The sequence below is a fragment of the Gouania willdenowi genome, unplaced genomic scaffold, assembly GCF_900634775.1.
Source record: "Gouania willdenowi unplaced genomic scaffold, fGouWil2.1 scaffold_417_arrow_ctg1, whole genome shotgun sequence".
NCBI classification, from domain to species: domain Eukaryota; kingdom Metazoa; phylum Chordata; class Actinopteri; order Blenniiformes; family Gobiesocidae; genus Gouania; species Gouania willdenowi.
In genome coordinates, this window is record NW_021145177.1 from 27,555 (window position 1) to 99,643 (window position 72,089).

At 40.7% G+C, this 72,089-nt stretch overlaps 2 pseudogenes; one reads left to right on the forward strand and one right to left on the reverse strand.

Annotated features, from left to right (window-relative positions):
- Window positions 1-52,335: 52,335 nt before the first annotated feature.
- LOC114460178 (peptidyl-prolyl cis-trans isomerase FKBP8 pseudogene) lies at window positions 52,336-56,059 on the forward strand (annotated as a pseudogene).
- Window positions 56,060-67,531: 11,472 nt separating this feature from the next.
- On the reverse strand, window positions 67,532-71,675 carry LOC114460179 (peptidyl-prolyl cis-trans isomerase FKBP8 pseudogene; annotated as a pseudogene).
- Window positions 71,676-72,089: the final 414 nt, after the last annotated feature.

Genomic DNA, 72,089 nt, shown 5'->3' on the forward strand with positions numbered 1-72,089 from the left:
TAGTCACTTTTCACCCTTTTATTGCCATGTTTTTGCCACTTTTGGACCATTTTCTACCACTTGTTATTCGTTTTTCATCACTTTACTCATCACTGTTAACTCTTTGTTTACCTTAGTCAAATGGCTGGCTGTGATTGGCTGATCACCATTCAATCAATCTAACTGGATCAATACATTATCAACAATCAATTCCTCTGTAAAAAGTGAGGGAGATGATTTTTAGTTTTAATTAAAGTGGATGATGTAAAAAAGACAATTATTCTGAAATGTGTCGGTTTCTGAACCACTTTATTGTTGATGTAACAAAGATCTTAGAACTCTCACATTAACAAATAAATGACTTTGATCACCGTGCTTTCCTTTTGTTGGTCATATTGGAATAGTTTTTGTAACGTTACACAACAGATGGATTCACTCAGAAAACAATATATGGATATATATATATATATATATATATATATATATATATATATATATATAGATACAGCATATATATAATCTGCCGTGCTAAAAATATTGACCCCCCCAAAAGTATTAGTATTTATTACTAACACACAACTACAGAGATTACACCAAACTAGAAAAAAAACAAAAATAATAATTTCCTGAAGATAATGTGACGATGAAACACATGCTGAACTCTGCATGAAGGAATTATTTTTTAACAGAAATTAAACATTATTTTTTTTACAGAAATAAGTGAAATATCTTTTAAAATGTTTGTTTAAACAGATTAAAAGATATATTGTTCAGTGCATGTTTAATAGTTTTTTTTTACTTTATTAATATAGTTTAAGTGAAGGCACAACACGTTTTTTTAAAGAAAAAAAACTTTATTCACATTGTTCCATTATTACAAGGTTTCAAACAGTTTTAAATGAAACTTTAGCCTCGAGGTGTGGAAATATATTCAAATGTGAATGACTATAAATAATAATAATAATATTAATAATAATAATAATAATGGTAAAAAGTAAATAATTCAGGGTTTTAAAAAGTGAAAACCTAATTCAACATCCATCCATCCATTTTCATACCCGCTTATTCCCGTTTAACAGGGTCGCGGGGGTCTGCCGGTGCCAATATCCGGTTCTCATAGGGCGCTAGGTGGGGGTACACCCTGGACAGGGCGCCAGTCCATCACAGGGCAACACAGACACAGACAACCATTCACTCTTTCATTCACTCCTATGGGCAATTTAGAGACTCCAATCAACCTTACAGTCATGTTTTTGGATTGTGGGAGGAAGCCGGAGTACCCGGAGGAAACCCACGCAGCACAGGGAGAACATGCAAACTCCACACAGAAAGGACCCAAGTCCACCCCAGGGCTTGAACCCAGGACCTTCTTGCTGTGGGGCGGACATGCTAACCACTAAGCCACCGTGCGCCGTCTAACAATTATTTTTTTATTTAATAAAAAAATAAATGAAAAATATATGAATGATGTTAATTTTTCAAAATGTAGAATAAATAAATAAACAAATAATTGATTTATTAATAAGAAAAAAATATTCAAAAACAGACATGACTTTTTCCATTACTGAAGAAATTGGAAATTTAGTGTTGGACAATATCAGATATCAGCAAAAAGCAAATATTGAACTTTCTATAGAGTAGCACATTTTATAATAAATATAATGTTATTTAACAGAACAATCCACTCCTGTCCTCATATGTGTCCTTTAGCCATAACATAACATTATTGTAAGAATGGCCTCATGGGTAGCCTTAAAAAGTAGTCCAAGGTTCCAAAAATGCAGTCAAGTGTATTTATTTACAGTGAAAAAAAGTGCATCAGTATTTCTGTTTTCACAACATTTCATATGAAAAGTGTGTGTTCACATTGTTATGTCTAAGGTGGGCCCATAATAGAAATATAAGGTTTCATTAGCCAGGACAGAAATGAAGCTGTTAATAGGGGTTGGTCAGTGACAATTCATATAAGCAAATAGTACGGTATAGTGGCTTCTTTGATGGAAATATTTGTATTGATTGATTATTTATTTTTTCCTTCAAAAGTCAGTTTTAGTCAAGTTATTGACATTTTCTTAGAAGTATTAATTTTAGATCAAAGCTCCACAAATGGCATTACACAGTGAAGGATCTGATAAAAGCACTTTGGTGTTTGGTTTGCTCACAGGTTCCAGTCAGTTTTGATTTCTGGTTATTGTTCACTGGTATTAAATGTTGTAAGAATTGTGTTACAATAAATATCATTTTAGACAATGTTGATATTTTTGTTTTCTTTCCACATTAATGAACACATTTGGATAATGTTCTTAAACAACTGATTATTTTCATTTTTCTTTATTTTTGAATATTAATTCTCATTTGTTCCTCTACAAAATGCATCTTGTAACTGTAGAGGATGATGACATCATTTGTCACACATACATAGCAGAGAACAGAGAGTGACAGTGAGGAGGTCATAAACTGATTAATATTTTCACCCTCATGGACCACATGGTCAGAATGCTCTGCCAGATGTGCTCCAGTGTTTAAGTCGTGTCGTTACTACAGTTCTTCAATCACTTTCTAGCATAGATGGCCACAGACAGAGCGATGCCACCAATGGCTACTGCAGTGGCACCAAGCAGCCACTTCCAGCTCAAACCCCATGCTGACTTGGCCTGATGTTTGTGGGTGCTGGACGGGTTCTCCAACATCTTCTCATCCATGGCCTGATGTTTGTGGGTGCTGGACGGGTCCTCCAACATCTTCTCATCCATGGCCTGTTGTTTGTGGGTGCTGGACGGGTCCTCCAACATCTTCTCATCCATGGCCTGATGTTTGTGGGTGCTGGACGGGTCCTCCAACATCTTCTCATCCATGGCCTGTTGTTTGTGGGTGCTGGACGGGTCCTCCAACATCTTCTCATCCATGGCCTGATGTTTGTGGGTGCTGGACGGGTCCTCCAACATCTTCTCATCCATGGCCTGATGTTTGTGGGTGCTGGACGGGTCCTCCAACATCTTCTCATCCATGGCCTGATGTTTGTGGGTGCTGGACGGGTCCTCCAACATCTTCTCATCCATGGCCTGTTGTTTGTGGGTGCTGGACGGGTCCTCCAACATCTTCTCATCCATGGCCTGTTGTTTGTGGGTGCTGGACGGGTCCTCCAACATCTTCTCATCCATGGCCTGTTGTTTGTGGGTGCTGGACGGGTCCTCCAACATCTTCTCATCCATGGCCTGATGTTTGTGGGTGCTGGACGGGTCCTCCAACATCTTCTCATCCATGGCCTGATGTTTGTGGGTGCTGGACGGGTCCTCCAACATCTTCACATCCATGGCCTGATGTTTGTGGGTGCTGGACGGGTCCTCCAACATCTTCTCATCCATGGCCTGATGTTTGTGGGTGCTGGACGGGTCCTCCAACATCTTCTCATCCATGGCCTGATGTTTGTGGGTGCTGGACGGGTCCTCCAACATCTTCTCATCCATGGCCTGATGTTTGTGGGTGCTGGACGGGTCCTCCAACATCTTCTCATCCATGGCCTGTTGTTTGTGGGTGCTGGACGGGTCCTCCAACATCTTCTCATCCATGGCCTGTTGTTTGTGGGTGCTGGACGGGTCCTCCAACATCTTCTCATCCATGGCCTGTTGTTTGTGGGTGCTGGACGGGTCCTCCAACATCTTCTCATCCATGGCCTGATGTTTGTGGGTGCTGGACGGGTCCTCCAACATCTTCTCATCCATGGCCTGATGTTTGTGGGTGCTGGACGGGTCCTCCAACATCTTCTCATCCATGGCCTGTTGTTTGTGGGTGCTGGACGGGTCCTCCAACATCTTCTCATCCATGGCCTGTTGTTTGTGGGTGCTGGACGGGTCCTCCAACATCTTCTCATCCACGGCCTGATGTTTGTGGGTGCTGGACGGGTCCTCCAACATCTTCTCATCCACGGCCTGATGTTTGTGGGTGCTGGACGGGTCCTCCAACATCTTCTCATCCACGGCCTGGTGTTTGTGGGTGCTGGACGGGTCCTCCAACATCTTCTCATCCACGGCCTGATGTTTGTGGGTGCTGGACGGGTCCTCCAACATCTTCTCATCCACGGCCTGATGTTTGTGGGTGCTGGACGGGTCCTCCAACATCTTCTCATCCACGGCCTGATGTTTGTGGGTGCTGGACGGGTCCTCCAACATCTTCTCATCCACGGCCTGATGTTTGTGGGTGCTGGACGGGTCCTCCAACATCTTCTCATCCACGGCCTGATGTTTGTGGGTGCTGGACGGGTCCTCCAACATCTTCTCATCCACGGCCTGATGTTTGTGGGTGCTGGACGGGTCCTCCAACATCTTCTCATCCACGGCCTGATGTTTGTGGGTGCTGGACGGGTCCTCCAACATCTTCTCACCCACGGCCTGATGTTTGTGGGTGCTGGACGGGTCCTCCAACATCTTCTCACCCACGGCCTGTTGTTTGTGGGTGCAGGACGGGTCCTCCAACATCTTCTCACCCATGGCCTGATGTTTGTGGGTGCTGGACGGGTTCTCCAACATCTTCTCATCGTCCTCACTGTCCTTATTCATCATCGTGGAGACCTCATCGCGGATCGTGTTGTTGCGTGGCTTCAGGTCTCCTTGCTGATCAAGGACATTGCCTTGCTCCCTCTTGCAGGTGGCCAGATCAATCTTCTCAGTGGGGGGCAGCAGCTTCAGGTCTGGAGCATCAGTAGCTTCCAGGAGTGTAATTACAAACTCAACCTTTGACCGAACCTTGAAGAGCGCCTTCTCTCTCATTTCCATGAATCGCACTGCTACATCCAGTTCCTGGATCGTTTCCCTGTTACCCACAGTGAACGACAACTCCGGGTCCTCATTGACCAGCGTCCCATCCCTCAGACGTGATACTATATGAATCTTCACAATCTGTCCAGGTTGCGGCCTACTGTCTCTTCCTCTTCCAGGCTGCAGCACCTTTTTCATTATCTCACCATTTCCAAGGATATCTAACCACCCATGAGTTTCTCTCCTCATGGACTGATCCATGACAATCTTATTCCCACTCTTCACGACTGATGCACTGTCACTGCTTTGGTAAACAACCTGAAACACAAGAACATATTATAAGTAGATTACCATTATTAGCTGGCAGCTTCTGAGCAGGGTTGGAGTCAGTAATAATTGTAATCATGTAATTGATAATTAATTACAAAGATGGTATAGTTATAATTGTAATTGTAATTTTTAAAATCTGTTGCTGTCGTAATCTCATTAAATTCTAGTTGAGTTTAGATAATTTACTTTGTAATTGTAATTGCCTTTAAAATTCTATAAAAAAGTCAATTATTTAATGCTAAACTGGTGAACATGTTCTCCACATATGTAGTTAAAATATTATTAAAATGTTTATATCAAGCTTTCCCACATTTTACCATTTTAAAAGTGTATTTTACAGCTGACTTAAGACCCGTTGTCATATGAGATGCTAACAGAAAGCTAACACAAGAGAAAGGTTAACTTTTATTAGGTTATCTATTTCAGGCTCAGTATTTCTGAATAATTGTAAAGCAAATGATAACGTACTGTAATTGTAATTTGATTTCTGAGGCTAAAAAAATAATTGTGATTTAATTGTAATTGGAAAAAATGCTGGTCACTGTAATCATAATGTACTTGTTGTTAGATTGTCCTCTGTGCTAAAAGATGGTAGCACCATGAGATTTACCGTTTAAGAGTAGCTTAGTATTAGTGTCTCATCTGTGGGAAGGATGTTAATTCTGGGACGTATTAGTCTTTCTTTGAATCAGGGGCTGTTCCAGATGTTTCCTATTCTCTCCTATCTGAAGCTTTGGGCTTTCACACTATGTCTGTGTTTTTTCTACTGAGGAAGTATCTGCTCTGTAAGCTCTGGGTTTTTAGTTCTGCCTTTTGTTCTTTTTTTTGGAGTTCTACTTTTTGCTGTTCCTTTGATGTTCTCTGATGTGGAGTTCTTCCCCAGCATATCAACGGTTGTTCTAAACTCCTCAGTGGCCACGGTTACATGATGTTTTTTTAAATTCAGAATGAGTTATTCTGCATTAAATCATTCTGCTTCATGTTTACATGGTAATAGTAATTCCAGAACTGAGGTTTACATGGAAAACCGGTTTATTTGGCTTTAGTTAATTCCACTTTAGGTCTGGGGGTTGGGAAGGCTCTGATTGGACAGGGGGCGGGCGAACATGACGTAGAAACACAACCAACATTTTATTGTTGGCTGTAACCAGTGTTGTGCTAGTTACTGAAAAAAAAGTAACTAGTTACCGTTACTAGTTATTTCATTGACAAAGTAACTCAGTTACTATTTTGATCACTTACACCAAAAAGTAATGCGTTACTAGAAAAAGTAACCTTTGAGTTACTTAGAATTAAAGAATATCTCATTTATTTTGAGTCATTTGTGTCCGTACAGCTTCATATTAGTGAATCCCACCTTTTTTAAATTATGACGGGCAGGTAAATGACTCTACCCACACACCTTCTGTACCAACCAGGACAAGCTAACATTGCTACCACCTACACCACTCACCAATACATGATCGATCCTGAGAACCACCTCCAAGCTACGTTCACGTTTGCTCTAAAACACCTCAAAGAGAGCACTAAGGGCCATAAAGCCTACTACGACCAAAAAGCCTCACAGGAGGAACTACAGGTTGGAGACAGAGTCTAATATTACAGTTTTGCTCAAAAACGATCATCATCCAACCAAACTAGAGAAGAAATTTCTTCCCAAATGGACCGGACCCCCAAATAAAGATTCCCAGCACAAAGACCAAACAAAAGCTCAAGTGGGTCCACCAAAACCAAATTAAGCTATACAGAACAACAAAACTAACAGACTAGCCGTCAATCGCGAGCTGAATAAACCCTACGAGCCGAGATATGGCATTCCTAATTAGCCAACTAGTCAATGCATTCAATAACATCTACCACCTCAAGGACATAATAAACTAGATACTCGGACTGGAATCTACTACAAAAGCTATCCAACCTCTAATATATATGTGGTTTACACCAGACATGACCCTAGTCATTGTAATTATTCTCTGTCACATATATCTACCTTCTGCACCTCCGCTTTATGCCTTAGGCACACCAGGAAAGTACAAGACCAAATCAATCAATCACATATTCAAACACAACCGTCCCAGATCCGAGGGTGCACTATGCTATAATAGGGGAAACCCCAATTACATCACAGAGAAAACAACAATATATATTGAATATTGTCATTCTGGTTTTATACATCAAAGCATCATCTCAAGGCAAGGGCAAAATATTGAGATGTATATCGTATATCATATTACAGCTTGAAAATATTCAGACATTTAAAAAAGGCCATATTACCCCGCCCATTTGACGCAAAAAATATGTCGACGTAAATGTTTTGTATTGATGCGTCGTCCCAAACATATATGTTGTCCCACACCAGTCCAGAATTGATATGATGCATCGGAAATCTAGCCCCTAATCATCCAAATGCTTAGAATGAAGAAGATCTTATAACCAATAATGGAGTTTGCACCAACAGTGGGAGGAGCTTGAGTCGTTCCAAAGATCTTTACAATATCAGCTCATTTACACAAGATTATGACTTAATATGTAAACACATTTAGATTAAAACTAGCAGTATTTAATCACTGGATTGTCTAAAATCACTAAATTAGTCATTAAAGTTGACATTATTATTAGAAACTCACCTTGGTCTCAAACGTTGCTCACTGATGACATCCTTTGGTCAACGTTAATCTATATTATTAAAGCTACTTTAGTCGTTTCTGACGGTGCAGGAGGAGATTCTGTTGAATGATGTAGATTCTGCAGCTTTTATCTTAGCCTGAGTTGCCATGACAACCTGTCAACATTGAGCTTCCATTTTAGCCTGAGTTGCCATGACAACCTGTCAATATTGATCTGTTCGATGCTGCCTTTTGTGATTAAATGTCATATTATCATAGGAAGATCAAATATATTTAATTAAATAATGTAAACACACATTTTACTCCTCATAGTGGATATACTGTATGTATAGACTGTTACATCAGGCATAATTACTAACAATGAGGGAGCGTCTTATACAACAATAGAAAACTAATGAACATTTTATTCACCAGGAGGCGCTGTTGGCCAAAAACTTACATATAAGTTGCTTCATTGTATAAGTCAGAGAGGTGTAAAAAGTACTGATATATCCTCAAGTACAGGTACGAGTAAATCATACATAAAATACTCAAGTACAAGTAAAAATTAGCTTAATTAAATAGTATTTAAAGTCAAAGTTACTAATTACTTTCACCCCCACAGTTATTGTTGGTTCCCTTACATACAGTAAACATATCATGTAGAAACCAAAAAAGGAAAAAATAAAATCTTCCACAATTGGAATCTAATTTATTTTCCACAAAGGCATCTGTATTAAATAAAAGGTTTGTCAAAATGTAAATTCAAAAAAAATGTAAATTAATTCAATTCACAATAAAAAAAAAAATATATATATCAGGCTCCAAGTATAGATACATTTATAAACTCTAAAAGTGAGAAAATAACTGGCGTTCAATGCTGTTTTGGCGCTAATCTAATGGCTATGATCTAATGCATTACGTTTAATCTGATTAGTTGGCTATGATCTAATGCATTACGTTTAATCTGATTAGTTGGCTATGATCTAATGCATTACGTTTAATCTGATTAGTTGGCTATGATCTAATGCATTACATTTAATCTGATTGGTGGGCTATGATCTAATGCATTACATTTAATCTGATTGGTGGGCTATGATCTAATGCATTACATTTAATCTGATTGGTGGGCTATGATCTAATGCATTACATTTAATCTGATTGGTGGGCTATGATCTAATGCATTACATTTAATCTGATTGGTGGACTATGATGTGATGCATTACGTTTAATCTGATTGGTGGGCTATGATGTGATGCATTTGTTGTTGTCTGGTCATTTCATTTTTTGTAGTTTCACAATGTCTGTTGATCAGTTTAAAACAGAAAATAATTCACTCAGTAGTGGTTGGTGTAGAAATGTTTTAAAACGTACTTGTACAAATAAAATTAGTGATTTATAAATATACTAAAGTACGAGAACCCATCAAAGCAACTCAATTACAGTAATGTGAGTACTTGTAATCCATTACTTTCAGCTCTGATAAGTCACAGACCAATATTTTTAAATGAAAAAGGTGTGACATATTACAGAATTTACGGTATTTCAGTCAAACAAATATTCACTGCTTGTAAAGCTTCACTAGCTCTGAGTCTATGATAAATATCTATAAAACTTTTCCTCTTTGTTCCAAAAACACCCTAGAGTGGATTAGACAGTTTGTGATGCACTTTTTTACGTTTACATGTGTGCATTAAAGCATGTTAGTGGATTATCCCCCGCTAAACTAGTAGATTAAGGCATCATTAGCAGAAAATAGATGAAGATATGCTAACGTTACTGGATAAACATAGCAACACAGCGTTAATCACAAGGTTCAGTTTTAATAATGCCATTATTATACAATTATAGAATGTACTTTTAAACGTGATTTATTTTGCTGTAGTAAATTAAATGAATGAATTAGATATAATTTTAGGACATAAAGACCCTATGCTATGAATCTAGATAATTGTATCCTGGTTTAATCTCCATTAACGGGCGTCAACTAACCAAACATTCCCTGTCAGAGAGAAGCTGTCCTACAAAGGTCGATAACAACACGCTAATTGAAGCCAAGTGTTTTCAGCCTGGGTACATGCGTGTTCACATGAAAGGGGTGGAGCTAGCAAAGTCTGACCAATCACTACAATGGAGAAAACTGGCAGAGTGAGTTTCTTCACAAAGGTGATGACACGTGATGATAAAAAAACATGTGTGCTGTTGTAATGAAGGGAAACTGATCACTGTCCGTTATCAAAGCAGGTTGACTTGATAAGTGATAAAACCATTCATGTTGTGGGTTAAAACTACTAATAAATGGTTAATAATATGATGAACTGTATTAACACATCTATAGTAACAGGTTATGTACCACAGACCTTTAAAACCACTGTAATCAAACCTCTCCATAAAAATGACTTGTCCAATTATAGACCAATATCTAATCTCCCTTTAGTTTCCAAAATGTTTGAAAAAGTCATCACAGGTCAACTATGTGATCACCTACTTAGGAACAATTTATACAGAGCTTTCAGTCTGGCTTTAGAGCCAATCACAGCACAGAGACTGTCTTAGTAAAAGTAACCAATGATCTTCTCTTAACCTCAGACAGAAGGTTGATCTCAGTTCTGGTTCTCTTAGATCATATCTGTCAACTTTTGGATTTGAAAATAAGGGAAATTTTCTGGCGCCCACTACGATCCGTCCCACCCTCCCAACTAAGCTCCAGTATTCCTTATATTTTAATATAGATGTACAATAAATCTAAAATACCCACTTGTCAACTACTTACTAAATACAATGATGTGATTAGAATCTGGTAGGTCAACCTTTATTAACATTTAAATGTTTTGAACATTCCTACTAGGGCTGGTGATATGGACCAACACTCATATCTCAATATATTTTATCTAAATGATAATTTATGATATAAATCTAAATAATTTTATCAAATAAAGTCTGATCAGAAAGAAAATTCTGGGTTTAAATTTGCTGATGCAAAATGTTACACAGGCTCATTTATTAACAAACACCTGATCAATATGTGACACTTATTAATCATCTAACTGAGCTTTACATGTTGTTCTGAGAAGTAAAAGCAGCGACTCTTAAAACTAGTATTTTGATACATAATAAGCTATAATTTATATATATATATATATATTGATATATGAAATATTATAGTTTTCCATATCACCAAAATAGAAAACTTGATACATCTTGAATCTCAATTTATCGCCCAGCCCTAATTCCTAAATTATAAAACAGCCAAAATAAAAACATAAATGTGTATATGAAGCACATGTGTTTATTTAATATACTTACAGTTTATATACAAGTCAACACATTGCATATTTATTATTAATTTCACATTGCTTGTTTTTAAGTCAGACATTAACATTTTATTTTCATTAGATATTTTCTTATAATTTCTCATACTCACTCATGTGGTTCTCTGGTATTCACTAATGACTTATTATAGACATTTATTACAGACTTTACATTATTTAACACTTTTTTAAAGCAGTGTAAATTTGTGGAGCTTGTGATTGGCTGATTTTTCATGGTGACTTACGTGGTTCCTTCCGCTGTGGGAGATGCTAAAAGTTACTAGTCTAACAGAACGTGTAACTGTGTCCCATCCTGCTGTTCTTTAGGAAGTTAAACTCTGTCACATTTTACAACGTATTTACACCAGTTCTTAGTTTTTTTTTAGCTGGAACGTCTTCATTCATTATCTCTTTTCTGAGTTGTTTCTGGGTTTGTTGCTGCTGTCGGCACTAATGTAACGAGAGCTGCCGCCCAGGCTAATTCAGGTGGCAGTTCTCGTGGCATCTTTTAATTTTTATTACATTAAAATACGGGATATTTACGGAAAAATAATAATACGTGAAGATGGCTGGAAAGAGGGGTAAAATACGAGAGTTTCCAGGCCAAAACGGGATACTTGACAGGTATGTCTTAGATCTCAGTGCAGCCTTCGATACAGTGGATCATCATCTACTGCTGCAGAGACTGGAAAGTGTTTTTGGGATTAAAGAAACAGCGCTGGGTTGGTTTGTGTGTGTGTGTATCTGCATTTTGTCATTTTCAATTTGAGTTTTTTAATAACTTTTCAACTTTTTAAATAATTTTAATGAAAATGTAACGTTCCACTGGTCAGCAGTTCTTAAACCCATTTCAACTTTTAAAATGTTCAGCTTTTTTGTTCATTTTTAGTGAATACCTTCAACTTTTCTGTATCTTTAACCGTTTTTGACTCACAGCCCTTCAATGAGTTCCATTTTTAGCTTTGACCAACTTCTAGCGTAGAGGGACAGCTTTACCTTCAACTCTTTGTCAACACATTGTCATAACTTGTAAAATATTCAACCTACAGTCCTAATGTTTTTAAAAGTAGTACTTCTATCTGTCTAGCTGCTCACAATAGCACATTTGAATTTATTATTGTTATAAGTTCTATCACTGCCAATGACATAACCATAATTGTTGCTTCTCATTTCAAGTTTTTCATTCCTGTATATCCAGAAACACACAATGCAAGGAGCATTTATAAAAGGATCTATTACTGTATTACCATGCTACCATTTAAACTGTCTCTGACAGGTCTTCATTTATTTATTTATTTATTTTACCTTGTCTGCACATGTTGTCAAAAGTCAACACTACAAGAAGTACAATCTTTTTAAGACAGCAATGCATGGTTTGTTATTACAATGATATAAATGTTTTTATTTCATTGACAGGTCTTCAGGCCCTGAAGTTGTCCTTATAGCTCTAAACACTGAGGACTACCAGGGCCCAGGAACCTGTCTGCAAAGGAAATCTTTATTAACAGCATTTCAAAGAAAATATTGAAATATTTCATTGATGTATCACTTCTACATTTATTTCCATTGGGTCAATTATATACTTGGTACATTTTAAATTGCATCTTTGATCAGGAAAAATCCAGCATCAATACTCACTTTGCAATTGTACACCCTGTGATTTAAGAAGACCATGGATCATCCTAATCCCTGCTCTGGGACACACTGTGTGTCTGAGCTCTAATCTGTCCGTTTGTGTGAGCTGAACACAGGTCTGCCCATAGCAGGCCTAACTTTGGCTGTGGCTGCTAATTAGGGCTGAATGCCTAATATGTGAATCAGAGTCATGATGTAGCTTTTGTCCCTCTTAAAACTTGTGTACAAAGCTGACCGACAACATGACGGCATCGTATTTTACACTTACCTCCTCAAGATTGCACCACACAGCTTCGTCCATGTCTGCATTTGTCAGCGCAGATATTTCTCCAAGACTTTCCATGACATCTTCCACCAACCTTAAAATATAGTCCGTTGGAGAATTTTCCTCCACATACCGAGATATTGCAAATAACTGTCGTTGAACGTCTCTTCTCAATTCATCCACGTCTCCCATTTTTAACTTTCCCTCCAAGAGAAGAGGAATCATGTGATCAGGTATCGACTAGTCAGCCTGGGCAGAATGACCATTGAATTGACCTTTGCTTTTACCGACAGCTTGAGTCATGAAGTAAAAGACAAAGACAAAACAGAAAAAGCACAAAATGGAAAACAAATATACTACTTTTGTATATTTTTTTCATTTTTGATTCTCATTATATTTCCACATTTTTATTATTGATTGTTTTTATATTTACAAATTTGTAATATTGGTTCTCTTTATATTTCCGGGCCGATCCACAAACGTACTTTGCTCAATCCACAATCACAGTTGAGGATTTACACATGATAATTCATGATAAATACACACATAAATGAGAAAACACGTGTGTAAATTGTTGATGTATTTGTGGATCTGAAAAACATGTGAAAATCTGAAAAACATGTGAAAATCTGAAAAACATGTGAAAATCTGAAAAACATGTGAAAATCTGAAAAACATGTGAAAATCTAAAAAGTACATGTCAAAATTGTAAATATATTTGTGGATCTGAAAAACACATGTAAAAATTGTGAATCTATTTGTGAATGTTTTTGAGACAAATGTCTCCCCATAGTCATCAGTCTGACTGGATGGTCTCAGAAGCCTTTTGGTGAGGTTTTCAGCAGAGCTTTCCCCCCTGGTGTGACAGACCTCTCTGAATATGGTGGGGGTAATGCAGCACCTCCTTAGTTGGTGCCACTCAGCACTGGAACTCTGCTCTACTGTGATGTTCTCAGTTTGGTGTGATGTCACCAAAGATGTTTCAAGAGACGCCATATGATGGTGTTGATGTTCAGAGCAGATGAATGCACAGGTAGAGGGTCCCAGCCTATAATCAGAGAGTGGCAGCTGTGGGGGAGGAGGGGCTACTGTATGTGGGCGGGGCCTGGGGACTGTCCTTGTTGGCAGCTGGTATGACAGCACACTAACCTCTTACACCTGACCAAACATGGATTATACCAGAAGAACATCACTGGAGACGTCCATCATAGTGATCATGGAGCTTCATCAGCAGTGAGTCCATCATACACGTCCTGAACTTTCAGAGTAGAGATGTCTGGTAGAGTGTAGTTGATGCCTTTATATAAGTTACTTCTGTGGAAAACAACACACAAACAAGTCATGTCATAAATAAGAAAGACGTGTGATTAAAAGGTTGGTTACCATGGTAACTGCTTTGTACCACTTCTGTTCAGTCTGTGTACAGCTGAACACTGGGAGAACAGATGTAATCCTCAGCTGGGAGTAGTGGGCCGTCTGGTACGGTAGAGCTGCCACGTGGCTGCACAAGGCTGTACCTGCCACACAGGTGTACTGGTATCTCTGAATCTACACTGGTTTGAATCCCTGAGCACAATCTGTTAACAATAGCACATGTTAGTTAGAGAACAACATGTATTGGCTGTAAGTGTAATAATAGAAAGACAACATTAAATTAGTGACATTATGTTAGTAAACTTCTAAACTGTACAAAGTGAAACAGGAAAAAGTTTTATAAAAACTATTTATTTATAGTTAATCATGTAAAATATATATGTGTAATCTCACTTTACTTATTTCATAGAAAAATACAAAATAAATGATAAGAACCCAGAACATAATCTAGTTTCTGTGAGAACCATTAATTTTACATTATTTCTAAATATAAAACCTCGGTACCTTAGGACAGTGGTTCACTAACTATATGTACCCATGGTACACCAAAGGACATGTAAAAATATTAAGTTACATCTATTGTATAACACGTGTTATCACTCATATCATGTACAATATTTGTAAATGTCCATTATTAATTATTAATGTCAAGTAAAATGTGACAAAGTCAACTAAGAGGCTAAGATAGTTAGCAGAGGCTAAGTTCGTTAGCAGAGGCTAACCTAGTTAGCAGAAATAAAGCTAGTTAGCAGAAGCTAAGCTACTTAGCAGAGGCTAAGCTATTTAGCAAAGGCTAAGCTAGTTAGCAGAGGCTAAGCTATTTAGCAGAGGCTACGCTAGTTAGCAGAAGCTAAGCTATTTAGTAAAGACTAAGCTAGTTAGCAGAGGCTAAGCTAGTTAGCAGAGACTAAGCTAGTTAGCAGAGGCAAAGCTATTTAGCACAGACTAAGCTAGATATCAGAGGCTAAGCTAGTTAGCAGAGGCTAAGCTAGTTTGCAGAGACAAAGCTATTTAGCAGAGGTTAAGCTAGTTAGCAGAGACAAAGCTAGTTATCAGAGGCTAAGCTATTAAGCAGAGACTAAGCTAGTTAGCAGAGGCTAAGCTAGTTTGCAGAGACTAAGCTATTTTGCAGAGGTTAAGCTAGTTAGCAGAGACTAAGGTAGTTAGCAGAGGCTAAGCTAGTTAGCAGAGGCTAAGCTATTTAGCACAGACTAAGCTAGTTGTCAGAGGCTAAGCTAGTTAGCAGAGATTAAGCTAGTTAGTAGATACTAAGCTAGTTAGCAGAGGCTAAGCTATTTAGCAGAGACTACGCTAGTTAGCAGAAGCTAAGCTATTGAGCAAAGACTAAGCTAGTTAGCAGAGGCTAAGATAGTTAGCAGAGACAAAGCTAGTTAGCAGATACTAAGCCAGTTAACAGATAATAAGCTAGTTAGAAGAGGCTAAGCTATTTAGCAGAGACTACGCTAAAAAGCAGAGGCTACGCTATTAAGCAATGACTAAGCTAATTAGCAGAAGCTAAGCTAGCTAGCAGTGACTAAGCTAGTTAGCAGAGGCTAATCTATTTAGCAGAGACTAAGCTAGTTAGTAGAGGCTAAGCTAGTTAGCAGAGACTAAGCTAGTTAACAGATAATAAGCTAGTTAGAAGAGGCTAAGCTATTTAGCAGAGACTACGCTAGTTAGCAGAGGCCAAGCTATTTAGCAGAGACTACGCTAAAAAGCAGAGGCTACGCTAATAAGCACAGACTAAGCTAATTAGCAGAGGCTAAGCTAGCTAGCAGTGACTAAGCTAATTAGCAGAGACAAAGCTACTTAGCAGAGGCTAAGCTATTAAGCAGAGACTAAGCTAGTTAGCAGAGGCTACGCTAGTTTGCAGAGACTAAGCTATTTAGCAGAGGTTAAGCTAGTTAGCAGAGACAAAGCTAATTAGCAGAGGCTAAGCTAGTTAGCAGAGATTAAGCTAGTTAGTAGATACTAAGCTAGTTAGCAGACGCTAAGCTATTTAGCAGAGGCTAAGCTAGTTAGCAGAGGCTAAGCTATTTAGCACAGACTAAGCTAGTTATCAGAGGCTAAGCTAGTTAGCAGAGATTAAGCTAGTTAGTAGATACAAAGCTAGTTAGTAGAGGCTAAGCTAGTTAGCAGATACTAAGCCAGTTAACAGATAATAAGCTAGTTAGAAGAGGCAAAGCTATTTAGCAGAAACTACGCTAAAAAGCAGAGGCTACGCTATTAAGCAGAGACTAAGCTAATTAGCAGAAGCTAAGCTAGCTAGCAGTGACTAAGCTAGTTAGCAGAGGCTAATCTATTTAGCAGAGACTAAGCTAGTTAGTAGAGGCTAAGCTAGTTAGCAGAGACTAAGCTAGTTAACAGATAATAAGCTAGTTAGAAGAGGCTAAGCTATTTAGCAGAGACTACGCTAGTTAGCAGAGGCCAAGCTATTTAGCAGAGACTACGCTAAAAAGCAGAGGCTACGCTAATAAGCAGAGACTAAGCTAATTAGCAGAGGCTAAGCTAGCTAGCAGTGACTAAGCTAATTAGCAGAGACAAAGCTACTTAGCAGAGGCTAAGCTATTAAGCAGAGACTAAGCTAGTTAGCAGAGGCTACGCTAGTTTGCAGAGACTAAGCTATTTAGCAGAGGTTAAGCTAGTTAGCAGAGACAAAGCTAATTAGCAGAGGCTAAGCTAGTTAGCAGAGATTAAGCTAGTTAGTAGATACTAAACTAGTTAGCAGACGCTAAGCTATTTAGCAGAGGCTAAGCTAGTTAGCAGAGGCTAAGCTAGTTAGCAGAGGCTAAGCTATTTAGCACAGACTAAGCTAGTTATCAGAGGCTAAGCTAGTTAGCAGAGATTAAGCTAGTTAGTAGATACAAAGCTAGTTAGCAGAGGCTAAGCTATTTAGCAGAGACTACGCTAGTTCGCAAAAGCTAAGCTATTTAGCAAAGATTAAGCTAGTTAGCGGAGGCTAAGCTAGTTAGCGGAGGCTAAGCTAGTTAGCAGAGACTAAGCTAGTTAGCAGAGGCAAAGCTATTTAGCACAGACTAAGCTAGATATCAGAGGCTAAGCTAGTTAGCAGAGGCTAAGCTAGTTTGCAGAGACAAAGCTATTTAGCAGAGGTTAAGCTAGTTAGCAGAGACAAAGCTAGTTATCAGAGGCTAAGCTATTAAGCAGAGACTAAGCTAGATAGCAGAGGCTAAGCTAGTTTGCAGAGACTAAGCTATTTTGCAGAGGTTAAGCTAGTTAGCAGAGACTAAGCTAGTTAGCAGAGGCTAAGCTATTTAGCAAAGACTAAGCTAGTTGTCAGAGGCTAAGCTAGTTAGCAGAGACAAAGCTATTAAGCAGAGACTAAGCTAGTTAGCAGAGACTAAGCTAGTTAGCAGAGGCTAATCTATTTAGCAGAGACTAAGCTAGTTAGTAGAGGCTAAGCTAGTTAGCAGAGACTAAGTTATTTAGCAGAGACTACGCTAAAAAGCAGAGGCTACGCTATTAAGCAGAAACTAAGCTAATTAGCAGAGGCTAAGCTAGCTAGCAGTGACTAAGCTAGTTAGCAGAGGCTAATCTATTTAGCAGAGACTAAGCTAGTTAGTAGAGGCTAAGCTAGTTAGCAAAGACTAAGCTAGTTAACAGATAATAAGCTAGTTAGCAGAGGCTAAGCTATTTAGCAGAGACTACGCTAGTTAGCAGAAGCTAAGCTATTTAGCAAAGACTAAGCTAGTTAGCAGAGGCTAAGCTATTAAGCAGAGACTAAGCTAGTTAGCAGAGGCTACGCTAGTTTGCAGAGACTAAGCTATTTAGCAGAGGTTAAGCTAGTTAGCAGAGACAAAGCTAATTAGCAGAGGCTAAGCTAGTTAGCAGAGGTTAAGCTAGTTAGCAGAGACAAAGCTAATTAGCAGAGGCTAAGCTAGTTAGCAGAGATTAAGCTAGTTAGTAGATACAAAGCTAGTTAGCAGTGGCTAAGCTATTTAGCAGAGACTACGCTAGTTATCAAAAGCTAAGCTATTTAGCAAAGACTAAGCTAGTTAGCGGAGGCTAAGCTAGTTAGCAGAGACTAAGCTAGTTAGCAGAGGCAAAGCTATTTAGCACAGACTAAGCTAGATATCAGAGGCTAAGCTAGTTAGCAGAGGCTAAGCTAGTTTGCAGAGAAAAAGCTATTTAGCAGAGGTTAAGCTAGTTAGCAGAGACAAAGCTAGTTATCAGAGGCTAAGCTATTAAGCAGAGACTAAGCTAGTTAGCAGAGGCTAAGCTAGTTTGCAGAGACTAAGCTATTTTGCAGAGGTTAAGCTAGTTAGCAGAGACTAAGCTAGTTAGCAGAGGCTAAGCTAGTTAGCAGAGGCTAAGCTATTTAGCAAAGACTAAGCTAGTTGTCAGAGGCTAAGCTAGTTAGCAGAGACAAAGCTAGTTAGCAGAGGCTAAGCTAGTTAGCAGAAACTAAGCTAGTTAGCAGAGGCTAATCTATTTAGCAGAGACTAAGCTAGTTAGTAGAGGCTAAGCTAGTTAGCAGAGACTAAGCTATTTAGCAGAGACTACGCTAAAAAGCAGAGGCTACGCTATTAAGCAGAGACTAAGCTAATTAGCAGAGGCTAAGCTAGCTAGCAGTGACTAAGCTAGTTAGCAGAGGCTAATCTATTTAGCAGAGACTAAGCTAGTTAGTAGAGGCTAAGCTAGTTAGCAAAGACTAAGCTAGTTAACAGATAATAAGCTAGTTAGAAGAGGCTAAGCTATTTAGCAGAGACTACGCTAGTTAGCAGAGGCCAAGCTATTTAGCAGAGACTACGCTAAAAAGCAGAGGCTACGCTATTAAGCAGAGACTAAGCTAATTAGCAGAGGCTAAGCTAGCTAGCAGTGACTAAGCCAATTAGCAGAGACAAAGCTACTTAGCAGAGGCTAAGCTATTAAGCAGAGACTAAGCTAGTTAGCAGAGGCTACGCTAGTTTGCAGAGACTAAGCTATTTAGCAGAGGTTAAGCTAGTTAGCAGAGACAAAGCTAATTAGCAGAGGCTAAGCTAGTTAGCAGAGATTAAGCTAGTTAGTAGATACTAAGCTAGTTAGCAGAGGCTAAGCTATTTAGCAGAGACTACGCTAGTTAGCAGAAGCTAAGCTATTTAGCAAAGACTAAGCTAGTTAGCAGAGGCTACGCTATTAAGCAGAGACTAAGCTAATTAGCAGAGGCTAAGCTAGTTAGCATTGACTAAGCTAATTAGCAGAGACAAAGCTAGTTAGCAGAGTCTAAGCTATGAAGCAAAGACTAAGCTAGTTACCAGAGGCTAAGCTAGTTTGCAGAGACTAAGCTATATAGCAGAGGTTAAGCTAGTTAGCAAAGACTAAGCTAGTTAGCAGAGGCTAAGCTATTTAGCAAAGGCTAAGCTAATTAGCAGAGGTTAAGCTAGTTAGCAGTGACAACGCTAGTTAGCAGAGGCTAAGCTATTAAGCAAAGACTAAGCTAGTTAGCAGAGGCTAAGCTAGTTTGCAGAGACTAAGCTATATAGCAGAGGTTAAGCTAGTTAGCAGAGACTAAGCTAGTTAGCAGAGGCTAACCTAGTTAGCAGAAATAAAGCTAGTTAGGTTGAATCCCTGAGCACAATCTGTGAACAATAGCACATGTTAGTTAGAGAACAACATGTATTGGCTGTAAGTGTAATAATAGAAAGACAACATTAAATTAGTGACATTATGTTAGTAAACTTCTAAACTGTACAAAGTGAAACAGGAAAATGTTTTATAAAAACTATTTATTTATAGTTAACCATGTAAAATATATATGTGTAATCTCACTTTACTTATTTCATAGAAAAATACAAAATAAATGTTTAATTGAAATGATAAGAACCCAGAACATAATCTAGTTTCTGTGAGAACCATTAATTTTACATTATTTCTAAATAAAAAACCTCGGTACCTTAGGACAGTGGTTCACTAACTATATGTACCCATGGTACACCAAAGGACATGTAAAAATATTAAGGTACATCTATTGTATAACACGTGTTATCACTCATATCATGTACAATATTTGTAAATGTCCATTATTAATTATTAATGTCAAGTAAAATGTGACAAAGTCAACTAAGAGGCTAAGATAGTTAGCAGAGGCTAAGTTCGTTAGCAGAGGCTAACCTAGTTAGCAGAAATAAAGCTAGTTAGCAGAAGCTAAGCTACTTAGCAGAGGCTAAGCTATTTAGCAAAGGCTAAGCTAGTTAGCAGAGGCTAAGCTATTTAGCAGAGACTACGCTAGTTAGCAGAAGCTAAGCTATTTAGTAAAGACTAAGCTAGTTAGCAGAGGCTAAGCTAGTTAGCAGAGACTAAGCTAGTTAGCAGAGGCAAAGCTATTTAGCACAGACTAAGCTAGATATCAGAGGCTAAGCTAGTTAGCAGAGGCTAAGCTAGTTTGCAGAGACAAAGCTATTTAGCAGAGGTTAAGCTAGTTAGCAGAGACAAAGCTAGTTATCAGAGGCTAAGCTATTAAGCAGAGACTAAGCTAGTTAGCAGAGGCTAAGCTAGTTTGCAGAGACTAAGCTATTTTGCAGAGGTTAAGCTAGTTAGCAGAGGCTAAGCTAGTTAGCAGAGGCTAAGCTATTTAGCACAGACTAAGCTAGTTGTCAGAGGCTAAGCTAGTTAGCAGAGATTAAGCTAGTTAGTAGATACTAAGCTAGTTAGCAGAGGCTAATCTATTTAGCAGAGACTACGCTAGTTAGCAGAAGCTAAGCTATTGAGCAAAGACTAAGCTAGTTAGCAGAGGCTAAGATAGTTAGCAGAGACAAAGCTAGTTAGCAGAGGCTAAGCTAGTTAGCAAAGACTAAGCTAGTTAGCAGAGGCTAATCTATTTAGCAGAGACTAAGCTAGTTAGTAGAGGCTAAGCTAGTTAGCAGATACTAAGCCAGTTAACAGATAATAAGCTAGTTAGAAGAGGCTAAGCTATTTAGCAGAGACTACGCTAAAAAGCAGAGGCTACGCTATTAAGCAGAGACTAAGCTAATTAGCAGAAGCTAAGCTAGCTAGCAGTGACTAAGCTAGTTAGCAGAGGCTAATCTATTTAGCAGAGACGAAGCTAGTTAGTATAGGCTAAGCTAGTTAGCAGAGACTAAGCTAGTTAACAGATAATAAGCTAGTTAGAAGAGGCTAAGCTATTTAGCAGAGACTACGCTAGTTAGCAGAAGCTAAGCTATTTAGCAAAGACTAAGCTAGTTAGCAGAGGCTACGCTATTAAGCAGAGACTAAGCTAATTATCAGAGGCTAAGCTAGTTAGCAGAGGCTAAGCTAGTTAGCAGAGGTTAAGCTAGTTAGCAGAGACTAAGCTAGTTAGCAGAGGCTAAGCTATTTAGCGCAGATTAAGCTAGTTATCAGAGGCTAAGCTAGTTAGCAGAGATTAAGCTAGTTAGTAGATACGAAGCTAGTTAGCAGAGGCTAAGCTATTTAGCAGAGACTACGCTAGTTAGCAGAAGCTAAGCTATTTAGCAAAGATTAAGCTAGTTAGCAGAGGCTAAGCTAGTTAGCAGAGACTAAGCTAGTTAGCAGAGACAGAGCTATTTAGCAGAGGCTAAGCTATTTAGCACAGACTAAGCTAGTTATCAGAGGCTAAGCTAGTTAGCAGAGATTAAGCTAGTTAGTAGATACAAAGCTAGTTAGCAGAGGCTAAGCTATTTAGCAGAGACTACGCTAGTTAGCAAAAGCTAAGCTATTTAGCAAAGATTAAGCTAGTTAGCGGAGGCTAAGCTAGTTAGCAGAGACTAAGCTAGTTAGCAGAGGCAAAGCTATTTAGCACAGACTAAGCTAGATATCAGAGGCTAAGCTAGTTAGCAGAGGCTAAGCTAGTTTGCAGAGACAAAGCTATTTAGCAGAGGTTAAGCTAGTTAGCAGAGACAAAGCTAGTTATCAGAGGCTAAGCTATTAAGCAGAGACTAAGCTAGTTAGCAGAGGCTAAGCTAGTTTGCAGAGACTAAGCTATTTTGCAGAGGTTAAGCTAGTTAGCAGAGGCTAAGCTAGTTAGCAGAGGCTAAGCTAGTTAGCAGAGGCTAAGCTATTTAGCAAAGACTAAGCTAGTTGTCAGAGGCTAAGCTAGTTAGCAGAGACAAAGCTAGTTAGCAGAGGCTAAGCTAGTTAGCAGAGACTAAGCTAGTTAGCAGAGGCTAATCTATTTAGCAGAGACTAAGCTAGTTAGTGGAGGCTAAGCTAGTTAGCAGAGACTAAGCTATTTAGCAGAGACTACGCTAAAAAGCAGAGGCTACGCTATTAAGCAGAGACTAAGCTAATTAGCAGAGGCTAAGCTAGCTAGCAGTGACTAAGCTAGTTAGCAGAGGCTAATCTATTTAGCAGAGACTAAGCTAGTTAGTAGAGGCTAAGCTAGTTAGCAAAGACTAAGCTAGTTAACAGATAATAAGCTAGTTAGCAGAGGCTAAGCTATTTAGCAGAGACTACGCTAGTTAGCAGAAGCTAAGCTATTTAGCAAAGACTAAGCTAGTTAGCAGAGGCTAAGCTATTAAACAGAGACTAAGCTAGTTAGCAGAGGCTACGCTAGTTTGCAGAGACTAAGCTATTTAGCAGAGGTTAAGCTAGTTAGCAGAGACAAAGCTAATTAGCAGAGGCTAAGCTAGTTAGCAGAGATTAAGCTAGTTAGTAGATACTAAGCTAGTTAGCAGAGGCTAAGCTATTTAGCAGAGACTACGCTAGTTAGCAGAAGCTAAGCTATTTAGCAAAGACTAAGCTAGTTAGCAGAGGCTACGCTATTAAGCAGAGACTAAGCTAATTATCAGAGGCTAAGCTAGTTAGCAGAGGCTAAGCTAGTTAGCAGAGGTTAAGCTAGTTAGCAGAGACTAAGCTAGTTAGCAGAGGCTAAGCTATTTAGCGCAGATTAAGCTAGTTATCAGAGGCTAAGCTAGTTAGCAGAGATTAAGCTAGTTAGTAGATACGAAGCTAGTTAGCAGAGGCTAAGCTATTTAGCAGAGACTACGCTAGTTAGCAGAAGCTAAGCTATTTAGCAAAGATTAAGCTAGTTAGCAGAGGCTAAGCTAGTTAGCAGAGACTAAGCTAGTTAGCAGAGACAGAGCTATTTAGCAGAGGTTAAGCTAGTTAGCAGAGACTAAGCTAGTTAGCAGAGGCTAAGCTAGTTTGCAGGGACAAAGCTATTTAGCAGAGGTTAAGTTAGTTAGCAGAGACAAAGCTAGTTAGCAGAGGCTAAGCTATTAAGCAGAGAGTAAGCTAGTTACCAGAGGCTAAGCTAGTTTGCAGAGACTAAGCTATTTAGCTATTTATTTGTGGGCGACCGTGTTGTTTCAAGTTGTAGTGTGTCGTCTTCTGATCGAGAGGTTGGGGGTTCGATCCCAGTACCTGACCATGTGTCGAAGTGTCCTTGAGCAAGACACTGAACCCCAAGTTGCTTCCAGTGGTCGACTAGTGCCTTGCATGGCAGTCCTGTCCCACTGGTGTGTGAATGTGAGAGTGATTGGGTGAATGAGCTGATATGTAAAGCGCTTTGAGACTGCTTCAGTGTGGGGATAAAGCTCTATATAAAATCAAGTCCATTTACCATTTACCATTTAGCAGAGGTTAAGCGAGTTAGCAGAGACTAAGCTAGTTAGCAGAGGCTAAGCTAGTTAGCAGAGGGCTAAGCTAGTTAGCAGAGGCTAAGCTATTTAGCACAGACTAAGCTAGTTATCAGAGGCTAAGCTAGTTAGCAGAGACTAAGCTATTTAGCAGAGGTTAAGCTAGTTAGCAGAGACTAAGCTAGTTAGCAGAGGCTAAGCTAGTTAGCAGAGACTAAGCTAGTTAGCAGAGGCTAAGCTATTTAGCACAGACTAAGCTAGTTATCAGAGGCTAAGCTAGTTAGCAGAGACTAAGCTATTTAGCAGAGGTTAAGCTAGTTAGCAGAGACTAAGCTAGTTAGTAGAGGCTATGCTAGTTAGCAGAGACTAAGCTAGTTAGCAGAGGCTAGGCTATTTAGCACAGACTAAGCTAGTTATCAGAGGCTAAGCTAGTTAGCAGAGACTAAGCTAGTTAGCAGAAGCTAAGCTAGTTAGCAGAGACTAAGCTAGTTAGCAGAGGCTAAGCTATTTAGCAGAGACTAAGCTAGTTAGTAGAGGCTAAGCTAGTTAGCAGAGGCTAAGCTAGTTAGCAGATACTAAGCTAGTAAGAAGAGGCTAAGCTATTTAGCAGAGACTAAGCTAGTTAGTAGAGGCTAAGCTAGTTAGCAGAGACTAAGCTAGTTAGCAGATACTAAGCTAGTTAGAAGAGGCTAAGCTATTTAGCAGAGACTACGCTAGTTAGCAGAGGCCAAGCTATTTAGCAGAGACTACGCTAAAAAGCAGAGGCTACGCTATTAAGCAGAGACTAAGCTAATTAGCAGAGGCTAAGCTAGCTAGCAGTGACTAAGCTAATTAGCAGAGACAAAGCTACTTAGCAGAGGCTAAGCTATTAAGCAGAGACTAAGCTAGTTAGCAGAGGCTACGCTAGTTTGCAGAGACTAAGCTATTTAGCAGAGGTTAAGCTAGTTAGCAGAGACAAAGCTAATTAGCAGAGGCTAAGCTAGTTAGCAGAGATTAAGCTAGTTAGTAGATACTAAGCTAGTTAGCAGAGGCTAAGCTATTTAGCAGAGACTACGCTAGTTAGCAGAAGCTAAGCTATTTAGCAAAGACTAAGCTAGTTAGCAGAGGCTACGCTATTAAGCAGAGACTAAGCTAATTAGCAGAGGCTAAGCTAGTTAGCATTGACTAAGCTAATTAGCAGAGACAAAGCTAGTTAGCAGAGTCTAAGCTATGAAGCAAAGACTAAGCTAGTTACCAGAGGCTAAGCTAGTTTGCAGAGACTAAGCTATATAGCAAAAGGTTAAGCTAGTTAGCAAAGACTAAGCTAGTTAACAGAGGCTAAGCTATTTAGCAAAGGCTAAGCTAATTAGCAGAGGTTAAGCTAGTTAGCAGTGACAACGCTAGTTAGCAGAGGCTAAGCTATTAAGCAAAGACTAAGCTAGTTAGCAGAGGCTAAGCTAGTTTGCAGAGACTAAGCTATATAGCAGAGGTTAAGCTAGTTAGCAGAGACTAAGCTAGTTAGCAGAGGCTAACCTAGTTAGCAGAAATAAAGCTAGTTAGGTTGAATCCCTGAGCACAATCTGTGAACAATAGCACATGTTAGTTAGAGAACAACATGTATTGGCTGTAAGTGTAATAATAGAAAGACAACATTAAATTAGTGACATTATGTTAGTAAACTTCTAAACTGTACAAAGTGAAACAGGAAAATGTTTTATAAAAACTATTTATTTATAGTTAACCATGTAAAATATATATGTGTAATCTCACTTTACTTATTTCATAGAAAAATACAAAATAAATGTTTAATTGAAATGATAAGAACCCAGAACATAATCTAGTTCTGTGAGAACCATTAATTTTACATTATTTCTAAATAAAAAACCTCGGTACCTTACGGACAGTGGTTTCACTAACTATATGTACCCATGGTACACCAAAGGACATGTAAAAATATTAAGTTACATCTATTGTATAACACGTGTTATCACTCATATCATGTACAATATTTGTAAATGTCCATTATTAATTATTAATGTCAAGTAAAATGTGACAAAGTCAACTAAGAGGCTAAGATAGTTAGCAGAGGCTAAGTTCGTTAGCAGAGGCTAACCTAGTTAGCAGAAATAAAGCTAGTTAGCAGAAGCTAAGCTACTTAGCAGAGGCTAAGCTATTTAGCAAAGGCTAAGCTAGTTAGCAGAGACTAATCTATTTAGCAGAGACTAAGCTAGTTAGTAGAGGCTAAGCTAGTTAGCAGAGACTAAGCTATTTAGCAGAGACTACGCTAAAAAGCAGAGGCTACGCTATTAAGCAGAGACTAAGCTAATTAGCAGAGGCTAAGCTAGCTAGCAGTGACTAAGCTAGTTAGCAGAGGCTAATCTATTTAGCAGAGGGACTAAGCTAGTTAGTAGAGGCTAAGCTAGTTAGCAAAGACTAAGCTAGTTAACAGATAATAAGCTAGTTAGCAGAGGCTAAGCTATTAAGCAGAGACTAAGCTAGTTAGCAGAGACTAAGCTAGTTAGCAGAGGCTAAGCTATTAAACAGAGACTAAGCTAGTTAGCAGAGGCTAAGCTAGTTTGCAGAGACTAAGCTATTTAGCAGAGGTTAAGCTAGTTAGCAGAGACAAAGCTAATTAGCAGAGGCTAAGCTAGTTAGCAGAGATTAAGCTAGTTAGTAGATACTAAGCTAGTTAGCAGAGGCTAAGCTATTTAGCAGAGACTACGCTAGTTAGCAGAAGCTAAGCTATTTAGCAAAGACTAAGCTAGTTAGCAGAGGCTACGCTATTAAGCAGAGACTAAGCTAATTATCAGAGGCTAAGCTAGTTAGCAGAGGCTAAGCTAGTTAGCAGAGGTTAAGCTAGTTAGCAGAGACTAAGCTAGTTAGCAGAGGCTAAGCTATTTAGCGCAGATTAAGCTAGTTATCAGAGGCTAAGCTAGTTAGCAGAGATTAAGCTAGTTAGTAGATACGAAGCTAGTTAGCAGAGGCTAAGCTATTTAGCAGAGACTACGCTAGTTAGCAGAAGCTAAGCTATTTAGCAAAGATTAAGCTAGTTAGCAGAGGCTAAGCTAGTTAGCAGAGACTAAGCTAGTTAGCAGAGACAGAGCTATTTAGCAGAGGTTAAGCTTGTTAGCAGAGACTAAGCTAGTTAGCAGAGGCTAAGCTAGTTTGCAGGGACAAAGCTATTTAGCAGAGGTTAAGCTAGTTAGCAGAGACAAAGCTAGTTAGCAGAGGCTAAGCTATTAAGCAGAGAGTAAGCTAGTTACCAGAGGCTAAGCTAGTTTGCAGAGACTAAGCTATTTAGCTATTTATTTGTGGGCGACCGTGTTTCAAGTTGTAGTGTGTTGTCTTCTGATCGAGAGGTTGGGGGTTCGATCCCAGTACCTGACCATGTGTCGAAGTGTCCTTGAGCAAGACACTGAACCCCAAGTTGCTTCCAGTGGTCGACTAGTGCCTTGCATGGCAGTCCTGTCCCACTGGTGTGTGAATGTGAGAGTGATTGGGTGAATGAGCTGATATGTAAAGCGCTTTGAGACTGCTTCAGTGTGGGGATAAAGCTCTATATAAAATCATTTCCATTTACCATTTACCATTTAGCAGAGGTTAAGCGAGTTAGCAGAGACTAAGCTAGTTAGCAGAGGCTAAGCTAGTTAGCAGAGACTAAGCTAGTTAGCAGAGGCTAAGCTATTTAGCACAGACTAAGCTAGTTATCAGAGGCTAAGCTAGTTAGCAGAGACTAAGCTATTTAGCAGAGGTTAAGCTAGTTAGCAGAGACTAAGCTAGTTAGCAGAGGCTAAGCTAGATAGCAGAGACTAAGCTAGTTAGCAGAGGCTAAGCTATTTAGCAAAGACTAAGCTAGTTATCAGAGGCTAAGCTAGTTAGCAGAGACTAAGCTATTTAGCAGAGGTTAAGCTAGTTAGCAGAGACTAAGCTAGTTAGTAGAGGCTAAGCTAGTTAGCAGAGACTAAGCTAGTTAGCAGAGGCTAAGCTATTTAGCACAGACTAAGCTAGTTATCAGAGGCTAAGCTAGTTAGCAGAGACTAAGCTAGTTAGCAGAGGCTAAGCTAGTTAGCAGAGACTAAGCTAGTTAGCAGAGGCTAAGCTATTTAGCAGAGACTAAGCTAGTTAGTAGAGGCTAAGCTAGTTAGCAGAGACTAAGCTAGTTAGCAGATACTAAGCTAGTAAGAAGAGGCTAAGCTATTTAGCAGAGACTAAGCTAGTTAGTAGAGGCTAAGCTAGTTAGCAGAGACTAAGCTAGTTAGCAGATACTAAGCTAGTTAGAAGAGGCTAAGCTATTTAGCAGAGAGACTACGCTAGTTAGCAGAGGCCAAGCTATTTAGCAGAGACTACGCTAAAAAGCAGAGGCTACGCTATTAAGCAGAGACTAAGCTAATTAGCAGAGGCTAAGCTAGCTAGCAGTGACTAAGCTAATTAGCAGAGACAAAGCTACTTAGCAGAGGCTAAGCTATTAAGCAGAGACTAAGCTAGTTAGCAGAGGCTACGCTAGTTTGCAGAGACTAAGCTATTTAGCAGAGGTTAAGCTAGTTAGCAGAGACAAAGCTAATTAGCAGAGGCTAAGCTAGTTAGCAGAGATTAAGCTAGTTAGTAGATACTAAGCTAGTTAGCAGAGGCTAAGCTATTTAGCAGAGACTACGCTAGTTAGCAGAAGCTAAGCTATTTAGCAAAGACTAAGCTAGTTAGCAGAGGCTACGCTATTAAGCAGAGACTAAACTAATTAGCAGAGGCTAAGCTAGTTAGCATTGACTAAGCTAATTAGCAGAGACAAAGCTAGTTAGCAGAGTCTAAGCTATGAAGCAAAGACTAAGCTAGTTACCAGAGGCTAAGCTAGTTTGCAGAGACTAAGCTATATAGCAGAGGTTAAGCTAGTTAGCAAAGACTAAGCTAGTTAGCAGAGGCTAAGCTATTTAGCAAAGGCTAAGCTAATTAGCAGAGGTTAAGCTAGTTAGCAGTGACAACGCTAGTTAGCAGAGGCTAAGCTATTAAGCAAAGACTAAGCTAGTTAGCAGAGGCTAAGCTAGTTTGCAGAGACTAAGCTATATAGCAGAGGTTAAGCTAGTTAGCAGAGACTAAGCTAGTTAGCAGAGGCTAACCTAGTTAGCAGAAATAAAGCTAGTTAGTTGAATCCCTGAGCACAATCTGTGAACAATAGCACATGTAGTTAGAGAACAACATGTATTGGCTGTAAGTGTAATAATAGAAAGACAACATTAAATTAGTGACATTATGTTAGTAAACTTCTAAACTGTACAAAGTGAAACAGGAAAATGTTTTATAAAAACTATTTATTTATAGTTAACCATGTAAAATATATATGTGTAATCTCACTTTACTTATTTCATAGAAAAATACAAAATAAATGTTTAATTGAAATGATAAGAACCCAGAACATAATCTAGTTTCTGTGAGAACCATTAATTTTACATTATTTCTAAATAAAAAACCTCGGTACCTTAGGACAGTGGTTCACTAACTATATGTACCCATGGTACACCAAAGGACATGTAAAAATATTAAGTTACATCTATTGTATAACACGTGTTATCACTCATATCATGTACAATATTTGTAAATGTCCATTATTAATTATTAATGTCAAGTAAAATGTGACAAAGTCAACTAAGAGGCTAAGATAGTTAGCAGAGGCTAAGTTCGTTAGCAGAGGCTAACCTAGTTAGCAGAAATAAAGCTAGTTAGCAGAAGCTAAGCTACTTAGCAGAGGCTAAGCTATTTAGCAAAGGCTAAGCTAGTTAGCAGAGGCTAAGCTATTTAGCAGAGACTACGCTAGTTAGCAGAAGCTAAGCTTTTTAGTAAAGACTAAGCTAGTTAGCAGAGGCTAAGCAAGTTAGCAGAGACTAAGCTAGTTATCAGAGGCAAAGCTATTTAGCACAGACTAAGCTAGATATCAGAGGCTAAGCTAGTTAGCAGAGGCTAAGCTAGTTTGCAGAGACAAAGCTATTTAGCAGAGGTTAAGCTAGTTAGCAGAGACAAAGCTAGTTATCAGAGGCTAAGCTATTAAGCAGAGACTAAGCTAGTTAGCAGAGGCTAAGCTAGTTTGCAGAGACTAAGCTATTTTGCAGAGGTTAAGCTAGTTAGCAGAGGCTAAGCTAGTTAGCAGAGGCTAAGCTATTTAGCACAGACTAAGCTAGTTGTCAGAGGCTAAGCTAGTTAGCAGAGATTAAGCTAGTTAGTAGATACTAAGCTAGTTAGCAGAGGCTAATCTATTTAGCAGAGACTACGCTAGTTAGCAGAAGCTAAGCTATTGAGCAAAGACTAAGCTAGTTAGCAGAGGCTAAGATAGTTAGCAGAGACAAAGCTAGTTAGCAGAGGCTAAGCTAGTTAGCAAAGACTAAGCTAGTTAGCAGAGGCTAATCTATTTAGCAGAGACTAAGCTAGTTAGTAGAGGCTAAGCTAGTTAGCAGATACTAAGCCAGTTAACAGATAATAAGCTAGTTAGAAGAGGCTAAGCTATTTAGCAGAGACTACGCTAAAAAGCAGAGGCTACGCTATTAAGCAGAGACTAAGCTAATTAGCAGAAGCTAAGCTAGCTAGCAGTGACTAAGCTAGTTAGCAGAGTCTAATCTATTTAGCAGAGACGAAGCTAGTTAGTATAGGCTAAGCTAGTTAGCAGAGACTAAGCTAGTTAACAGATAATAAGCTAGTTAGAAGAGGCTAAGCTATTTAGCAGAGACTACGCTAGTTAGCAGAAGCTAAGCTATTTAGCAAAGACTAAGCTAGTTAGCAGAGGCTACGCTATTAAGCAGAGGACTAAGCTAATTATCAGAGGCTAAGCTAGTTAGCAGAGGCTAAGCTAGTTAGCAGAGGTTAAGCTAGTTAGCAGAGACTAAGCTAGTTAGCAGAGGCTAAGCTATTTAGCGCAGATTAAGCTAGTTATCAGAGGCTAAGCTAGTTAGCAGAGATTAAGATAGTTAGTAGATACGAAGCTAGTTAGCAGAGGCTAAGCTATTTAGCAGAGACTACGCTAGTTAGCAGAAGCTAAGCTATTTAGCAAAGATTAAGCTAGTTAGCAGAGGCTAAGCTAGTTAGCAGAGACTAAGCTAGTTAGCAGAGACAGAGCTATTTAGCAGAGGCTAAGCTATTTAGCACAGACTAAGCTAGTTATCAGAGGCTAAGCTAGTTAGCAGAGATTAAGCTAGTTAGTAGATACAAAGCTAGTTAGCAGAGGCTAAGCTATTTAGCAGAGACTACGCTAGTTAGCAAAAGCTAAGCTATTTAGCAAAGATTAAGCTAGTTAGCGGAGGCTAAGCTAGTTAGCAGAGACTAAGCTAGTTAGCAGAGGCAAAGCTATTTAGCACAGACTAAGCTAGATATCAGAGGCTAAGCTAGTTAGCAGAGGCTAAGCTAGTTTGCAGAGACAAAGCTATTTAGCAGAGGTTAAGCTAGTTAGCAGAGACAAAGCTAGTTATCAGAGGCTAAGCTATTAAGCAGAGACTAAGCTAGTTAGCAGAGGCTAAGCTAGTTTGCAGAGACTAAGCTATTTTGCAGAGGTTAAGCTAGTTAGCAGAGACTAAGCTAGTTAGCAGAGGCTAAGCTATTTAGCAAAGACTAAGCTAGTTGTCAGAGGCTAAGCTAGTTAGCAGAGACAAAGCTAGTTAGCAGAGGCTAAGCTAGTTAGCAGAGACTAAGCTAGTTAGCAGAGGCTAATCTATTTAGCAGAGACTAAGCTAGTTAGTAGAGGCTAAGCTAGTTAGCAGAGACTAAGCTATTTAGCAGAGACTACGCTAAAAAGCAGAGGCTACGCTATTAAGCAGAGACTAAGCTAATTAGCAGAGGCTAAGCTAGCTAGCAGTGACTAAGCTAGTTAGCAGAGGCTAATCTATTTAGCAGAGACTAAGCTAGTTAGTAGAGGCTAAGCTAGTTAGCAAAGACTAAGCTAGTTAACAGATAATAAGCTAGTTAGCAGAGGCTAAGCTATTTAGCAGAGACTACGCTAGTTAGCAGAAGCTAAGCTATTTAGCAAAGACTAAGCTAGTTAGCAGAGGCTAAGCTATTAAACAGAGACTAAGCTAGTTAGCAGAGGCTACGCTAGTTTGCAGAGACTAAGCTATTTAGCAGAGGTTAAGCTAGTTAGCAGAGACAAAGCTAATTAGCAGAGGCTAAGCTAGTTAGCAGAGATTAAGCTAGTTAGTAGATACTAAGCTAGTTAGCAGAGGCTAAGCTATTTAGCAGAGACTACGCTAGTTAGCAGAAGCTAAGCTATTTAGCAAAGACTAAGCTAGTTAGCAGAGGCTACGCTATTAAGCAGAGACTAAGCTAATTATCAGAGGCTAAGCTAGTTAGCAGAGGCTAAGCTAGTTAGCAGAGGTTAAGCTAGTTAGCAGAGACTAAGCTAGTTAGCAGAGGCTAAGCTATTTAGCGCAGATTAAGCTAGTTATCAGAGGCTAAGCTAGTTAGCAGAGATTAAGCTAGTTAGTAGATACGAAGCTAGTTAGCAGAGGCTAAGCTATTTAGCAGAGACTACGCTAGTTAGCAGAAGCTAAGCTATTTAGCAAAGATTAAGCTAGTTAGCAGAGGCTAAGCTAGTTAGCAGAGACTAAGCTAGTTAGCAGAGACAGAGCTATTTAGCAGAGGTTAAGCTAGTTAGCAGAGACTAAGCTAGTTAGCAGAGGCTAAGCTAGTTTGCAGGGACAAAGCTATTTAGCAGAGGTTAAGCTAGTTAGCAGAGACAAAGCTAGTTAGCAGAGGCTAAGCTATTAAGCAGAGAGTAAGCTAGTTACCAGAGGCTAAGCTAGTTTGCAGAGACTAAGCTATTTAGCTATTTATTTGTGGGCGACCGTGTTTCAAGTTGTAGTGTGTCGTCTTCTGATCGAGAGGTTGGGGGTTCGATCCCAGTACCTGACCATGTGTCGAAGTGTCCTTGAGCAAGACACTGAACCCCAAGTTGCTTCCAGTGGTCGACTAGTGCCTTGCATGGCAGTCCTGTCCCACTGGTGTGTGAATGTGAGAGTGATTGGGTGAATGAGCTGATATGTAAAGCGCTTTGAGACTGCTTCAGTGTGGGGATAAAGCTCTATATAAAATCAAGTCCATTTACCATTTACCATTTAGCAGAGGTTAAGCGAGTTAGCAGAGACTAAGCTAGTTAGCAGAGGCTAAGCTAGTTAGCAGAGACTAAGCTAGTTAGCAGAGGCTAAGCTATTTAGCACAGACTAAGCTAGTTATCAGAGGCTAAGCTAGTTAGCAGAGACTAAGCTATTTAGCAGAGGTTAAGCTAGTTAGCAGAGACTAAGCTAGTTAGCAGAGGCTAAGCTAGTTAGCAGAGACTAAGCTAGTTAGCAGAGGCTAAGCTATTTAGCACAGACTAAGCTAGTTATCAGAGGCTAAGCTAGTTAGCAGAGACTAAGCTATTTAGCAGAGGTTAAGCTAGTTAGCAGAGACTAAGCTAGTTAGTAGAGGCTAAGCTAGTTAGCAGAGACTAAGCTAGTTAGCAGAGGCTAGGCTATTTAGCACAGACTAAGCTAGTTATCAGAGGCTAAGCTAGTTAGCAGAGACTAAGCTAGTTAGCAGAAGCTAAGCTAGTTAGCAGAGACTAAGCTAGTTAGCAGAGGCTAAGCTATTTAGCAGAGACTAAGCTAGTTAGTAGAGGCTAAGCTAGTTAGCAGAGACTAAGCTAGTTAGCAGATACTAAGCTAGTAAGAAGAGGCTAAGCTATTTAGCAGAGACTAAGCTAGTTAGTAGAGGCTAAGCTAGTTAGCAGAGACTAAGCTAGTTAGCAGATACTAAGCTAGTTAGAAGAGGCTAAGCTATTTAGCAGAGACTACGCTAATTAGCAGAGGCCAAGCTATTTAGCAGAGACTACGCTAGTTAGCAGAGGCTACGCTATTAAGCAGAGACTAAGCTAATTAGCAGAGGCTAAGCTAGTTAGCAGTGACTAAGATAATTAGCAGAGACAAAGCTAGTTAGCAGAGGCTAAGCTATTAAGCAGAGACTAAGCTAGTTACCAGAGGATGAGCTAGTTTGCGGAGATTAAGTTATTTAGCAGAGGGTAAGCTAGTTAGCAGAGACAAAGCTAGTTAGCAGAGGCTAAGCTATTAAGCAGAGACTAAGCTAGTTAGCAGAGGCTAAGCTAGTTTGCAGAGACTAAGCTATTTAGCAGAGGTTAAGCTAGTTAGCAGAGACTAAGCTAGTTATCAGAGGCTAAGCTAGTTAGCAGAGACTAAGCTAGTTAGCAGAGGCTAAGCTATATAGCACAGACAAAGCTAGTTATCAGAGGCTAAGCTAGTTAGCAGAGATTAAGCTAGTTAGTAGATACTAAGCTAGTTAGCAGAGGCTAAGCTATTTAGCAGAGACTACGCTAGTTAGCAGAAACTAAGCTATTTAGCAAAGACTAAGCTAGTTTGCAGAGGCTAAGCTAGTTAGCAGAGACTAAGCTAGTTAGCAGAGGCTAAGCTATTTAGCACAGACTAAGCTAGATATCAGAGGCTAAGCTAGTTAGCGGAGACTAAGCTATTTAGCAGAGACTACGCTAGTTAGCAGAGGCTACGCTATTAAGCAGAGACAAAGCTAATTAGCAGAGGCTAAGCTAGCTAGCAGTGACTAAGCTAATTAGCAGAGACAAAGCTAGTTAGCAGAGGCTAAGCTATTAAGCAGAGATTAAGCTTATTACCAGAGGCTAAGCTAGTTTGCAGAGATTAAGTTATTTAGCAGAGGTTTAGCTAGTTAGCAGAGACAAAGCTAGTTAGCAGAGGCTAAGCTATTAAGCAGAGACTAAGCTAGTTAGCAGAGGCTACGCTAGTTTGCAGAGATTAAGCTATTTAGCAGAGGTTAAGCTAGTTAGCAGAGACTAAGCTAGTTAGCAGAGGCTAAGCTAGTTAGCAGAGCTTAAGCAAGTTAGTAGATACTAAGCTAGTTAGCAGAGGCTAAGCTATTTAGCAGATACTACGCTAGTTAGCAGAAGCTAAGCTATTTAGCAAAGACTAAGCTAGTTAGCAGAGGCTACGCTATTAAGCAGAGACTAAGCTTATTAGCAGAGGCTAAGCTAGTTAGCATTGACTAAGCTAATTAGCAGAGACAAAGCTAGTTAGCAGAGGCTAAGCTATTATTTATTTATTTATTTATTTATTTTTTTACCTTGTCTGCACATGCTGTCGAAGGTTAACACTACAAGAAGTGCAATCTTTTAACAGCAATGCATATTTTATTATTGCAATTAAATAAATTTATTTATTTCATTGCATAATTGTGACCGTCACCAGCCCTCCCTAGGGAAGGGTAAGAAATACTTTATTAAAGGGAGGATGTAAAAGAGAGAGGGCAGTGTTACACCAAGGTGAGGGGTTGGAGGGGGGTGGGGAAGTTAACAGGGAAGAGGGATACAAGAAAGGATATAGAATGGGTGGGGAATAGTTGTTAGGTTTTAAGTGATGCGATGTGAAAATGTATATTGTGCTTATTGTTGTGTTGTCAAGCCAGTTTGGTGACCAGTGTGCGGTTTAGGAATAATGGTGGTGGCTGTGAACAGAGGAAGAGGTGAGTGGAAATTCCATAAAACAGGTATTTGGGCACAACGTGTCTAAGGTTGAGCCCAGTATGAGTGTTATCCCACAGCCCAAGGCCAGTGCATCCATGACAAATGTATTTCCAAGAACCGCCACTGCAAAACCCAAGAGCCGCCCCCGGGCCCGAAGAAGCAGTCAGGCCAGCAGCAAGAGCAGGCAGCCTAAGGGCCCCCGGCGACCACCCCACGGCCAAGCAGCCCCCCGAACGCCCCCAAGATCCCAAGCCGAGAGGCAGCCATCGCCCCCCCCCCCACGGAGGCGATCCCCGACGAACCACGCACCGGCGCAAGACACCCCCCCGACGCCAGCACACCCCGGACGACAGCGGGCCCCAGGCCACCAGCCCCGCCCCGCCCAAGGCTGCGCAGCGCCGCCACGCACCGCGGCCGGTCCCCGGGCAGATGACAGGAGAGCACGCCCCCGGACACCCAGACCACGGATCCACCCCCGTGACGCCCCCGCCCCGGAATGGCGCCCACGGCGCCCGGTGCACCCAGCCAGCAGACCAGCCAATCCCGACGCGGATCCACCAGGCCAAGAGCCACGCGCCGCGCCCCCGCACACCCACCCAACACGACCCCCGGGGAGGCCCCATAGCACCCCCCACCCCTAGCCGTAACGGCCACACCCCGGCCATTGCAGGCAAACAAAAGCCCCGGAGGGGGCCCCGCCTGGCTCGTCGCGCAAGCGACATCCCTGGCGAGGGCGCGCCCTAGGGAGCCAAGCCGAGGACCCGCAAGGGCCGACGGAGCAACCCACAGCCACACCCCGCCACCCAGCGACCCAGGAGGCAATCGCCGACCCCGGGCAGCAGCCACCCCCAAAGCCACCCCCACCCCGGATCCCCCCGGACCGGAGCCAAGGACCCCACCACCCCAGGCCCCCCAACGAGACCACCCCCCAGCCAACCCACCCGGCACGGCACCGCCCGCCCCCCAGGCGGGAGCCACAGCCCCCCCACCAGTGCCCCAGACCAACGGGAGCCCCCCAAACCCAACCCAACAGGATCGCGGGCGCAAGAGCAAAGGAGGAGGAGGGGGGGGAGGACGAGACAGGGGGACAGGGAGCAGGAGGAAGGAGCGGCAGGGGAGCACGCAGGGCCCCAGCCCCAGAGACCAACCAGATGCGTATGCAAGGGGCAACAGCGCCAAATCAAACAGCCCCGGGACCTCGTGAACACCCAGAAGGAATGCACACCCGTGCCGAGGCAACAAGACACCCCGGCAACCCACCCCAGCCATCCTGACCAAGACCACCCCAGAGGCCCAAGGCGGCCCCGGCCTACAGTTGGGCTAGTGCGTTAGTAAAGAGTGGTGCTGGCAGTCGCTTGCAGGCTAGATCATCAGGCTTTTAAAAATTTAGATTTAATGCAATTAAAAAAGGAGTCCAACGCTCCTCAAAGCACATTATTTTTTTTTGTTTTCTGAGAGCAGACATCTTTTCCATGGAAATAAATTCTGTGAGGAGATTTTGCCATTGGTTTATGTTTAAGGATTTTTTGTCTTTCCAATTTAGTAATATTGTTTTTTTTGCTATGGCTAGTGCCGCAAGGATTGATTGTGATTGGTTTGCTGGAAGTTGAAGCATTGTCAGGTCTCCAATCAAACAAAGATTTGGAGATAAAGGAATCCTGCAGTCCAAAATGGAGGACAGTTTTTCAGTGATTAGAATCCAAAAGTGTTGAACTGGGGAGCAAAGCCATAAGGCATGTAGATAGGAATCCGCTGTATTCTGGGTGCACTGAGAGCAGATGTCTGTTGCTGAGAAGCCCATTTTATGCATTTTCTGTTGGGTAATGTGGGATCTGTGGAGGACCTTGTATTGAATTAGCTGAAGGTTTGTGTTTTTTGTCATCTTAAAAGTATTACAACAAATTTCTGTCCAGAAATCAGTGCTCGGGGTGATTGAGAGTTCAGCCTCCCACTTCGCGATTGGTAAGTAATTACAGTTAGTGTTCGAGAGCGCTCTGTATATTTTTGAGAGTTTTTTTGATTTTGTTGAGGTTTTTTTCATATATATAGCCAGTTCTGGAGGTTGTAAAGTAGTTAAGTCTAGTGGAGTAGTTTTCTTTATTGTCTCTGTTACTTGTAAGTACTGTAGAAAGTTACTTTTATTTATATTGAATGCTTGGGTTAGATTGTTATATGTCCTGAGCTTATCATTTTCGAAGAGGTCTTGGAGATGAATAATTCCGCTATCTTCCCATGTTTTTAGATAGAGTGGTGTTTTTCTGTTTCTAAAGTCAGGGTTGTGCCAGATTGGAGACAGCATGTTAGTTTTTAATTGAACATTTGTAATGTCCAGGGCTTTCCACCACGCAGTCAGGGTGGAGGCAATCAGTGGGTTTTTAAAGCAGTTATGACGTTTCAGGGTCACAGTGATAAAAGGGAGATCAGAGAGTTTAATGTCTTTGCAGTCTAGCTGTTCTATTTCTAGCCAGGTGTTGTGGTATTCTTTTGGTTTTAACCATTCTGTTAAATATAGAATTTGGTTTGCTAGGTAATAATGCGTGAAATTAGGGGCTTCCAACACTCCCTCGCTTTTATTTTTTTGAAGAGTTGAAAGGCTTATTTTGGGTTTTTTATTCTTAGCATAGAATTTTGTAATTGCAGAATCTAATCTTTTGAACCATTGCGTTGGTGGTTTCAGTGGGATCATAGAGAACAGATAGTTTATTTTAGGTAAGATTTTCATTTTAACTGACGCTATTCTGCCAAGGAGTGAGATGGGGAGATTGTTCCATCTCCGCAGGTCTTCTGTGACTTTATCCAACAGAGGGTCTAGATTCAGTTTAATTAATTCATTTAGGTTTGGTGATATATTTAAGCCTAGATATTTAATTATATTTGTGGGGGAGGGGTATTGTGGGTTTTGGGATGCTGGGTTCCATGAATTTTTCGTTAAAGGAAGGATTGATGATTTTGACCAGTTAATGGAATAATCTGATAGTTTAGAGAAGCTGTTTATTAGTTTAAATAATTCTTCTAATGAAGATTGGGGTTCTTCTAAATAGAGTAAAATGTCATCCGCATAAAGATTAATTTTGTGTTCTGAGATGGATGAGTGGATTCCTCTAATAACAGAGTTCTGACGAACAGCTGATGCGAGAGGTTCAACAAATATTGCAAAAAGCAAAGGTGAGAGTGGGCAACCTTGTCTCGTTCCCCTCTGCAGTGTGAAGCTTTGGGATGTTATTTTGTTTGTGGTTACTGAGGCCTTAGGTTTAGAGTATAGGGTGGAGATCCATTGTATGAATGAATCTCCAAAGCCAAATCTGTCAAGGACAGCAAGGAGGAATGACCAGTTGACTCTATCGAATGCTTTTTCTGCGTCTAGTGACAAGATTATTGTTTTCTTTTTAGAGTTCTGTGCCATGTTGATCAAATTAAACAGCCTTCTAACATTGTCTGTGGAGTGTCTATTTTTAATAAATTCTGTCTGGTCTTGGTATATAATTGACTGTACGACTTTCTCTAACCTGGATGTGAGTGCTTTGGAAATAATTTTTATGTCTGTGTTAATAAGTGAGATGGGACGATAGCTTGAGGGTAATATGGGGTTTTTGTCTGGTTTAAGTAGTAATTTAATGTTTGCTGTATTCATGTGACCTCCTACATAACCTTTATTTTTAATCTCTGTTACTACTCTGAAAAAGAGCGCAGCCAGTATTGACCAGAAGTGTTTTAGGAATTCAGCAGGGAACCCATCTGGACCTGGTGCTTTGCCTGTTGACATGCTATCCAAAGCATTTTGTAGTTCTTGTAAGGTTAATGGTGAGTCTAAGGTGGTTTTCTGCTCTATGGTGAGCTGTGGTAGGTTTAAGTTATTGAGGAAGGTTTTCATATCATCAGGGTCAGGGTTTAAGTTTGATGAGTATAGGTTTTGATAGTAATCATGAAAAACCTTATTAATGTCCTGAGGTAAGTTTAAAGTTTGACCTGAATTATCAGAAATTGCCGCTATGAAATAGTTTTCTTTGTTGTGTTTAAGCTGATTTGCTAAATATTTGCCTGATTTATTATTGTAGTCAAAGTTTTTGTACCGTAATTGCTGTAAAATAAAATCCGTTTTCTTAGATAAAATTATGTCCAGATTAAGTTTTGTATTTTGGAGTTTTTTCCATAAAAGTTCAGACGGGTTAGCTGCGTATTCTTCCGTAAGTTTCTTAATTTTTTCTTCAAGTGTTTTTTCTGCTATCTGTTCCTGTTTTTTCTTATAAGAAGAGTATGATATAATCTTCCCTCTAATGACAGTCTTGCCGGTTTCCCAGAGTAAGGACGGTGACATTTCCAGAGAATCGTTTGTTAATAGAAAGTCCTCCCATTCTTTTCTTATTATTTTACCAAATTCACTGTCATTAAGTAATGAAGTATTAAAGCGCCACAGAGAGGATCATTTCTGATTAGAGTCACACTTCAGGGTGAGGGATATCGGGGCATGATCGCTAATGATTATAGGATGTATTTTAGAGGAAATCTTATGTGCAATGGATTTATTTGAGAGAAAGAAGTCGATTCGGGAGAAGGATTTATGCACAGGGGAGAAGAAGGTGTATTCTTTTTTAGTTGGGTTATTCAGTCTCCATACGTCACCTATTCCAAGATCATCCATGTAATCCATTAATACTTTAGTAGATCGAGACGGTTTTGTATTTGGGCACTTACTGAATCTGTCTAATGATGTGTTGAGTGTCAGATTGAAGTCACCTCCGATGATTACAGATGAATCTGCAGAAAGGTCCGATAGCTCCGAAAAAACTCTATGGAAGAATTCAGGGTCGTCGTTATTTGGGGCGTAGAGGTTTAGAATTGTAAAACATTTATTATAGATTACCACTTTGATAATAATATATCTACCCTCTGGGTCTATGGTGGAGTTGATTATGTTAAAGAGCAACCTTTTGTTGAAAAGAACCGAGACTCCTCTTTGCCTGGAATTGAAACACGAGTTATATATTTTGTTAAAATTTAAGTCTGTCAGAGATTTTTCTTCTGATTGAAGTAAGTGAGTTTCTTGAAAGAAAACAATGTCTTCATTTAATCTTGATACATAATCAAATATCTTGATCTTTTTAGCCTGCGAGCGAATGCCACGCACATTCCAAGATGTTACTGTAAACTGAGACATGGAAAGGAGTGCGGTTTAGTCCTTACGAATGTGAGCATAACCAAGGGTCTGAGAGCATTTGTGCACAGCTGTGTTGTGATAGACTTCAATGCAAGAAAGAAGGAGAAGAAATGCTTATCATGCGATACCACCACAAGGTAAGGGGCTGGGTTGAGAAGGTTAGTGAGAAGCACAAACATACAACAACAACAACCAGTACCAAAAGAATAAAACACGCAACGGGTAATTATATAAAGTGTAGGAAGGGGGGGGTATTGAGTGGATGTGAAAGAAAAAAAAAGGTTAGGGGTTGGAGAAGAAAGAGGTGACATGGGGTAGAGAGTGTCATGTGAAACTGTACGAGCCTATACGTGTTTACCAACATCTGAGCAAACATACACATACATACATACACACACATTTAGTATATATACACATATCCCTTATTTTATTTTATTTTATTTATCTTTTGAATTATTTCAATTATTTTATATATATATATATGTGTATATATATATATATATATATATATATATTTTTTTTTTTTCTTTTTTTATATATAGTTTTCTTTGAAGATAGGATATAAGGTTATAAGAGGCTAAGCTATTAAGCAAAGACTAAGCTAGTTACCAGAGGCTAAGCTAGTTTGCAGAGACTAAGCTATATAGCAGAGGTTAAGCTAGTTAGCAGAGACTAAGCTAGTTAGCAGAGGTTAAGCTAGTTAGCAGTGACAACGCTAGTTAGCAGAGGCTAAGCTATTAAGCAAAGCCTAAGCTAGTTAGCAGAGGCTAAGCTAGTTTGCAGAGACTAAGCTATATAGCAGAGGTTAAGCTAGTTAGCAGAGACTAAGCTAGTTAGCAGAGGCTAACCTAGTTAGCAGAAATAAAGCTAGTTAGCAGAGGCTAAGCTACTTAGCAGAGGCTAAGCTATTTAGCAAAGGCTAAGCTAGTTAGCAGAGGCTAAGCTAGTTAGCAGAGACTAAGCTAGTTATCAGAGGCTAAGCTAGTTAGCAGAGGCTAAGCTAGTTAGCAGAGACTAAGCTAGTTAGCAGAGGCTAAGCTATTTAGCACAGACTAAGCTAGTTATCAGAGGCTAAGCTAGTTAGCAGAGATTAAGCTAGTTAGTAGATACTAAGCTAGTTAGCAGAGGCTAAGCTATTTAGCAGAGACTACGCTAGTTAGCAGAAGCTAAGCTATTTAGCAGAGACTAAGCTAGTTATCAGAGGCTAAGCTAGTTAGCAGAGGCTAAGCTAGTTAGCAGAGACTAAGCTAGTTAGCAGAGGCTAAGCTATTTAGCACAGACTAAGCTAGTTATCAGAGGCTAAGCTAGTTAGCAGAGATTAAGCTAGTTAGTAGATACTAAGCTAGTTAGCAGAGGCTAAGCTATTTAGCAGAGACTACGCTAGTTAGCAGAAGCTAAGCTATTTAGCAAAGATTAAGCTAGTTAGCAGAGGCTAAGCTAGTTAGCAGAGACTAAGTTAGTTAGCAGAGGCTAAGCTATTTAGCACAGACTAAGCTAGATATCAGAGGCTAAGCTAGTTAGCAGAGGCTAAGCTAATTTGCAGAGACAGAGCTATTTAGCAGCGGTTAAGCTAGTTAGCAGAGACTAAGCTAGTTAGCAGAGGCTGAGCTAGTTTGCAGAGACTAAGCTATTTAGCAGAGGTTAAGCTAGTTAGCAGAGACAAAGCTAGTTAGCAGAGGCTAAGCTATTAAGCAGAGAGTAAGCTAGTTAGCAGAGGCTAAGCTAGTTTGCAGAGACTAAGCTATTTAGCAGAGGTTAAGCTAGTTAGCAGAGACAAAGCTAGTTAGCAGAGGCTAAGCTATTAAGCAGAGAGTAAGCTAGTTTGCAGAGGCTAAGCTAGTTTGCAGAGACTAACCTATTTAGAAGAGGTTAAGCTAGTTAGCAGAGACTAAGCTATTTAGCAGAGACAAAGCTAGTTAGTAGAGGCTAAGCTAGTTAGCAGAGACTAAGCTAGTTAGCAGATACTAAGCTAGTTAGAAGAGGTTAAGCTATTTAGCAGAGACTAAGCTAGTTAGCAGAGGCTAAGCTAGTTTGCAGAGACTAAGCTATTTAGCAGAGGCTAAGCTAGTTAGCAGAGACTAAGCTAGTTATCAGAGGCTAAGCTATTTAGCAGAGACTAAGCTAGTTAGCAGAGGCTAAGCTATATAGCACAGACAAAGCTAGTTATCAGAGGCTAAGCTAGTTAGCAGAGATTAAGCTAGTTAGTAGATACTAAGCTAGTTAGCAAAGGCTAAGCTATTTAGCAGAGACTACGCTAGTTAGTAAGTAAAGTAAGTAAAGTTTATTTATATAGCGCTTTTTTCAGACCAGGGTCACAAAGCGCTTCACAATTTACAGTTAAAAGGCACAATGCATATAAAAGTCCACTACAATGATGCTACAATGTATAAAAGAGTCCATTCACAAACAGGAGTGAGTCAAGAAAGCCTCCATAAAAAAGTGGGTCTTTAGATGACTTTTAAAAACATCCACAGAGTCCAGCATCCGCAGAGTGTGTGGAAGAGCATTCCAGAGACGAGGAGCTACCGCCTTAAAAGAGTGATCACCTCGTGTTTTAAAGCGGGTGCGGGGGACCATCAGCAGGTTTTGCGAAGAAGACCTCAAGCTCCTGTTTGAAACATAGGGCTGGATCAGACCCTCAATGTATTCAGGCGCCTGGCCATGAAGGGCCCTGAAAGTCAGCACAAGGATTTTAAAATTCATCCTGTAGATGACAGGGAGCCAATGTAGAGTTTTTAAAATAGGAGTGATATGGGCTCTCCTACAGGTACGGGTCAGGAGGCGTGCAGCAGAGTTCTGGACCACTTGAAGACGAGCCAGATCCTTTTTGCTAAGGCATGTAAACAGACTGTTACAATAGTCCAATCGTGAGGAAACAAACGCATGGATGACCATCTCAAGCTCAGGACCAGAGACTATGTGTCTCAGCTTTGAGATGTTTCTCAGGTGAAAGAAACAGTTCCTGATGAGCTGCTTAGAGTGACGTTCCAGGGACATCCCTTCATCAAAAGTTACTCCAAGGTTCCTTATAGAACTTTTAACAGTGCTACTTAGGGCGCCAAGGTGCTGTTTGATAAGAGGAGCAATAATGTCCGGGGCAACGACTAGGGTTTCCGTTTTACTGGAGTTCAGTTGGAGGCTATTTTCATTCAGCCATTGTTTTACCTTTACCAGACAGTTTGTGAGGGAAAGCACGTTTTGGGGTTCGGAGGGCTTAAAACTGCAGTACAGCTGGAGATCATCTGCGTATAGGTGATAGGAGACATCAGGGCACTGCTGGATCAGCTCACCGAGATGGAGTAAATAAATCAGAAACAAAAGTGGCCCAAGGACCGAGCCCTGAGGTACACCCCACTTTAAATCCGCAGTTTCTGACGTTTCGTTGTTGTAGTACACAGAGAATGTTCTACCGGTCAGGTACGATCTGAACCACTCCAACACAGGGCCCGACAAGCCAACCACATCCCGCAGTCTGCCAATCAGGATATGATGATCCACCGTGTCAAAGGCAGAAGACAGGTCCAACAGGACCAGGACGGAACATTTTTCAGAGTCTGCAGCCATCATGATGTCACTTGACACTTTCAGCAGTGCTGTCTCAGTGGAGTGGAACTTTCTGAAGCCGGACTGGAAAGTATCAAATGTGTTGTTGCTCTCCAAGAATGATGTAAGTTGTTTACAGGCTAACGTTTCTAGAACTTTAGCCAGGAACGGGATCTTGGAAATTGGCCTGAAATTCTGAAGCTCTGATGGGTCCAAGCTGGGTTTTTTCAGTTGGGGTTCCACCACAGCATGTTTAAGGGAACACGGGAACACACCAGCCGAGAGTGAAATGTTGAACATTTTAGTGATCAATGGACCGATTGATTCTAAAACGTTGATAAAAAGTCTAGCCGGGACAACGTCAAGACGACACGATGACATTTTCATGCTTTTTATGGAAGAGAGAACATCCACTTGAGTGACGGACTTAAAGGATGACCAAACATGAGGAGGGGGGTCAACACAGACTTGACTGCCGGAAGGAGGAGAAGAAATATTATCTTTTATTTCTCTGACCTTATCAATAAAAAAGTTGAGAAACTCATTGCAACCAGCCCTGCACTGTGCGGTGACAGCGGTTACAGCAGGCGAGACAATAGTGCTTATTGTATCAAATAGCATCTTTGGGTTTCTCTTATTAGAGGCTATCAGCTGGCGAAAGTAATTAGATCTAGCCTCCTCGATTTGTCCATTTAAGGAGGCGACCAGTTCCTTTAAATGGAGTGCCAAAGGCGCTCGGTTTTACGGCACGATCTCCGCAGAATCACAATCTTGTCGTTAATCCAGGGAGACGACTGTCGACAAGCCGTGTTACTAGTTTTAAAAGGGGCCACTTGATCCAGGATAATAGCACAGTGACTATTAAAACAATGGAGGAATTCATTGGTTTCAGTGCAGTCATTAAAAACAGAGGGATCAAAACTAATACAGAATCTATCTGCTGTTGACTCTGTAATAATCCTCCTCTCTACTTTCACGGGTAGAGGACGGGACTCAGGATGGACCACCAAGTTAAAGAAGACACCACTGTGGTCGCTTAGGTAGACGTCTTCGACACTCACGTTTTCCACCTTCAAACCAAGTGAGAAGATTAGGTCCAGGGTGTGCCCTTTATGGTGGGTGGGGCCTGAGACATGTTGGATAAAGTTAAAAGCTTCAGTCATAGCTAAAAGATCAGCTGCTGGGGCAGAGACATCATTATCAATGTGCAAGTTAAAATCTCCTAGGATTAAAACCTTTTCCAGCCTAATGATAGATGATAAAAAGTCAGAAAAATCAGACAAGAATGCACCAGCAGGGCCAGGGGGACGATAAATTAAAACACAATAAAATGAGTTTTTAGAACCAATTTGCATCATGTGAGACTCAAAGGTGCAAAAGTTCTCCGTTTTTAACACTCTGCACTTGAACGCATCACTATACACGGTAGCAAGGCCCCCACCGCGGCGGGAGGGGCGGGGCGCACCCACAGCCGAGCAGCCGACCGGACACAGTTGGTTCAGATGGATGAATTCTCCTTCCTTTTGCCACGTCTCGACGAGGAAAATAAACTGCAAATGTTTTGAGGAGAATAATTCATTCAAGGAGAATGCCTTATTTGCAATGGAGCGCGCGTTGAGTAATCCAAAGCGGCTGGAAGCAGGAGGGGCTGTCCCATCTGAGTGCTCAGGGATTGGCTGGAGGCATCTCGGGCGATCACATGACATCCAGGTGTAGCGACTGCTCAGATGACGCTCTGCCGAAGCAGACACGGAAGACCAGCGCGGCGTCGGGGTCCAGGGATCACCTCCAGCTCGGAACCAGACCCCCTCCTTTATGGATGAAGACACGCGGAGTGGCAGAAAGGCAGCACCGCCGCTCCCACCCTGCTGCTGGAGCGGAATGGGACGGAGCCACCGGCAGCCTCTCGGAGGACGAGCGAAACCAGGCTGTCTCCATGCGGCTCGTCGGAACTGGACCTGGATACCAGCCCTGCAGCCTCTGCGTCTTGCTCTTTTTTTGGGGTTACCTGGAGGTCGCAGCAGTAACAGGTAATCCTGGGGATTTGGGGCGCACACGAACGGAGGGGGAAAAATGTTCCTGTAGCTGTCCCAGTCATTAAAGCGGTGTTCCATTGCCGCTTTAATATTAAAAAGAGAGTGGCGATCGTATGACCATACAGCACCAGCACAATCGCTGGCCATCAGAGCAGATATGATGGCAGAGATGATCAGTAGAGAGGAAGGGAAACGACATTGTAGCAGACACTGTAGCAGAGAAGCAGCAACACAACCAGCGGCAGAACCAAACATAGGCGCCATAGCAGAAACTAAGCTATTTAGCAAAGACTAAGCTAGTTAGCAGAGGCTAAGCTAGTTAGCAGAGACTAAGCTAGTTAGCAGAGGCTAAGCTATTTAGCACAGACTAAGCTAGATATCAGAGGCTAAGCTAGTTAGCAGAGACTAAGCTAGTTAGCAGAGGTTAACCTAGTTAGCAGTGTCTAAGCTAATTAGCAGAGGCAAAGCTAGTTACCAGAGGCTAAGCTAGTTTGCAGAGACTAAGTTATTTAGTAGAGGTTAAGCTAGTTAGCAGAGGCTAAGCTATTAAGCAGAGAGTAAGCTAGTTAGCAGAGGCTAAGCTAGTTTGCAGAGGTTAAGCTATTTAGCAGAGGTTAAGCTAGTTAGCAGAGACAAAGCTAGTTAGCAGAGGCTAAGCTATTAAGCAGAGACTAAGCTAGTTAGCAGAGGCTAAGCTAGTTTGCAGAGACTAAGCTATTTAGCACAGACTAAGCTAGTTAGCAGAGACTAAGCTAGTTAGCAGAGGCTATGCTAGTTAGCAGAGACTAAGCTAGTTAGCAGAGGCTAAGCTATTTAGCACAGACTAAGCTAGTTATCAGAGGCTAAGCTAGTTAGCAGAGATTAAGCTAGTTAGTAGATACTAAGCTAGTTAGCAGAGGCTAAGCTATTTAGCAGAGACTACGCTAGTTAGCAGAAGCTAAGCTATTTAGCAAAGACTAAGCTAGTTAGCAGAGGCTAAGCTAGTTAGCAGAGACTAAGCTAATTAGCAGATACTAAGCTAGTTAGAAGAGGCTAAGCTATTTAGCAGAGACAACGCTAGTTAGCAGAGGCTAAGCTTTTTAGCAGAGACTATGCTAGTTAGCAGAGGCTACACTATTAAGCAGAGACTCAGCTAATTAGCAGAGGCTAAGCTAGTTAGCAGTGTCTAAGCTAATTAGCAGAGGCAAAGCTAGTTACCAGAGGCTAAGCTAGTTTGCAGAGACTAAGTTATTTAGTAGAGGTTAAGCTAGTTAGCAGAGACAAAGCTATTTAGCAGAGGCTAAGCTATTAAGCAGAGACTAAGCTAGTTAGCAGAGGCTAAGCTAGTTTGCAGAGACTAAGCTATTTAGCAGAGGTTAAGCTAGTTAGCAGAGACTAAGCTGGTTAGCAGAGGCTAAGCTAGTTAGCAGAGACTAAGCTAGTTAGCAGAGATTAAGCTAGTTAGTAGATACTAAGCTAGTTAGCAGAGGCTAAGCTATTTAGCAGAGACTACGCTAGTTAGCAGAAGCTAAGCTATTTAGCAAAGATTAAGCTAGTTAGCAGAGGCTAAGCTAGTTAGCAGAGACTAAGTTAGTTAGCAGAGGCTAAGCTAATTAGCACAGACTAAGCTAGATATCAGAGGCTAAGCTAGTTAGCAGAGGCTAAGCTAATTTGCAGAGACAGAGCTATTTAGCAGAGGTTAAGCTAGTTAGCAGAGACTAAGCTAGTTAGCAGAGGCTGAGCTAGTTTGCAGAGACTAAGCTATTTAGCAGAGGTTAAGCTAGTTAGCAGAGACAAAGCTAGTTAGCAGAGGCTAAGCTATTAAGCAGAGAGTAAGCTAGTTAGCAGAGGCTAAGCTAGTTTGCAGAGACTAAGCTATTTAGCAGAGGTTAAGCTAGTTAGCAGAGACAAAGCTAGTTAGCAGAGGCTAAGCTATTAAGCAGAGAGTAAGCTAGTTTGCAGAGGCTAAGCTAGTTTGCAGAGACTAAGCTATTTAGAAGAGGTTAAGCTAGTTAGCAGAGACTAAGCTATTTAGCAGAGACAAAGCTAGTTAGTAGAGGCTAAGCTAGTTAGCAGAGACTAAGCTAGTTAGCAGATACTAAGCTAGTTAGAAGAGGTTAAGCTATTTAGCAGAGACTAAGCTAGTTAGCAGAGGCTAAGCTAGTTTGCAGAGACTAAGCTATTTAGCAGAGGTTAAGCTAGTTAGCAGAGACTAAGCTAGTTATCAGAGGCTAAGCTATTTAGCAGAGACTAAGCTAGTTAGCAGAGGCTAAGCTATATAGCACAGACAAAGCTAGTTATCAGAGGCTAAGCTAGTTAGCAGAGATTAAGCTAGTTAGTAGATACTAAGCTAGTTAGCAAAGGCTAAGCTATTTAGCAGAGACTACGCTAGTTAGCAGAAACTAAGCTATTTAGCAAAGACTAAGCTAGTTAGCAGAGGCTAAGCTAGTTAGCAGAGACTAAACTAGTTAGCAGAGGCTAAGCTATTTAGCACAGACTAAGCTAGATATCAGAGGCTAAGCTAGTTAGCAGAGACTAAGCTAGTTAGCAGAGGTTAAGCTAGTTAGCAGAGACTAAGCTAGTTAGCAGAGGCTAAGCTAGTTTGCAGAGACTAAGCTATTTAGCAGAGGTTAAGCTAGTTAGCAGAGACAAAGCTAGTTAGCAGAGGCTAAGCTAATAAGCAGAGAGTAAGCTAGTTAGCAGAGGCTAAGCTAGTTTGCAGAGGTTAAGCTATTTAGCAGAGGTTAAGCTAGTTAGCAGAGTAGGTCCCCTATGAGCCCCCAGCCTAGGAAGCGAGACGGCGGGTGCGAGTTGGCTGGGTGGGGGGCTCTATCGGTGGTGTGCTTCCCTTGGTGACATCGTCAATGCACAATGTTGTAAAGTGCCATTCATATTGTAACAGACTAGGTCCTATGTTACTGAGTTATGTTCCATGTGTAGTTTATTCAATGTTTAACAGGTGTTGTGGTTACCCATGGAATTTGAAGCATCGTTACGTGCAGCTTTCTCTGCCAATGTTCGTCTTTGTTTACATGTGTTCTGTGTGTTGATTGGCTGGGAGGCTGGGGAAGGGTGGGCGTCAGCGGAGAATGAGGGGTACATGATGTTTTAACAACTTCCATTAAAGGCTGATAAATCTTTGATAACGGCTCGAGTCACGTCATTACAATACAGTATAAAACACACGGCCTCACTAACATTACATTTTCACATTGTCATTGCCACAAATTATCTTCCCGTGGGCTGCGAGAATGAGACCTCTGATGTAGAGGATGTTCTCAGTCACAGCTTCTCTCTGTGGTTACTTCATGTCTTTAACATCATGAAGCCTGTCATTGTTTGATGTTTTCTGATGAAATGATAATGATAGTATAGCATTAGTATGTATTATAGCACAATTTACAACTATTTAATAATTAACTTGTTTTATTTGCATTATTAGGTTAAGTTATGCTAATAGGACAAAGAACAAAACACACACATACACTAACACAAAAAGTACAAAGTACCTTAAAAAAAATCAAACAAATTTAAGTAGATGTGATAAATGACTTTAACCCCAGTTTAAATGTAATTAATCCAGCCTCACTCCATTACAGACCAGACTTTATCTTTAAACTATTACCACCATTGTGTACAAGTTAAGTCTATATATAAAGCACATTTAATCACTGCTTAGGCTGATAAAACTAAAATAAAAAAGTATCTCACACACTCACACGGGCGCACACACACACAAATCACACAAACACTGGCCCGATTTAATTCCAAATTTACCTTAATTCCAAATTACGTGGCTGGTTTGTTCCGTTTTTAATTCAGATAAAAATAATAACTTATTTTTTGTAAACAGTGAACAAAACTTAAATCTGCTTTAGGTTCATTCCGGTTGTTCTGTACATGTGTGACTTGTGGCAATGACACGCTGAACTTCTCTGTGATTCACATGTAGATCGGCTCCTTAAAAAACTGCCAGCAGAACATTCCAGTCGCTTCAAACGCCATGTATGCCGCAATCAGGATGTCCTAACATACGATTTACAAATGTTTTCATCTTGGTTACAAACTGAAGCTCGTTGTCAACCTAGAAAAGAAAACTCCATCTCATCTCTCAATCACCATAAACACCCATGTAAATCAATACCAGCAATGACAACAATTCTACATAGAACAAACAAACCCAATGAGACCAGACAATCTTCAGAGCTCCTTCAGAAGAAATTCTAAAGAAATTCTGTGACACCTGCAAAAGGAGATATCTGCAGATACGCTGTGATGTAAATCAGAGAACCAACAATGTTCCTGTTCCTGCTGTGAAGACACTGTACTTTGACAGACCAGTTGACAGCAATGGGGTCCTCCTTAAAGTCGTCAATGTGATTCTCCGCAATGGTGACCAAACTTTAAAAACATATGCTGTTCTCGATGATGGTTCACAACGAACAATTCTGCTTCAATCAGATGCTCAAAAATTCCACCTGGTTGGACAATTAGAAAAATGATCACTAAGAACGGTTCACCAGGACATTGAAACTCTTCATGGTTCATCTGTCAGTTTTCAGATCTCTCCTGCTGCCACACAGAGAAGACCTTTACCATCAAACATGTTTGCACTGCAACCCAGCTGGCACTTTCTGACCACATTTATCCTGTACAAACCCTCCAGTGAAAATAAAAGACATTCCACTCCCATCCTTTGAAAAGGCACCATCACTATTGTCATGAGTCTGCTTAGTTAGTTATGGTTTACCTCCTTATTCACCCCCTGTTCCTTGATTTTGCCTGTTCCTGTCCATGTTTTCCTGCCTGCCCAGTTTTCCTGCTCTTCACAGCTGCTCCTCATTCCCTCGTCAAGTTGGAGGAGGTTATATATACTCCCTCTGTTCTGTCAGTTTCTTGCTAGATGGTCAACCCGTTAAGAGAGACTTCAAACTTCTAAAAAGTATTGAGAGTTCCTGTTTTTGATTATTAAGGGTGGAATCTGAGTTCTTTATTAAATAACAAATCCGAGTGGGGAATATTTCAGTTGTCTTCCTGGTTTTGTGCGGGGCCCGTTTATTCAATCTTTTTTAGATATTTCAGTATCTGTCTACTCCTTCCTGCGTTGCATTTGAGTTCTTCTGTATACCTGTGATAACTATTGCTCATTGGCTCAGATCACATTCATCTCATTACTCCTACCAATCAGGTTAGGCCCTTCTGGATCCCCTGTAGCTGTCAAAATCCTGTTAGGATGGACACTCCAAGGTCCAATCAGAGAAGTTCAGTCACACAATTCCCTAGTGTCTACGCAATGCTTGTTCTTGTCCATCGGACCCCCTGCAGAAGAGTTGCGTTACCATGTTGAAAAACTTTGGAAACTTGACAAACCTTCCTGTACACAATGAGAAAGTTGTCATCAGATCTAGGCAAGATAAACAAGCCATGGAGCTTCTTAAAACTGCAACGAAAAGAGTTCTATTTAATGGTGTTCGACACTATGCCACACCTCTTCTCAGGTAAGCAAACTCACCCCTTCTGAATATACCTCAAACGGCAGTAATGTCAAGACTCCGTAACGTTGAATCTCGACTATCCAAAGATCTGGACAAAGCAAGCTCATACTGTGAACAAATGTCAAAGCTAGAGGCAGCTGGATATGTGGTGAAGCTGACTCCTGACGAAGTTCACAGCACCAAAGAAACTTGGTATATTCCTCATCACAATAATTACTCACAATAACAAAGATCCTTTCATTAGAACCCTTCACCACAGTTACAGCTACAATCTTTACCAGGAAGCAACTATTTATTCCTGGTTTTCGTTTCACAGAGTTTTACTGGACTTTATTTACTGGTGATTAGTTTCTATCTCTTCTGCTCCGTGGACCAAAGTGTGTTACTGTTGAGCTGTTGCTTCAAAACAACAATCAAAATAAAGGTGAAAACACTTCTCGTGTGGTCTTCTGTGTTACAACCAACAATAAAATGTTGGTTGTGTGTTTCTCCCGATAGACGTTATCAACGTGATACGTCATGTTTGCCCCCTGTCCAATCAGAGCCTTCCCAACCCCCAGGCTTAAGTGGAATTAACTAAAGCCAAATAAACAGGTTTTCCATGTAAACGTCAGTTCAGGAATTACTATTACCATGTAAACATGAAGCACAAGACTTTAATTCCAAATGACTTAATGCAGAAAAACTAATTCCGCATTAAAAAAAAAAACATCATGTAACCGTGGTTACTGAGGAGTTTAGAACAACCGTTGATATGCCGGGGAAGAACTCCACATCAGAGAACATCAAAGGAACAGCAAAAAGAAGAACTCTAAAAAAGAGAATAAAAGGCAGAACTAAAAACCCAGAGCTCATAGAGCAGATACTTCCTCAGGAGAGAATAAACAGACCGAGTGTAAAAGCCCAAAGCTGCAGATAGGAGAGAATAGGAAACATCTGGAACAGCCCCTGATTCAAAGAAAGACTAAAACATCCTGGAATTAACATCCTTCCCACAGATAAGTAAGTAAGTAAGTAATATTTATTTATATAGCACCTTTTACAGACAGGAGTCACAAAGTGCTTCACAATACATACAGTGCATACAATACAATACAAATTACAGTTACAGTCACAAAAATATGATGGTCATAAAACAACCCTTTATCACTGGAATTTTAAAATGCTTTCTGAAACAAATAGGTTTTCAGTTGGCTCTTAAAAGCATCAACGGAATCAAGCAAACGCAAGGAAAACGGAAGATCGTTCCAGAGCGTTGGCGCGACCGCCTGGAAGGAGCGATCTCCTCTGGTCTTGTAATGGGTACGGGGGACCATGAGCAGGTTCTGATCCTGGGACCTCAGCCTCCGGGAGGGGGTATAAGGACACAACAAGTCTCTAATGTAGGAGGGAGCCTGACCATGCAAGGCTCTGAAGGTCAGCACCAGAATTTTAAAATTGAAACGAAAAGTGACTGGGAGCCAATGAAGGGCTTTTAGAATGGGAGTAATATGGGACCTTTTGTTTGTGCGAGTCAGTAACCTCGCCGCAGAGTTTTGTACCTGCTGAAGACGAGACAGCGCCTTTTTGTTTAGACAGGAAAATAATCTGTTACACAAAGGCGTGGATAATCATCTCAAGATCATCTCTGGACACAAGTGAACGTAGTTTAGAGATTTTCCTCAGTTGGTAAAAACAGTTCCTTGTCAACAGTTTAGAGTGGTGCTCTAATGACATTGCTTTGTCAAAGATAATGCCAAGATTTCTAAGGCTTGTTTTAGCAGACAAACTCAGGTCGCCCAAATACTGGTGAATCCCTGGCATAGCGTCATCAGGGGCAAACACCAGCACCTCCGTTTTGTCTGGGTTTAGTTGTAGGGAATTTGCACCGAGCCATTGTTTAACTTGCGCAAGACATTTCAGCAGAGAGCTTAATTTCTGGATCTCAGAGGGCTTAAAAGAGCAGTAAAGCTGAATATCATCCGCAAACAAATGGTAGGAAACATCATCAAAGGTCTGGATCATTTTCCCTAATGGAAGGATATAGAGTAAAAACAAAATCGGGCCCAAAACAGAGCCCTGAGGAACCCCACACAGCAAATCAGCAGGGTCAGACAGGAACTCATTTGCATAGACACTAAAACTCCTCCCCGACAAATACGAGGAGAACCACTCCAAGACTGGTCCAGACATTCCAACCAGGTCACGCAGTCTTGTCAACATGGTTTGATGATTCACAGTGTCAAATGCTGACGAGAGATCTAACAACACAAGAACAGCACATTTTCCAGAGTCCGCGGACATCATAATATCACTGGACACTTTAAGCAGGGCGGTTTCCGTGGAGTGATTCTTACGGACACTAATACTAAGCTACTCTTAAACGGTAAATCTCATGTTACAACCATCTATTGGCACAAAGGACAATCTAACAAGTGTTGTGCTTAATGATTCTGATTCTTCTCTCCTTTAATATGTCTTTGTTGTGTTTTAATATATGAATCTGTTGTTTTTATATTATTTTGTGTATCATTCTGTAATTTAGTATGTTTATTTCAGTAATATTGTATAATTTTTCTCCCAGTTTATGTTATTGTTGTCTTTGTGTACGTTATATATTTTTGTTTATTTTGGTATTTGTTTTATGTAATCCTGTATATTTTTCTGTGTTTTGGTTATCATTTTGTTTGTTGTGTCATTTTTGTGTGTGTATTTTAATAGTCTTTTTGTGTGTTTTAAGAGTAATTTTGTGCATTGTTTTGTGTATTTATGTCATTTTGTATGTTTATGCTAATGGAAGCACAAAATTAGACCAAAGGCTGCTTGTGGCTCCTGTGGCACCAGTGTCCCATGTCTGGACTAGTGTGACACTTCAATAGAGACTCAGAAGCAAGGTTGGGGTCAATTATAATTGTAATCATGCAATTGATAATTAATTACAATTATGGCATAATCATAAATGTAATTTTAAAAATATGTTACTGTCATAATTGTAATTAAAATGTAATTGAGTTTAGAGAATTGACTTTGTCAATTGTAATTGCCATGCAAATTCTCTAAAAACTATCAATTATAAGTTGTCAGTAAAAAGTTTCAAAAACAAAACAGAAAACAAAACTGGGGAGCCATGTTACAGTTCTACACATACAGTATGTAGTAAACAATTAAAATATGTTCCATATCAAGCTTTCCCACATTTTAATAAAAATGGCACAGATACCCACACCAAAAATATTAAAAACTATATTTTCATTGATTAGGAAGTCTTCAGATAACCAAGAGAAAGGAAAGTAATTAGATGATACATATTTGTTTTTAGTGTATTTTACAGCTAATTTAGGACCCGTTATCATGGGAAACAAAAAAAATAAAAGTTAACCTTCATCTTGTGTTAGCTTTCTGTTAGCATCTCATATGATAACAGTCTTAAGTCAGTTGTAAAATACATTTTTAAAATGATCTAACCTCAACTAAAATTTAATGAGATTATGAGAGCAAAAAAAATAAAATTACAATTATAACTACACCATCTTTGTAATTAATTATCAATTACATGATTACAATTATAACTGACACCAACCCTGCTCAGAATCTGCCAGCTAATAATGGTAATCTAGTTTGTTTAGTAGTACTTATAATACGTTTCCTTGTGTTTCAGGTTGTTTACCAAAGCAGTGACAGTGCACCAGTCGTGAAGAGTGGGAATAAGATTGACATGGATCAGTCCATGAGGAGAGAAACTGACCCCCAACCACCTGCTGATGAGTGGTTAGATATCATGGGAAATGGTCTGCTAATGAAAAAGGTGCTGCAGCCTGGAGGAGGAAGAGACAGTTGGCCACATCTTGGACAGATTGTGAAGATTAATCTAAAAACACGTCTGTTGGATGGGACGCTGGTTGAGGAGCTATCAGAGTTCTGGTTCACTTTGGGACACAGAGAAGTGATCCCGGCACTGGATGCGGCGGTGCGAGTCATGGGAATAGGAGAGAACGCGGTCATCAAGACAGATGGAAGATATGCAAATGGTTTCCGTGGAAATCTTTACACTGAGATTCCTTCAAAGGCTGATCTGTCACTTGAAGTGAAGCTGCTAGAAGCTACTAATGCTCCAGACCTGAAGCTGCTGTCCCCCACTGAGAAGATTGCTCTGGCCACCTGCAACAAGGAGCAAGGCAATGTCCTTTATCGGTGCAGAGCCTACAACTACGCCATCTTCAAATATAGCACTGCCATGGAAATAACAGAGTCCATTTCTAAAGATGATCTTAGGTCTGAAGAGGAGAACAAGCTGATGGAAATGAAAGTGAAATGTTTGAACAACATGGCTGCTTCTATGCTGAAACTAGAAGACTATGATGCAGCGCTAAGGTGCTGCTGCACAGTGCTGATGTATCAGCCCAAAAATGTGAAAGCACTTTTTCACATGGGCAAGGTTCTGGCCTTGCAGGATAAATACTCAGAGGCCATTCAAACACTACGGAAGGCCCTGGAGCTGGAGCCACGCAACAAAACGGTCCTAGAGGAGCTCTCCACGATGATGAAAAAGCACCGTGAGCATTAAGCAGAAATGCAGGCCATGGATGAGAAGATGTTGGAATGATGTCATCATCCTCTACAGTTACAAGATTCATTTTGTAGGAGAACGAAGGATAATTAATCTTAAAAAATATGAATTATTAATTTGAATATGTTTGTTTGAAATTGAGGTTTAATAAAAGTTTAAATGGTAAAAATCAATGTTTACAATGTGTACATTTTTATTTTACAAGCATCTATTCACATAGGTTACAAGCATGATGATGATAAATACAGGGTGACTACAGGTAGGAAGAATATAATAATATATATTTAAGACTTTTTAATACCACCTTAAGAAAATTTAAGACCAAACTTATGATGGAAATACAGACCAAATGGAAAATATATTGTTTTACAATTAAAGGCATTGATGTCAGTTAATATAATGTACAATAAGGAACAATGAAAATAATCAGTTTAAGAACATTATCCAAATGTGTTCATTAATGTGGAAAGAAAAAAAAAATATCAATATTGTCCAAAACTATATTTATTGTAACACAATTCTTACAACATTTAATACCAGTGAACAATAACCAGAAATCAAAACTGACTGGAACCTGTGAGCAAACCAAACACCAAAGTGCTTTTATCAGATCCTTCACTCTGTAATGCCATTTGTGGAGCTTTGATCTAAAATTAAGACTTCTAAGAAAATGTCATTAACTTGACTAAAACTGACTTTTGAAGGAAAAATTAAATTATCAATCAATATAAATATTTCCATCAAAGAAGCCACTATACCATACTATTTGCTTAAATGAATTGTTAGTGTTGTGTTCAAGACCACACTATTCGAGACCAAGACTTGCCCGAGACCAGAATGCACCGAGACCGAATCAAGACCAAGACCGGATGATCATGTGTTATTCAATAATTATTTGTAGGGCGCTGCACAGAGAGGAGGTACGTCACGCGAGATGTTCTGAGAGTTACGTGACAGTCTGTGAAAATTCAACATGGCGGCTCAGTCTGCTAAACGTCAAAAGAACGATTCACCTACGGATACATTAGATCTGGAGGCAGAATCTCAAACAGAGGTCCTAAAATCCATTAATAAGAGGCTGGGTGTAGTTGATTTACTGCACCAGGACTTTCAGGAAATGAAGACCCGCCTGGAATTTGCATACCAACAAATTCAGGACTTACAAAAAGTCAATCAAGATATCCATTTGGCTTCATCTGCAGTGACCTCGGAGGTAAAAGAACTGAAAAGTGAAAACAAGCTTCTTAAAGAAATTTGAACACTTTCAACAGAAAATCCAGGTTAAAAGTAAAGGACGAGAACTGAAAGCGGCATGAATGATCAATTCCCTCGAGAAATAAATGAACGTCGAAAAACCCTGTATCCTATTTTCAAAGAAAACCAACAGAGAGGCAAAAATTCAAAACTGGTTGTAAAAAACAAGCTTTACATAGATGGTCAACTATTTAGGGATTCGAACCTCACCCCCTGGCTCTACTAAGAAAACAAAAACCACACAATCAAAAAAAAAAAAAAATGGAAAAGGTGAATCAAAATTGAAAGGATAATTCTCCACTTATGGTGAACTTAAGGTAGCACTATTTTAAAGGTAAAATAAATATATGTGTATGTATGTATATGTATTCATATATATATATATATATATATATATATATATATATATATAATAATAATACAAATAAAATAACATAATTAGAAAAACATTAATAATAATTAATGTTAGGGTCCAAGCAGTGAGGCAAGGAGACAACAGCGTTACATTTCCAAAAAAGGTGCTTTATTGGCCACAGACTAACACAGGCCAAGAACAGAGGTAGCATGTGCAACAAGAACTAACACAAAACCAACTGCCTCAAATGAGACAGGAGTCAACTTAAATACAGTTTGGACCATACCAAATATAAATAAGGAGAAACACAGGGGATAAACAACCAAAACTAAGGGACAAACACAGCCCCCTTAACCTCAGTCCCCCTCTGCAATGGTCTGGTCCACTTAAGGCCGCCTCCAGCTCTCTCCAGGCCAGCCCCTCACCACCTCTGTTCTTAAAGGGACAGAGAATAATGTCAGTGGCAATCATCAAATGATTTAGGAGCTGTTACCTCTGTGTGGCCCGGCCATCACAATTAAAATAAAATAAAAAGTGAAGAAAAAAAAATGTCTATACGTAAATTGATGTGTGTGTATGTATGCTATATATTTGCACAGATGTTGGTAAACACGCATAGGCACGTACAATCTCACAGGATACTCTTTACCCCCATGTCAACTCTTTCTTCTCCAACCCCTAAACCTTTTTTTTCTTTCACATCCACACAAAGCACCAATGCTCACAGACTTAGGGTTATGCTTACATTTGTATGGACTAACCACCATGACTTTCCATGTCTCACTTCTCGCAGGCTAAATAGATCAAGATATTGGATTATGTATCGAGATTAAATGCAGACAGTCTTCTTTCATGAAACTCACTTACTTAAATCAGAAGAAAAACAAGATATATAATTCATGTTTCAATTCCAAACAAAGAGGAGTCTCTGTTCTTTTCAACAAAAGGTTGCTCTTTAACATAATCAACTCCACCATAGACCCAGAGGGTAGATATATTATTATCAAAGTGGTAATCTCCAATAAATGTTTCACAATTCTAAACCTCTATGCCCCCAATAATGACGACCCTGATTTCTTCCACAGAGTTTTTTAGGAGTTTATCAGACCTTTCTGCAGATTCATCATTAATCATAGGAGGTGACTTCAATCTGACACTCAACACATCATTAGACAGATCCAGTAAGTTCCCGAATACAAAACCATCTCGATCTGCTAAAGTATTAATGAATTACATGGATGATCTTGGCATAGGAGACGTATGGAAACTGAACAACCCAACTAAAAAAGAATACACCTTCTTCTCCCCTGTGCATAAATCCTTCTCCCAAATTGACTTCTTTCTTTCAAACAATTTCATCGCGCATAAGATTTCCTCTAAAATACATCCTATAATCATTAGCGATCATGCCCCGATATCCCTCACCCTGAAGTGTGACTCTAATCAGAAATGATCCTCTCTGTGGCGCTTTAATACTTCATTACTTAATGACACTGAATTTGGTAAAATGATAAGAAAAGAATGGGAGGACTTTCTATTAACAAACGATTCTCTGGAAATGTCACCGTCCTTACTCTGGGAAACCGGCAAGACTGTCATCAGAGGAAAGATTATATCATACTCTTCTTATAAGAAAAAACAGGAACAGATAGCAGAAAAAACACTTGAAGAAAAAATTAAGAAACTTACGGAAGAATACGCAGCTAACCCGTCTGAACTTTTATGGAAAAAACTCCAAAATACAAAAATGTATTTGGATATCATCTTATCTAAAAAAAAACTGATTTTATTTTGCAACAATTACGATACAAAAACTGACTACAACAATAAATCAAGCAAATATTTAGCAAATCAGCTCAAACGCAACAAAGAAAATTCCTTAATAGCAGCAATTTCTGACAATTCAGGTCAAACTTTAAACTTACCTCAGGACATAAATAAGGTTTTTCATGATTACTATCAAAACCTATACTCATCAAACTTAAACCCTGACCCTGAAGATATGAAAACCTTCCTCAATAACTTAAACCTACCACAGCTCACCATAGATCAGAAAACTGTTAACCTTACAAGAACTACAAGATGCTTTGGATAGCATGTCAACAGGCAAAGCACCAGGTCCAGATGGGTTCCCTGCTGAATTCCTAAAACATTTCTGATCAATGCTGGCTCCGCTTTTTTTCAGAGTAGTAACAGAGATTAAAAATAAAGGTTACGTAGGAGGTCACATGAATACAGCAAACATTAAATTACTACTTAAACCAGACAAAAACCCCATGTTTGTCAAATTTGGCTTTGGAGAATCATTCATCCAATGGATCTCCACCCTATACTCTAAACCTAAGGCCTCAGTAACCACAAACAAAATAACATCCCAAAGCTTCACACTGCAGAGGGGAACCAGACAATGTTGCCCACTATCACCTTTGCTTTTTGCAATATTTGTTGAACCTCTCGCAGCAGCTGTTCGTCAGAACTCTGTTATTAAAGGAATCCACTCATCCATCTCATAGCACGAAAAAAATCTTTATGCGGATGATATTTTACTAGAATTAGAATCCCAATCCTCATTAGAAGAATTATTTAAACTAATAAACAGCTTCTCTAAACTATCAGACTATTCCATTAACTGGTCAAAATCATCAATCCTTCCTTTAACGAAAAATTCATGGAACCCAGTAAGCCAAAACCCACATTACCCCTCCCCCACAAATATAATTAAATATCTAGGCTTAAATATATCACCAAACTTAAATGAATTAATTAAACTGAACCTGGATCCACTGTTGGATAAAGTCACAGATGATCTGAAGAGATGGAACAATCTCCCCATCTCACTCCTTGGCAGAATAGCTTCAGTTAAAATGAAAATCTTACCTAAAATAAACTATCTGTTCTCTATGATCCACTGAAACCACCAACACAATGGTTCAAAAAAATAGATTCTGCAATTACAAAGTTCTATGCTAGGAATAAAAAACCTAAAATAAGCCTTTCAACCCCCCCAAAATTTAAAAGCGAGTGTGGGTTGGAAGCCCCTAATTTCATGCATTATTGCTTAGCAAACCAAATATTATACTCAACACACACACACACACACACACACACACACACACACACACACACACACACACACACACACACACAGTCACATTAAGGAAGGTTGCTTTCGTTATGTGGGGTGGATTAAAAAATGAATAAAGGATTGTTTTCTCCCGTTCTTCTCCTTGTTATTATCTCATTATAAAAAAGTTTAAAAATAACAGGAATTAGTGCTGGTATCGAATGGTCTTGAGGGAAAATCCCGAGTCCGGGCAGCCCGAGTCCGAGACAAGACCGAGTCAAAATGCTTCCGAGTCCGAGACGAGACCGACACCTTTCAAATTTGGTCTCGAGACCGGTCTCGACTACTACAACACTATTAATTGTCACTGACCAACCCACATTAGCAGCTTAACTCACTCAGTGCCATTGACGAGATATCTCGTCCTTTCAAATCCAAACGCTCAGTGCCATTGACGAGATATCTCGTCATTTGCGTTTTTTCACTGCATTTGCTAGAAGAAACACTGGCGCAGGTCTCCCTGTAATATCTAACCTGTCTGTGGCGTAGTGACCAAATGGTGCCCTATAGATGGCAGTGCTGCAAATTTGGATGAGAGAACAGCAGCAATGGGTCTAAAAAGCTGAGAAGAAGTGAAGTTGATGAGGGAGAAATGGCGAGTGGAGAACAGATGGTTAGCAAAAAAACAAGGATAGAGAAAACAGTGACACAGAAGACAGTTATAGAGCAGACAGTTAGAGATGAAGGTGAGAGCGAGGGCGTTGGCAGAGAAGACGATGGAAGAGAAAACGATGAGGGAAAAGACGTTGCATCAGAAAATGGTGAAGTTGAAACAACTCATGCTAGAACAAGCCATGTGTCGAGCAGGAACGTTTAGTCAGCGCTCTGCAAGCGCAGCAGAAGACGAGCAAAGACCCGGGCCAAGCGGTGACACTCGGCATGTTCCACCACACAGCCATTCTCCAAAGCAAAGTACATTTGAACAATCAGTCAGATGAATTCAGCGAACCTGATCCGGATTCATCAGATGAATGGCTGCCTTCAGGATCGACCAGTAGCAGCAGAAAGACATGAAGGAGGTAAGAACTAACTTGCTTTATAACTAAGATTGATTTGATTAGATAACTTGCTAGCTTGCATCAAAGCGATCCCCCCCTTCCCCCTCCTTCACTCCACGCCACATGAATGTAATTTTATCCCACTAGTCCCAGTACTGAGTGAATGAATTCTAAATTTTAAGATTTTGCATCCAGCAGAGAACACAGTCATCCTGTTGGCACAGCTAAAAAAGAAAAGAAAAAAGACTGCGGTAAAAAAAATACTACTTTATAGTAATTGTATATATTTGGAGGAGAAAGATAGATATATATATATATATATATATTTCTGTGTGTGTGTGTGTGTGTGTGTGTGTGTGTGTGTGTGTGTGTGTCTGGCCACGGTGTCAGTTTGGACCACTGAGCTGTAGGAAGGTCAAAACTAATCACCGGTAAAAAGCCCACTAAAACTCTGGAAAACAATCACCATTAATAAATATTATCTCCCTGGTAAAGATAGTAGCTCTAACAACTGGTAAAATGATAAACTGGTGATATTACAGCCTGTGAATGCAATACGGGGACGCACTTACTCCGCCTCTGGATCCTAGTGCCTGCTGTCCGGTGAAGCCTGTTCCATTTATCAAGGTCCGTGTGTGTTTAATAAGGCTGTGTGTCCGTGTAAAAGTCTGCATGTTTATGCCTCTGTCCATCCACTCTTTTCATTATATCTATGTCTTTTAAGGCTCTTATTAAATATTTTCGGCTGTAGTCCGTGCCTCCGCCATCTTGGATTATGTCGTCACCAAGCGCAGAATGAGTCAAATAACTGTAAAGAGGTCTTATATTAGTCTATTTTCTTTTTAAAGTGGTGTTTTTTGTGGCTTTCGACTCCAATTACATATTTGTATATAATATATTCCCTACAATATAAACAGGTTCACAATATAATTATTTTTTATAGTTTCTGTTTCCACTGTATCCAGAATAATAATAATTTTTCTCAACAAGAACTGTTGATTGATTTGTCACATGACTGTTTCAGGGTTTGAGTTTGTTTTGTTTAGTTTCACCATGTTATTTCTTGGCAGAAATGCTTTTAAATACTTGCTGTATATTGAGCTGAGATAAAAATCTTGTTTTCAAATATCGCTTGTTTACGACCAGTTTTGAATTTTTGCCTCTCTGTCGGTTTTCTTTGAAAATAGGATACAGGGTTTTTCGACGTTCATTTATTTCTCGAGGGAATTGATCATTCATGCCGCTTTCAGTTCTCGTCCTGTACTTTTAACCTGGATTTTCTGTTGAAAGTGTTCAAATTTGGCAATGATAGGGCGTGGGTGGTTACCTCTACGTGGTCCGAGACGATGGACACGGTGAAAAGTGATGTTTTTCACGGTTTCTGCCGGGATTTTCAGCTCAGACGACATGAAGTTTATCAGCAGAGCCTCTGGGTTGTCGTTGGGGGTTTCTGGAATACCTGAGAATATTACGTTGTCTCTCATACTGTGAGATTGGATATCCAGGACTGTCTCTTTAAGAAGCTTATTTTCACTTTTCAGTTCTTTTACCTCCGAGGTCACCGCAGATGAAGCCAAATGGATATCTTGATTGACTTTTTGTAAGTCCTGAATTTGTTGGTATGCAAATTCCAGGCGGGTCTTCATTTCCTTAAAGTCCTGGTGCAGTAAATCAACTACACCCAGACTCTTATTAATGGATTTTAGGACCTCTGTTTGAGATTCTGCCTCCAGATCTGATGTATCCGTAGATGAATTGTTCTTTCGACGTTTAGCAGACTTACCTGTCATGCTCGCGGCTTTAGGTCCGGATTCCATCACGTACTCAACATAATATTGGTCGATGAACTCTTTGAGGTCCTCCACTCTGGCTGGTGAGAGGGCGAGTGGTCGGCTCTTGTTTGTTGCGTGGATTTAATGGTAAGAATCGTTAATATGAGCAAGTAAACAAAGTTGGTAAACTTAGTCAAGGCAGTGAGCCGCCATGTTGAATTTTCACAGACTGTCTCAGAACATCTCGCGTGACTTACCTCCTCTCTGTGCAGCGCCCTACAAATAATTCTTGAATAACACATGATCATCCGGTCTTGGTCTTGATTCGGTCTCGGTGCATTCTGGTCTCGGGCAAGTCTTGGTCTCGAATAGTGTAGTCTTGAACACAACACTAACAATTAATTTAAGCAAATAGTATGGTATAGTGGCTTCTTTGATGGAAATATTTGTATTGATTGATAATTTAATTTTTTTTTAGTCAAGTTATTGACATATTCTTAGAAGTCCTAATTTTAGATCAAAGCTCCACAAATGGCATTACACAGTGAAGGATCTGATAAAATGTCACAGCCACTACAGGGAGCACCAAGTAGTGGCAGTACTTTTCCCCCTCTTCCTTTTTTTTCCCTTCCCCTCCCTTCTCCTTAGGTGGGCGTTTACCTTGGCTGCTGCAGATCCTTAATCAGTGGATGAGACACACCTGGGAGTGAGCTGCAGCAGGAGTCATTGGTCCTCACATAAAAGCTGCAGACAGTGTGTTTTCTGGTGTCAGACTGTTAACAACTGTAGATTTTGTTTCTCTACATTCGTAGAGGAGATGAAGAAGGTTTTTGACCACCCAGTTCAGGGAAGGGATGCAGGTCACCATCTATTGTCTATTCGCCAGGGTAACCGAAGCGTGTCAGAGTTCTCTGTGGAGTTCCGCATCTTGGCGGCAGCTAGTGGTTGGAATGGTGAGGCCCTTCAGGGAGCATTCTATACGGCGCTCCCGGACTCCATTAAGGATGAGTTAGCCACACGCGACGAAACCCGCAGTCTGGATGAGACCATCGCTCTTGCCATCCGGATAGACAACAGAATGAGAGAACGCCGCAGAGAGAAGGGCTCTCGACCCGAATCGGTCTGATCCGTTCTTGGGGGACGTCAGGACCCCCCAGCTCTGCCCCGTCTTTTACCTGAACCAGAACCCATGCAGCTTGGCCGCACCCTGCTTTCCCTTCAGGAGAGACAACATCGACGGGACACCAACAAGTGCATGTATTGTGGTAAACCAGGACACTTCATTGCAGCCTGCCCAATGAAGTCAGGAAAAGACCAGGCTCACCAGTAGTAGGGGAGGTACTGGTGAGCCAAGCCACATCTTTAGGAAGCCCTCCTCATCTGCAAGTCTCTGCTTCTCTTTGCTGGCGATCTAGCTCAGTCTCCATCCAGACCCTCATTGATTCAGGAGCTGAGGAAAATTTTCTGGACAGTCGGTTAGCCCAGCAGTTAAAGATTCCATTGGTTCCACTGAAGACCCCTCTTTAGGTATGTGCCCTTAATTGATCTCATTCCTGGTGCCACTCTTCCTTCCAGTCGCCTTTATAATCTCACTAGACCAGAACAAGTGGCTATGGAGTCCTACATTAGAGACTCCTTGGCCGCAGGGATCATCAGACCATCATCTTCACCCGTTGCAGCTGGTTTTTTCTTCGTGGACAAGAAGGACAAGACTCTCCGTTCATGCATTGACTTCCGCAGAATGAATGATATCACCATTAAGAACTCTCACCCTCTGCCACTGATCAACTCTGCTTTTACTGCACTTCATGATGCCACCATCTTCACCAAGTTGGATCTTCGGAATGCCTATCACCTCATACGCATCGTCAGGGAGATGAGTGGAAGACGGCTTTTAATACCCCCTTAGGACATTTTGAGTATCTTGTCATGCCCTTTGGCCTTACCAGCGCCCCAGCGGTTTTCCAATATCTCATCAACGATGTTCTTCGGGATATGATTAATCGGTTCGTCTTTGTTTATATCGACGACATTCTAATCTATTCCAGGAATAAGGTGGAACATACTCACCATGTTCGTCAGGTTTTGGAACGCCTCCTGAAGAATCGTCTGTTCGTCAAAGCCGAAAAATGTGAGTTCCACGCTTTCACAGTTTCTTTCCTCGGTTTTATCATTGCCCCGGGGGAGGTAAAGATGGACCCGAAGAAGGTTTCTGCTGTTGAATACTGGCCCACACCCTAGGATAGGAAGCAGTTGCAGCGGTTCTTAGGTTTTGCTAATTTCTATCGCAGGTTCAATAGAAATTATAGCAAGATTGCTGTTCCATTAATCTCTCTCACATCTGTCAATAGGCCATTCTCGTGGACCTCTGAGGTGGATCGTGCTTTTCTGGATCTAAAGCAACATTTTGTCTCTGCCCCCATTCTGACCCAACCTGACCCCAGTTTGCAGTTTGTGGTAGAGGTGGATGCATATGATACGGGAGTTGGAGCAGTTCTGTCCCAGCGTTCCCCTGTGGACCAAAAGCTACACCCCTGTGCATTTTTCTCCCGTCGCCTCTCCTCTGCGGAAAGAAATTATGACGTGGCTAACCGTGAATTGCTGGCAGTGAAACTGGCTCTTGAAGAATGGCGGCACTGGTTGGAAGGAGCAGAACAACCATTCATCGTTTGGACTGACCACAGAAATTTAGAGTACATTCGCTCCGCTAAGAGACTCAACGCCCGTCAAGCCTGCTGGACTCTCTTCTTTGGAAGGTTTAAGTTTACTCTGTCATACCGTCCTGGATCCAAAAATATCAAGCCGGATGCCCTGTCCCGACAGTTTGCGGCAGGGGAATCTGCTGGTGAACCCGAGCCGATTCTCCCCAAGTATTGTGTGGTGGCATCCTGGACATGGGAGATTGAGTCAAGGGTGCAAGAGGCGCTGGAGCTTCACCCTGATCCAGGTAACGGACCACCAAATCTACTGTACGTACCTGACTCTGTTCGTTCTCAGGTTCTTGTCTGGGCCCATTCCTCTCGGCTTACATGTCACCCTGGTACCGCACGCACTCTGGAGGTGTTGAAAAAGAAGTTCTGGTGGCCGTCCTTGGACAAAGACACCCGTGAGTTTGTTGCCGCCTGCTCTGTTTGTTCTGCTAATAAAACCTCCAATAAGCCTACGGCGGGGTTGCTCCAGCCCCTGCCTGTGCCTCATCGGCCCTGGTCCCATATCGCCATTGACTTTGTTACTGGTCTACCACCGTCCCAAGGTAACACGACCATTCTTACAATTGTTGATCGATTTTCAAAGGCTGCTCATTTTGTTGCCATCCCCAAGCTTCTCTCTGCTAGGGAGACAGCGGATCTCCTCATCCTGCATGTCTTCAGACTCCATGGCATTCCAGTGGATATTGTTTCGGATCGTGGGCCCCAGTTTACTTCGGAGGTTTGGCGGTCATTCTGTTCTGCTTTGGGAGTTAAGGTCAGTCTCTCCTCTGGATTCCATCCCCAGTCCAATGGCCAGACGGAGAGAACTAATCAGTCACTTGAGACCTATCTAAGATGCATGACCTCTGACAACCTCACTGCATGGAGTAACGTCTTGCCCTGGGTCGAATATGCGAATAACTCCCTGGCTAATTCTTCTTCCGGCCTCTCTCCTTTTCAGTGTTCCCTGGGCTACCAACCACCCTTGTTCCCATCTCAGGAAGGGGAGATTGCCATCCCTTCTTTGCAATCCTTCCTGAGACGCTGTGAGAGGACCTGGAAGAGAGCGAGAACCTCTTTATTAAAGGCTGGTCGTAGAATGGCACAACAGGCCAATCGCTATCGCTCTCCTGCCCCAGGCTATGTACCAGGTCAGAGAGTTTGGCTTCAGGCTAAGGACCTGCCTTTAAGGGTTGAATCTAGGAAGTTGGCTCCCCGTTTTGTTGGACCCTTTTTTATTGAACGTTTAGTTGGTCCCAGTGCCGTCCGTCTTAATCTTCCCTCCTCTATGAGGATCCACCCTACTTTTCACGTGTCACAGATAAAGCCTACTAGGGAGAGTCCCTTGGGCCCCCCAGTCCGTCCCCCTCCTCCTCCAAGGATGGTGGATGAGGCCCCGGTGTACACTGTCCGACGGCTGATTGACGTTCGTCGGCGGGGACGTGGCCTCCAACATCTGGTCGACTGGGAAGGGTATGGTCCGGAAGAACGCAGCTGGGTACCGCGACGAGCCATTCTAGATGACACTCTTGTTAGAGACTTCCACCGCCGTCGGCCGGACCGGATGCCTTGTGCACCAGGTGGTGCATCTAGGAGGGGGGTTACTGTCACAGCCACTACAGGGAGCACCAAGTAGTGGCAGTACTTTTCCCCCTCTTCCTTTTTTTTTCCTTCCCCTCCCTTCTCCTTAGGTGGGCGTTTACCTTGGCTGCTGCAGATCCTTAATCAGTGGATGAGACACACCTGGGAGTGAGCACTTTGGTGTTTGATTTGCTCACAGGTTCCAGTGAGTTTTGATTTCTGGTTATTGTTCACTGGTATTAAATGTTGTAAGAATTGTGTTACAATAAAAATAGTTTTGGAAAATATTGATATTGTTTTTTTTCTTTCCGCATTAATGAACACATTTGGATAATGTTCTTAAACAACTGAATATTTTCATTTTTCCTTATTGTACATTATATTAACTGACATCAATGCCTTTAATTGTAAAACAATATATTTTCCATTTGGTCTGTATTTCCATCACAAGTTTGGTCTTAAATTTTCTTAAGGTGGTATTAAAAAGTCTTAAATATATATTATTATATTCTTCCTACCTGTAGTCACCCTGTATTTATCATCATCATGCTTGTAACCTATGTGAATAGATGCTTGTAAAATAAAAATGTACACATTGTAAACATTGTTTTTTTACCATTTAAACTTTTAATAAACCTCAATTTCAGATGCACTCCTGGCAAACCAACATATTTAATTTAATAAATCATATTTTTTAATATTAATTATCCTTTGTTCCTCTACAAAATGCATTTGTCACACATACATAGCAGAGAACAGAGAGTGACAGTGAGGAGGTCATAAACTGATAAATATTTTCACCCTCATGGACCACATGGTCAGAATGCTCTGCCAGATGTGCTCCAGTGTTTAAGTCGTGTCATTACTACAGTTCTTCAATCACTTTCTAGCATAGATGGCCACAGACAGAGCGATGCCACCAATGGCTACTGCAGTGGCACCAAGCAGCCACTTCCAGCTCCAACCCCATGCTGACTTGGCCTGATGTTTGTGGGTGCTGGACGGGTTCTCCAACATCTTCTCATCCATGGCCTGATGTTTGTGGGTGCTGGACGGGTCCTCCAACATCTTCTCATCCATGGCCTGATGTTTGTGGGTGCTGGACGGGTCCTCCAACATCTTCTCATCCATGGCCTGATGTTTGTGGGTGCTGGGCGGGTCCTCCAACATCTTCTCATCCATGGCCTGATGTTTGTGGGTGCTGGACGGGTCCTCCAACATCTTCTCATCCATGGCCTGATGTTTGTGGGTGCTGGACGGGTCCTCCAACATCTTCTCATCCATGGCCTGATGTTTGTGGGTGCTGGACGGGTCCTCCAACATCTTCTCATCCATGGCCTGATGTTTGTGGGTGCTGGACGGGTCCTCCAACATCTTCTCAACCATGGCCTGATGTTTGTGGGTGCTGGACTGGTCCTCCAACATCTTCTCATCCATGGCCTGATGTTTGTGGGTGCTGGACGGGTCCTCCAACATCTTCTCATCCATGGCCTGCTTTGCTGCTTCATGCTCACGGTGCTTTTTCATCATCGTGGAGAGCTCATCGTGGACCATTTTGTTGCGTGGCTCCAGCTCCAGGGCCTTCCGTAGTGTTTGAATGGCCTCTGAGTATTTATCCTGCAACGCCAGAACCTTGCCCTTGTGAAAAAGTGCTTTCACATTTTTGGGCTGATACATCAGCGCTTCACTGCTGCACGTTAGCGCTGCATCATAGTCTTCTAGTTTCAGCATAGAAGCAGCCATGTTGTTCAAACATTTCACTTTCATTTCCATCAGCTTGTTCTCCTCTTCAGACCTAAGATCATCTTTAGAAATGGACTCTGTTATTTCCATGGCAGTGCTATATTTGAAGATGGCGTAGTTGTAGGCTCTGCACCGATAAAGGACATTGCCTTGCTCCTTCTTGCAGGTGGCCAGAGCAATCTTCTCAGTGGGGGACAGCAGCTTCAGGTCTGGAGCATCAGTAGCTTCTAGCAGCTGCACCTCAAGTGACAGATCAGCCTTTGAAGGAATCTCAGGGTAAAGATTTCCACGGAAACCATTTGCATATTTTCCATCTGTCTTGATGACCGCGTTCTCTCCCATTCCCATGAGTTGCACCGCCGCATCCAGTGCCGGGATCACTTCTCTGTGTCCCAAAGTGAACCAGAACTCCGACAGCTCCTCGACCAGCGTCCCATCCAACAGACGTGTTTTTAGATTAATCTTCACAGTCTGTCCAAGCTCCGGCCAACTGTCTCTTCCTCCTCCAGGCTGCAGCACCTTTTTCATTAGCGAACCATTTCCCATGATATCTAACCACTCATCAGCAGGTGGTTGGGGGTCAGTTTCTATCCTCATGGAATGATCCATGTCAATCTTATTCCCACTCTTCACGACTGGTGCACTGTCACTGCTTTGGTAAACAACCTGAACCACAAGGAAACGTATTATAAGTACTACTAAAACAAACTAGATTACCATTATTAGCTGGCAGCTTCTGAGCAGGGTTGGTGTCAGTAATAATTGTAATCATGTAATTGATAATTAATTACAAAGATGCTGTAGTTATAATTGTAATTGTAATTGAATTTTTTTTTTTGCTGTTGTAATCTCATTAAATTTTAGTTGAGGTTAGATCATTTTAAAAATGTATTTTACAACTGACTTAAGACCGTTATCATATGAGATGCTAACAGAAAGCTAATACAAGATGAAGGTTAACTTTTTTTTTTTTTTTTTGTTTCTCATGAAAACGGGTCCTAAATTAGCTGTAAAATACACTAAAAACAAATATGTATCATCTAATTACTTTCCTTTCTCTTGGTTATCTTAAGACTTCCTAATCAATGAAAATATAGATTTTAATATTTTTGGTGTGGGTATCTGTGCCATTTTTATTAAAATGTGGGAAAGCTTGATATGGAACATATTTTAATTGTTTACTACATACTGTATGTGTAGAACTGTAACATGGCTCCCCAGTTTTGTTTTCTGTTTTGTTTTTGAAACTTTTTACTGACAACTTATAATTGATAGTTTTTAGAGAATTTGCATGGCAATTACAATTGACAAAGTCAATTCTCTAAACTCAATTACATTTTAATTACAATTATGACAGTAACATATTTTTAAAATTATATTTATGATTACGCCATAATTGTAATTAATTATCAATTGCGTGATTACAATTATAATTGACCCCAACCTTGCTTCTGAGTCTCTATTGAAGTGTCACACAAGTCCAGACATGGGACACTGGTGCCACAGGAGCCACAAGCAGCCTTTGGTCTAATTTTGTGCTGCCATTAGCATAAACATACAAAATGACATAAATACACAAAACAATAGCAAAACAATGCAAAAAATTACTCTTAAAACACACAAAAAGACTATTAAAATACACACACAAAAATGACACAACAAACAAAATGATAACCAAAACACAGAAAAATATACAGGATTACATAAAACAAATACCAAAATAAACAAAAATATATAACGTACACAAAGACAACAATAACATAAACTGGGAGAAAAATTATACAATATTACTGAAAGAAACATACTAAATTACAGAATGATACACAAAATAATATAAAAACAACAGATTCATATATTAAAACACAACAAAGACATATTAAAGGAGAGAAGAATCAGAATCATTAAGCACAACACTTGTTGTTAGATTGTCCTTTGTGCCAATAGATGGTTGTAACATGAGATTTACCGTTTAAGAGTAGCTTAGTATTAGTGTCTCATCTGTGGGAAGGATGTTAATTCTGGGACGTATTAGTCTTTCTTTGAATCAGGGGCTGTTCCAGATGTTTCCTATTCTCTCCTATCTGCAGCTTTGGGCTTTTACACTCGGTCTGTTTATTCTCTCCTGAGGAAGTATCTGCTCTATGAGCTCTGGGTTTTTAGTTCTGCCTTTTAGTCTCTTTTTTAGAGTTCTACTTTTTGCTGTTCCTTTGATGTTCTCTGATGTGGAGTTCTTCCCCAGCATATCAACGGTTGTTCTAAACTCCTCAGTAACCACGGTTACATGATGTTTTTTTTAATACGGAATTAGTTTTTCTGCATTAAGTCATTTGGAATTAAAGTCTTGTGCTTCATGTTTACATGGTAATAGTAATTCCTGAACTGACGTTTACATGGAAAACCTGTTTATTTGGCTTTAGTTAATTCCACTTAAGCCTGGGGGTTGGGAAGGCTCTGATTGGACAGGGGGCAAACATGACGTATCACGTCGATAATGTCTATCGGGAGAAACACACAACCAACATTTTATTGTTGGTTGTAACACAGAAGAC